We start from the raw sequence: 72,089 nt of genomic DNA, 5'->3' as shown, positions 1-72,089 counted from the left end.
CACCGCGTCGTCGTAATCGTCCTTCCGTTTGCTTGGCGCTCTGTTCAGCTCGGACACCGAGAAACTCCCGCGTCTTCCGTTTGGAGTGAAATATCTCGATATGGGCGTTTTGTACGGTCTCGGTTTGACGAAGTACTTCGCGTTCTTGTTGGCCAGGTTTCCCAGACCCAGGACCTTCAGGATGTCTTCGGTTTTGACATCAGAGGGAATGTCGCCGACTGTGACTTCCGGTTGGCGCCCGTTATAATATTTGATGACGCGGCTCCGGTAACGAGGGACGCTGGGTTTTCTCGCCACCTGCTGTTCGGGTAAACGCTGCTGCTTCCGAGTTTCCTCCATAAACAACATGCCGACCAAATCCTCAGGCGGGATTTGGAGCTTCATAGAAACGGCTGAGAGCAGCTGCTTGATGGCTCTTGGGTCGAGCAGAGAGGGCATGTTCAGCAATCTTCTCCTTCCGCTCTGCGCGTCTGTCAGATCTCTCTTCTGCGCCTGATCGCTCAGTTCCATCACCTTCAGCAAGAAGTAGTCCACAAGTTTGGTGTCGTCGTCTGCATTATCGCTAGATTCGAGTTTAGGTGCGGCTCGTCTCTCGATCGCTTCACGCGCCTCCTCGCTGTCTTCTAAGCCCCTGTCAAACTCTTCGTGACTGCCCTTAACCATCTCCTCGGTCTCGACCTGCTCCTCTAACGGCACCCAGTCCTCTCCCCCGGTCACGTCTTCATACGCCAGGTTCCGTGGTCTGTACACGCCCTCGTCATCTTCCTCCTCATTCTCCTCCTCTGTCTCGTCTCTCTTCAGGTTCTGAGTAGACAGTTTCCCGAGCTCTTCAAAGATGGAGCGCATGTTGGCCAGACTCTGAGGTGTGTACTGCTCGTCCAGGTCCTCAGTGGCTCGTTTGTTGCCCCGGACGTTTTCCTCGTCCTCAAACATTAGTGGATATTTCTTGTGAGGTCTTACCACGGCGCCGCTCTCCGGCGCTGGACTTTCGGCTTCAGTCGCCGGCCGTCGGCTTTTGTGAAAGCGGCGCTCGTTTGTGGTGGCCAGCGCTCCGTCTGAGCTTTGCTCCAGGACCCTGAGCAGAGCTCTAACCCATTCTGGTGCTTTATTATCGGGCCAACTTGCAGCGTCTTCGCGTAGCGGCGCGTCCTCGTCCCGAAGTGAAGCGAGCTGCACCAGGAGCCGGAATTTGTCCACTTCGTCGTAATCTCCAGTAGGACCTTCGGAGTCGTCCGTGCGACGTTTCAGACTCTCAATGTACTCCAAGGCTTTGATCATGTCAGAGTTTGGGCTCAGGTATGCATCTTGGGTGCCGGTTCCGCCTCGCAGCCGGTGATGACGGGTGACGGAGGCGCCATGCACGGCCACGGAGTGGAGGAGAGAGACCAGGACAAGCGCTGAGAGCTTGCTTAATGAACGCGTCATGCCGCCTGAATGAGAGAAAAATACAGAACAAAAAACAATACAGACTCAATATAGTTACCATGTATCGTCAACAAGCACAACAGCAGGATCGTGAGAATACAATCATTTTCAAAAATGCACAAAAATCACAAATCAGTACTCACTTCAGGCTCCTAACAGCACCGCTCAGTATGAGTGGTGTAAAAGATTTATTCCCTCTCCACAAGACCAGGATCCTCAGAGCAACACGACTCAACCGTGCATCATCATAACATGTTTATAAGCGACTACAGTAGCCTGGTGGATGACTCACAACCTCCCTCCCCCCGCCTCTCCACTTATCCCCCCCCTCCGGTTGTCAAGGTAACCTTTTACTTGTGGCTACCGTCATTCAGTTAGAGCGATATTTTTGTTCACGTTTTCTTTCACACGTTGTAAAATATTATAGAAGAATAAATCAATCAATAAGTCGAATTAGTGTAACATCAATACACACAGTGAGATCGCAGCTGAGCCACAGTGATACAATGAAAACAGTAAGGTAAAAAAAAACCCAGGAGGTTCTCCATCTTTGTTATGGCTACTTGCATTGATCCTTTTGCATAAATCAGAGTCACGACGTCGGTCTCCTTACCTTGGTTTTTATTTGTTATGAGTGGTAGGAGCTCAGAATTTGGATGAAAGCAAAAAGAGCATTTCCCCCGCGCGCGTCTTTGGCGTGTGCCTGCAGGCTCCGGTTTCAGCACCGGGACAGCTCCCTCGCGCGCTATATGAGGCAACACCTGACCGCGTGCGTCATAGCCATCCACGTAATGCACGGCCCGGTCCCCATCTCTCAGAGTGAGCCGAGAGAAAGCTGAGGAGCCGCTCTTATTTTCAGCCTTTTAGAGACTTTTCTTCTTTTCTGTTGCTTTATTCATGAAGGTTTGCTGCTATTTCTGGTTTCAAGCTGCAGAAACAATGCAAAGGAGGGAAAGTAAAGGGGAAAACTGCTTTCCTTTAAGAAACGTGACACCCATGCATGCAACTGAAGAAAAAAAGTGTTTGACAATGAGTAATTGTTGAAATGACAAATCCCACACAAACATGTCTAGTGTTTCTTAACAGCACCTCGGTTTTTATTTTGAGAAGAGACATTTTAAGATTGTGCAATGCATTGTGTTTTCATTCTGACGCGCGGGAGTCATGGAGTTAAATCCTCTGGCGATGACTCACACACACACACACACACACACACACACACACACACACACACATACACATACACGCGCGCACGCACACAGAGGGAGCGACAGAGTCTTTCTGGCGTATCCATCCTCCGCAGTGAGAAGAAAACGACTGATTAATGCTGTGGTGATGACAGAGTCTCTCACTCTGTCCAAAGAAATCGACAGAATCTCGGCATGGATCAACCAGACAGTTATTGCGCAATCCTCAGGTCGAGGTCAACAATGTTGCACCCCAGAAGAATAGCCTCAGTTAAAATATCTGTACACTCTGCAGAAAAAATTATTTACTATAACAGAACCCCCTCCTTACTGCTTGCCGTAAATACGAGATGTTACATATAATTTAATAACCAAAAGAGCAGGGCAGGTTGATTTGTAGATTGCCGCTGCACAATTATCTGGCTTCCTCCCATCACAAAAACGTTCCTGTAGGTTGTACGTGGACTGACTATGCTACATTTCCCCTAGGTGTGAATTAGTGTGTGTGTGTGTGTGTGTGTGTGTGTGTGTGTGTGTGTGTGTGTGTGTGTGTGTGTGTGTGTGTGTGAAAATGAAAGGGTTAATCAAAGAAGTTGAGTCCTCATGCTGTGTGTCAGGTGCAGAAGCTGCTTCAAAAAACAGAAACATGAGTGCTGCCAGCTTTGCTTTAGAGGTTGCAGAAGCAGAAGGTCTGCTTGTCAGTGCTCAGACCAAACGCCTCACACTGCAACAAGTCTGTTTGCATGGCCATTGTCCCAAAAGGAAGCCTCTTCTGAAGCTGGCTCACAAGGAAGCCCGCAAACAGTTTGCTGAAGACACCCTGTTCAAGAGCATATATTACTGTAACCATGTCCTCTAGTATGATAGAATTATAATAAAACCTCAGATGGTTTGGCTCAGATGGTATCCAGCATGTGTGGTGACACCCTGGTGAGGAGTACCAAAAGAGTTTTATCTTCCCTGCAGTCAAGCATGGTGGTGGTAGCATCATAATGTGGGGCTGCATGAGTGCTGCTGAAACTTGGGAGCTGCAGGTCATTGAGGGAAACATGGATTCCAATATAGACTGGGACATTCTGAAGCAGAACATTATGCCTTCCGTTCAGCAACTGGGGCGAACAGCAGATTTCCAAAATAATAATGACCCAAAACACACGACCAAGATATGGCTGAGGAAGCTAAAGGTGATGAAGTGTCCAAGTATGTCTCCAGCCCTGAACCCTATTCAGCACCTGTGCGGCATCCTAAAATGGAAGGTGGAGAAGCGCCATGTGTCTAACATCCAGCAGCTCCATGATGTCATTATGGAGGAGTGTAAAAGACATAAAGGGCTTTTTTTTTTTACAGGGCCCAACATTAGTTCCATTGCAGTTTACAGATTTAAACTTGCAGTCAGTAGTTTTGATGCCAGACTGCAGGCATTCCCTGTCCCATGTTTGAAATGTGACAATATTACAGGATTTTGAATATATTGATTTAATTAAATTCCATACAATTAAAGACATAAAACCCCTGAAACTGTAACACACAATGTGACACTATACATAACTTTTAAAACATCATGCAAATGCATCTGCATGCAAACATCATGCAAACGCATACAATAGACATAACAAGCCATATTATCGCAAAACAAAACTATATATGCAACATGCCACTTTGCTCCTCTGATCCAACATTGTATCCTTGTTAGAGCAACATTCCCCACAAACCTTCCTAAAAACAAAAAACTGTCACTTTTTGGCCTATATTAATAACAACGGCCTTTCGGATGGTATTTGAAGTTGACTTGTTTGACTTCTATCTACAGGTACTAAGACATGTTGCATTAATTATATATTTTAAAGCTACTAATATCACAATATAATTAAATATTTTACTAATATTAAAGCAATTTTTAAATTATTCTGATATAATCATACCTTAAATTTTAGACTGTTTGTCAAGTGTTTCACTTAAGATCGGTATAATGAATTGCGTTATTCAAAACCTTTCTGCATTTTGCATGCAATATTTCATTTAATGTTATTGCACATTTAGAACAAAAGCTCAATTTTTTCCGTTATCAAAGAAATATGATTGTATATCTGCAGAACTACATTTCAATATATTATTATTATTATTATTATTATTATTATTATTATTATTATTATAAATAATAATAATAATAATAATAAAGTCAAATGGTCATATAAGCCTATATCAGTCCTATATGTATTTTATTACTGAACAGAACTAATAATGGGTCAAAATATGCAGATCTATTCATGTACTGTGCTATCTGGCCCTTATTTGGATTATTCTGCTTAATCACATTGCAATCTCACAGCTCTGAGATAGTGTCAAATAGTGACAATACTTCTTTTAACAGTCCCTAGAAAGCAAAAAACTATAGAAATCACTAAAAGAAAAGTGATATGGTGGACATTTTTACAGCCTTTTAATACAATCTTCTTCAACGCAAAAATCATGCCAAGCCTTTCTTATGGATAGATAAAGTAGTAATTTCAGCATTTCTGCATACACTTGTAAGCCTTTTGCACTTGCATGTTTGTTTTAAATATTTAGTTGAAAGGCTCATTTTGATACAGCCAAGATGTGTGTGAACTGGTTGAAGCGAAAAACAGATGGAAAGGATCACAGTCAACATGAATTCATTCTTAAACAAAATAGCCCAAATTATATAGCAGTAAAATCAGCATAATACTTGAAAAAGGCAAATGTGTTACTTAGTGAAAATGAGATGATTTAAAAAAAATAAAAATTACAGTAAAATGTCTGATTACAGATATAGCAAGTTGGATTCCAATCAATTTAATCAATGGCAGCATCTCCTCCTGCATGTTGTTATGCATATCTGTTTGCAGTATATGGTCAAACCCAGTTTGAGCTATCTGAGCTCTTGGGATGAGTGAAAAAGGTAAAGAAATTAACATGACTCTCCAGCGCAAAGCCCTGAGACCAATCACTCTTTAGCAGGGGGATTAGAGACACGGTTAGAAGGTTGCTTGAATGAATGGGCAGGATAAATCTGTTGTGCTTGAAATAAGAAAATGTCTCACTGACAACAGCGAATCAGTGCTTCCTTCCAAGATAAGCCTGATTTTACTCAAAACCTGATTGTATTTCACATGAATAAAATGTGGTACAATCTTATTGTCATTTGTAACATTTCCTGAATTGGTGCAAGTTTACAACGGTTTTTCTGTTTTCATTATTTAAATGGAGTATAATTCACTCAGAATGGCAGTTGAAGCCAATGAGACCATTACAGATGCAACTGTATGATTACCTATTCCAGGACCCCCATGAAGGCACACATTTACTCAACCCAAATCCTGACGTTAATTACACCCTTTAATCATTTGTATGCATCAGTTTAAAATTGCCCTCATGCCCAGTCAGTTCATTTCCAGTGTAAATCATGGATATGAGAATGACTCAGAGGCATTGTTCTCAATGGAGCTGATTATAAATAGCTACTGTGGAGGTGTTGTTGTTGTCATGTTTTCTGCTTTATTCTTTATTATTTTTTTACACTCTAATGCATCTGATAGGCAGAGATGTATGTGGGTGGGCCTACTGGGGATTCTCTTAACACAGCCAAGATTTGTGTTAACTGTCTAAAACAAAGACCAGATGGAGAAAGCTGCAGTCTTTTCTTAAATAAAACCCTTAAAAGGAATTTCAGGGTGATTAATTACTGTCAATTGCCAGCAGATTACAGGGTGTTGATTTCTCCAAACACAGACAATGACTAGAAAAAAAAATAGTCTTGGTGACTGAGCATGTGAATTACAAAAAGGAGATGTTCCAACACATAACACCCAGAGCAATCAATCTAATCTTTGTTCGAGAGAGATAAGCTAGCTAATTAACAAGTACACTCAGCAGAGGCTGTAACACTGTTGTCATGGCAACACCTTGTACAAGTGAACCCTTTTTACATATCAGCACAAGTGTTTTTTTTTTTTTACAAAAATAGCTAGTGTGAAAAAAAAGTAGTGATTATCCCTGACAATCCATGAATAGTCATTCCTAATCAGTCCTGTATCCGGGCTGTATCAGCTGCATCAGGTCATAATTGGCAAAAAGGTTTTCTTGTGTATGTCATACTCAATGGCCCATAAGTCAAATGTCATTAACTTTAGGCTTAAAAAAATTCCAACTGCACTCCTTGACAAAAAGGGCATATTTTAAGTAATGGTCTTAACAATAAATCCTTGGTAAGAAAATGAACTAGAATTGAACAAACACATTTCTGAGATCTCCTGTGTTACCATTCGATTATTTAATTTGGCTGCAGTGAACATTTGATCATGTTATATTCTAATGATTATGTTATGGTTTATGTCTTGGTGTTTCACAATTACTTATTAAAACGGTTTGCATTATGATTTGCACAAATGATTTGTATCTGCTTCTTCTAAATCTAAATTGGGATAAAAGAAATGCTGTGTGGTTATGTGCCATGCCTGATCTCATTTCATCCCAGGCCTGATAACAAATTCAGCAGGGAGCAGGGAGAGATCAGTATTTGATTAATTATTGTGCAGTAGTGTACAAAATGACAGATGAGAGCAGCAGAGAAAGAGGGAGAGAGTGAACATGTAAACAAATGAAAATGAGAGAGTGGAAATGGTCTGATATTATACACTTTGAAGAGCACCTCTGGCTATATTTACAGTGAGGAAAATAAGTATTTAAACACCCTGCTATTTTGCAAGTTCTCCCACTTAGAAATCATGGAGGGGTCTGAAATTGTCATCGTAGGTGCATGTCCACTGTGAGAGACATAATCTAAAAAAAAAAAATCCAGAAATCACAATATATGATTTTTAAACTATTTATTTGAATGATACAGCTGCAAATAAGTATTTGAACACCTGAGAAAGTCAATGTTAATATTTGGTACAGAAGCCTTTGTTTGCAATTACAGAGATCAAACGTTTCCTGTAGTTTTTCACCAGGTTTGCACACACTGCAGGAGGGATTTTGGCCCACTCCTCCACACAGATTTTCTCTAGATCAGTCAGGTTTCTGGCCTGTCGCTCCCTCCAAAGATTCTCTATTGGGTTTAGGTCTGGAGACTGGCTAGGCCATGCCAGAACCTTGATATGCTTCTTACAGAGCCACTCCTTGGTTATCCTGGCTGTGTGCTTCGGGTCATTGTCATGTTGGAAGACCCAGCCTCGACCCATCTTCAATGCTCTAACTGAGGGAAGGAGGTTGTTCCCCAAAATCTCGCAATACATGGCCCCGGTCATCCTCTCCTTAATACAGTGCAGTCACCCTGTCCCATGTGCAGAAAAACACCCCCAAAGCATGATGCTACCACCCGCATGCTTCACAGTAGGGATGGTGTTCTTGGGATGGTACTCATCATTCTTCTTCCTCCAAACACGTTTAGTGGAATTATGACCCAAAAGTTCTATTTTGGTCTCATCTGACCACATGACTTTCTCCCATGACTCCTCTGGATCATCCAAATGGTCATTGGCAAACTTAAGACGTGCCTGGACATGTGCTGGTTTAAGCAGGGGAACCTTCCGTGCCATGCATGATTTCAAACCATGACGTCTTAGTGTATTACCAACAGTAACCTTGGAAACAGTGGTCCCAGCTCTTTTCAGGGCATTGACCAGCTCCTTCCGTGTAGTTCTGGGGTGATTTCTCACCTTCCTTAGGATCATTGAGACCCCACGAGGTGAGTTCTTGCATGGAGCCCCAGTCCGAGGGAGATTGACAGTCATGTTTAGCTTCTTCCATTTTCTAATGATTGCTCCAACAAAGGACCTTTTTTCACCAAGCTGCTTGGCAATTTCCCCGTAGCCCTTTCCAGCCTTGTGGAGGTGTATAATTTTGTCTCTAGTGTCTTTGGACAGCTCTTTGGTCATGGCCATGTTAGTAGTTGGATTCTTACTGATTGTATGGGGTGGACAGGTGTCTTTATGCAGCTAACGACCTCAAACAGGTGCATCTAATTTAGGATAATAAATGTAGTGGAGGTGGACATTTTAAAGGCAGACTAACAGGTCTTTAAGGGTCAGAATTCTAGCTGATAGACAGGTGCTAAAATACTTATTTGCAGCTGTATCATACAAATAAATAGTTAAAAAAATCATACATTGTGATTTCTGGATTTTTTTTTTTAGATTATGTCTCTCACAGTGGACATGCACCTACGATGACAATTTCAGACCCCTCCATGATTTCTAAGTGGGAGAACTTGCAAAATAGCAGGGTGTTCAAATTCTTATTTTCCTCACTGTAAATCTAAGGTCTAAATACTGATGTGCAAAAGTTTCTTACTATGTATGCTTAACTTTAAATATGTCATATGTTATTTGGCAATGGGGCAATCTGAAATCACTATTATTGATGTACATATTATAATGTTCAACCTCAGTTTAAAAAAGAATGCAATCAATTGTCAACCTCATAAGCATTTTATTCACAGTAAGGCATATTAAATGTTTATACTGAGGAAATGCACTCTTTCTATGAAAAACATTATCTAGTTTTCGATTTGATGCCTGTCACATGCCTCAAAAAAGTTGGGACAGGGGCAACACAAGGCTGGAAAAGTAAGTGTAACTCAAAAGAACCAGCTGTAGAAACAAACAAACAAAAAAAAACCCTAATTGCGTAACATGTAACTCAGAGTTACTCAGAAGTAAAAATTCTGGTTCACCAATCTGCGAAAAAATACATGTGCAAATTATAGAACAATTTCAGAATAATGTTCCTAAAAAAAAATTGTGAAGACTTTGAATATCTCATAATCTACAATATGTGGTATCATTTAAAGATTCTAAGAATCTGGGGAAATCTCTGTGCGAAGGGGCAAGGACAAAAACCAATATTGGATGCCTGTGATCTTCCTGGACAAGCATGATTCTGTAATTAAAATCACTACATGGGCTCAGAATTACCTCCAGAAATCATTGTCTGTGAACACAATTTGCTGTGCTGTCCAAAAATGCAGGTTAAACTTAATTAAACTAAATAATACTAATTATTAAACTAAATTATTCAGAAAAGAAGCCATGGCCTGTCTGGCTTTGTATAAGAAGAGTCCAGGTGCTGAACTGACCTGCTTGCAATACAGACCTTTCACCAACTAAAAACATTTGTCACATCATAAACAAAAAATACAGCAATAAAAACCCAGGACTGTTGAGCAGCTTGAATTCTGTATCAGACAGGACAATATTCCTTTCCCCAAACCCCAGCAACTCCTCCTTTCTCATTTTCTTAAGATGCTGCATGTCCTCAAATATGCGATATATATTTTCTATGTTCTAATGTGAAGAATTCTGGGATTTGCAGATCACTGCATTCTGTTTTTATTTTTACATTTTACAGATTCCTAAAAAAATTTTGGGAAGTTGGACTGTGTTATGTTAAAAACAAAAAACTAATTTGTATGATTTCACATTTCTAGGCATATGCTGTTTTTCTTTTCTTTTGCCTACCTTGTGCTTGCATTTGGCAAATATACATCCTTGATGAACATTGCAAACACACACTTACTAATTCTATAGCCCATTTTTTTGCATGCTTCCCATATATATATCAGCATTCAATAGGTACAACCGAGCTTCAGTTCAAGGCTTTGTGTTTATGCAACAGAAGGAAAGAATGAGAGAAAAGGGGTGAGGAGAGAAAGACCAAATTATAAAAAAAATACCATTTAGTGGCGATGACTCATGGCTAAAAGATGGGCAAAAACATGAGGGATTGTATTTTGTGCTTGTGGTACCTGCATTTGTGTGTGCTAAAGAAAAATTAATTAACATGACATTATATTTATAATACAAACAAATAGATGATTATGTTCCTGGACAATCAGCAAAACAGGCACATGCAGCTTATCAACACACACACCTTTCTGCCCTTCACTCCCTCTACATGCCCCCCTCTTGTTGCTGTCTCCATGGTGATCCCCATCTTTTCTTCTGTTTTCTATCATCTTTTCACTCATTGAGAGGTGAACTGAAAGACAGCAGCAGGTGGATTCTAATGAGGAGACTGACATTCTCTCTCTCTCTCTCTCTCTCTCTCTCTCTCTCTCTCTCTCTCTCTCTCTCTCTCTCTCTCTCTCTCTCTCTCTCTCTCTCTCTCTCTCTCTCTTATAATTTGTTTTTGTCTCTTTATTATTCTTTGTACCTCACCACAATCTTTCTTCTCTCTTTTAATCATGTGGGAGATAGACACCATAGCTGTTATAATGTAGTGTCAGATATTTAGTAAAACATTCTGTCCCTCATGTAAACTAATATTTTCAATTAAAGTTTCAAACTGCCACTTTTTTTAATGAATGTTTATTTCTATTATCTTATTTCTGTAATGTATATCCTATGCATGCCTTATGTTCAGATTAACCATTTAGTGAAATGAAATTAGTAAATCAAAGTAGATGTTAAGTGGTCACTTTAAAAACAAAGGTCCTTTGCATTCATACCTTCATGCAGCCTGCTTCTGTCTTTCTCTATCTCTCTCTCTGACTCATGGTCTGTCTGTGACGCATTTCCTTACGCATGTAAGAGAAAGAACAGAGAGAGAGAGAAAGAGAGGGAGAGGGAGAGAGAGAAGGAGAGAGAGAGAGAGAGAGAGAGAGAGAGAGCTTCTCTCAGCTTCTTCATGCTTCAGCTTCTCTATGTTTCCCTGCACAGTGCAATCACAGTTCTTTGTGCCACTATAGTTAAAATGGGATTTCAAATATGCTCTGCCTATTAACATTACTAGTTCTCATGAAAAGATGAATTAAATTTAAAAGCAAGCAAGCCATTTTGAGTTCCCAAAGCATTTTAATATAGACACATATATAAAACAGATAAAAAAGGATACCCATCCTGTTTCATGATTTAAAGTCAATAATACTTTTTCCATGTTTTATGTAATACAACATATAGTAAAAATAGAATTATTTTTGGAATATGTAACCTGGTTACAAAATTGTAAACATCCTTTTATTATGGTCATGTGACTCTACTTAGTATTACCCACATTTAAACTTATGTTGAAGAGCAATGATCATACACTGTAGCTGTCCTCAATAAAGTAGATCTTATTTATCCCAAATAAATTCCCTACATGTGACAAAATAACATCTCTTGTATGATTCACATGTCTGGGCTATGAAGTAGAGTGTCAAAACCTTTCTCATAAAAAACCCTTAAAACATTCACTACAAAATAATTTCTGACAAGAGTAAAAAACATAGTTATAGAAGTGTATTTTGCAGAATACTAGCAGGCCTCTGTTATAAAATTGTAGATCTTCCAGCATATTAACAAAGTAAGTCAACAAAGGAATGGTTTCAGAAGAAAAAAATATATTGTAATGGACAAGACAGACCCCAGATTTAAATCCTTTTGAAAATCTGTTGATTTTAACAGAGGATGAAATAAGTTTTTTGGTTGCTGAATTTTTTTTAAGAATGATAAGCATGAAGTTCATTCAGTTCTTGCAAACACGACTGATTTGTCTGGCAAATCATTTTCAAGGTTAACTCCCACTCAGAAGTACAAGAACACGTGCTACCACCAACACAATACACTGCAGAGAAAGTAAGTTTCTCATTTCTCTCAGAGTGTGAGCTAGAACGATGTTAATGCCAAATCCATTAATGACGCATGTTTCATTCTAAGTAGGTACAGAGATGGGAATATACAGTGAGGCTTCCTTCAGTATCCCATTACAAAACAGAGTTCCATTATATTCTACTCCAAATCAATAACTTTGTGAATGTGTTAAAATGGTTCTGTGCTCTTTAGCAGATCAACAATGACCCAAGCCAAGGCATAGTTCTTCTAATTAAATATTAAACAGGGATTTTGCAAGAGTCATTTATACCATAGTGTGTGCTTGCATATATTGTTTTCATATCTTGAAATAAATCTGTTTTTATAAACTATTCCCTTTTTCTCAGATGCCACCTTTTTGTCATATTATGTATGAGTATATGTGTATATGTTTGCACTTGTGTGTGAAGCTATGTGATGATGCTGCTCGCCTGTAGAGCCTTTGCCTCTGTGCCCCCTCCTTTCCTGAGGAGTGGCTATAAATACCTCACAGTGATGATTCATCTACCAGACGTAATAATCTCCCCAGCCACACACACCCTTCTTTATGCATAATCAGACGCAGAGTAGTCCTTATTTAGGCATGCTTTACACTGTGTAGAGGTTAACACCTTGTTCAATAGAATCCATCAGTAGATGCAAATCATGTGCTTAAATTGGGTGTAAACATACTTTTCTTAACAAAGTTATTTCTGATTCTGATTCTGATTTTGATTCTAGTCAGGAGACCAGATAGATCTGCATTTGTATGGGTGTACTGACAATGGGAGCAATATTAAGAAATAGTGGCCACCTATTCGGACTTATAATTACCATCTTTTCCATTGATTACAACTGAACAGTGCAAATACAATTCGTTTGCTTGTCATCGCATTACTTTTGCAGATGTGGTCAGATGCATTCTGTTGGACATTCTGTTGTCTGGAGGCTAAATTTTGGTGCGTCTCACTATGTGAATAGCATTTGACTGTGTGGGTGGATTGGTAGTTGTGGTAGATTTGGCAACCCTACTTCTGACGTAGAGTGATCACTACCGGTCATTGGAGACACATGAAAATGCCAAGTGTGAATGGTTATCAATCTCGGCTGTCCATTGATTGTAGAGTGTTAAGAACCATGTGTGCAGTTGCTATTCCCATTCAACAAAGTGTGTCTGCAGGATTCTTGCTCCTTGCTGAAAATGTTAGAATGTCATTAGATGTAACCCACACAAATTATGTGATCTCATTAATACAGTTTTGAAACAAATATTGAAAACAATCTCTAACATTTTTTAACATCATTATAAAAGTATAGATTTTTGAAAATATGTTTTTCAGTTTGTATAATAATATAAAGAACATTCCAGCGGCATTAGAGAATGGTTAGAAACATCTCCATAAAACGCTTAAAAAAAATCACCAGTGACATTTTAAGTGAACAAAAATGGATCGTTCTACATGAGACCCATTAGTTGAATACATGATTGTTTCCTGGGGGTAATGTACAGGTCATGTGATCAGTAGTTTTTCCAGACTTTGTGTAGCTATATGATGCCCCTACTCCATGCATTTAGAAGAAGAGGTGGCAATGGTAAAGTATATGCCTAATACACCATAACTTAATATTAATTAGAAATTTTCTAAATATTATTCCTAAAACACTTATCTAAAAATGTTCATGTACCCTTTTCAATGAAGCAATCTGAACATTTTCCAGATATGAAAATTTACATCTTAAATTAATGTGCCTGAATGTATTTTAAATTAATACAAATTTATTTTAAATCCATATGCCATGTGGAATTAAAAGATTAACCCCTTTGTGAGTAAGATCAAAAAAAGCTTAGCCAAAGATTTAACACTTAATTAATTAATTTAATGACCGAGTATCAGAATGCATTTATTGATAGAGTTGATCTTCCTGATCTGTAATCTTGTTACATTCTAAAGCACAGCTTCGAATCACACAAATATATTCAAAAATTGACTTGTTGATTATTAGTTTAGACTTTCAGCTTTTAATTTGAGTGTTTTTATGTGTTGTCACCCTTTTTAAAGGACCAAAAATAATCTTACAATCAGCTGCTCAGCTGTTCCATGGGCAGGTGTATTTTATCCCTTCATGATTTTACTTACAGGTAAGTTCCAGAGTTGATTTCCAGTTTAAAATTAGTTCGTTAACTGGTGCACTGGTTCCCCTTTAGGGACACAAACCCCCCCAGAAAACAAATAACGTGGCTGACAAAAAAGTTATTTTCCTGTTGAAAAGAAACTACTTCATAGCAGTTTCACAGATCAACAACATTGTAAATAAAGATGTCAACCATCTGTATACTGTGTATATATATATATATATATATATTCATACTGTATTGTTTCTGCACAGTTTGAATTTGAACAGGAGCTTTGAGGATGGACTGGACTGTGGTTAATATCAGCAGTCTCCTACACTGACTCAGGAATACAGTTCGCTTCTGATCGTCATCACTGTACCCCGCAACATTGTATATCTGCTTCAAATGGACATTTGGTGCAACCCAGATGAGGATGGTTTCCCTCTTGAGTCTGGTTCCTCTCAAGGTTTCTTCCTTATGCCATCTCGGGGAGTTTTTCCTTGCCACAGTTGCTCATCAGGGACAAACTCACTTACAAAGAACATATTTACTTTTAATCACCACATTATCTGTGTAAAGCTGCTTTGAGACAATGTTCATTGTTAAAAGCGCTATACAAATAAAAATGAATTGAATTGAATTAAATTTGCCAATTTGCACAATGCTACAATTTGCACCTGCAGTGACTATAATCTATCTATCTATCTATCTATCTATCTATCTATCTATCTATCTATCTATCTATCTATCTATCTATCTATCTATCTATCTATCTATCTATCTATCTATCTATCTATCTATCTATCTATCTATCTATCTATCTATCTATCTATCTATCTATCTATCTATCTATCTATCTATCTATCTATCTATCTATCTGCTAGTGAACCTCTATAGACATCTATAGATATTTTGTCTATTTCCTATCCTATAAACAAATATATAGTATCAAATTGCAGCAGAATGATAGGAAGAGAAAAATATGAAGAAGAGAGAAGATTAATTTTTATTTTGTTTATGTTTTTAATATAAATGTGACAATGTCAACATTGTACTAAACTAATAAGAATTATAATTGAAATGAATCTTTCATGGTCTGAAGTATTCCACCTGGTCTAATAGTGTATGTCTTTGTCCCTATTTAATGTACCAATTTTGGCCTTAAAACTGTGAACCTGGCAACCTTGTTGTGACTCACAGGGGGTGTGTATGAAGTCCCAGCTGCTTATGTCAGTATCACTGTCTTTTTTCCTAAATCCTGTTGTTTTCAACACTGAGTCTCATTGTAGTATCTCAATGCATGCGTAAGGTTTATTTTGCAGGAATGCAGAAATGTGTTGTACAGTGTTTGAGGGAGTCCAATAAAGCTGTTTCACATGGAGAGACAGACCATCATGTGCTGTGTGCATCAGTGGCTGTGTCCTATTCTCTAAAGTTGAAGCACAGAATGAGGCTAGCTTGAAATCAAAGCAGACTGATGATTGAAGTAAAAAGCTGGAGAACAGCACAGCAGAAGCACTGAGTGCTATACAGTCTGTTAACATTTGGTATGTTGGTTTAAACATACCTTTATTCTATGCATTCATATCTTTTTTTCTCATGAATTCATTTAATTCATATTTATACAGTACAAAGTCAAAAGACATTGTATGTACAAATCTGATTTGGATTTGTGCACAGGAAAAACATTAAATTACAGAACAAAGCCAGATACATAAAAAGGCACTTGATTGTCATCTTGTTTAACTACTGATGAGAAAAACATGTATAAATACCCATTGGTCCAGCATCAGGTTTAGATTAAGATGATGCACATCATTTAGGATGCACAGGTAAATGTATTGCAGGCAGTGGTGGTAACCCTAACCCTGATCAAAAAGGTTGAAGGTTTGAGTCCCAGCACTGCAAAGCTTCCAGTGTTGGGTTTTTTAACAAAACTCGTCACTCTTTTATGGCATTTGGCAGATACTCTTATCCAGAGTGACTTACAACTGAGAAGGGGAGATTTAAGGACTTGGCAGCTTGCAGTGGTGGGGTTTAAACTAGAGACCTTCTGATCCAAAGTCCAATGCCTTAACCACTGAGCTACCATTCTTTCTGCGCCAGGGGTCCAACACAATAGCTGACCCTGTGCTCTGTTCCTAACTTCTTAACAACCTAGGATACTCGAAGAAATTAATATCCCTGTGCTGCACTAAATATGTAACAAATAAAGTCTGTTTCTATCAACATTAAGGCTCAAGGACATTAACCAGGTTTTGAACATTTGCGTAAGTTACTTATGCATTTAGGAACAGCGCAGTGAAGTGCTGTCATTGCTCATGATCTTATCAGGACTTTTTGAAATGCTACTATACTGTACAGTTCAAAATGTGAAAACAGGTGTAACACTCTTTAACAGTGTTTACATTCACAGCTGCACACACACACTGGTTATAGATGTGCAGCTTAATGCAAGTGTGTTGAAAGCAAATTATGACATTATGATCACACCAGTTATTATGTTTACCACATTACCACAGGACTACATACTGACATTTAAAGAAAAATGTATTACAGCATTTTGTCAAAGATATTGAGATATGTTCTGCAATTAAAGCAATAATTACCTTTTTTCCTTTATTATCTTTTTGATAAATAAACCAGAAATTAATTTAAAGGAATAAAGATATTTATACAATCACATCTCATGAGACCAGGTGACATGTTAGACTTCTCAACTAAAGAATTTAGATCACATTGTAATTTATTTTAGTCTATTTCCTTCTCACCTTTTAAATTAATTCCTGCTACCACCAACACTTGACATGTTCCTAAATTGTATTTAGAGGAGGGTTACAGTCAATATTATTGATTAATATCGATGTAACCCAGTGTTTAGCAGGATGAAGCAGCACTACAGAGTGGCCTGTGAAGAACACAGCCGATTACTACTCCACAAATGTGCTGTAAATAGCGTTAAAATCAGTACAATAATGTGTATGTGGTGTGAATAAAGCATATCTATAGACAACGTGTGACAAAAAGGAGCCAAACAGTAATATTCTGTGCCATTTAATTACATGAATCACAGATGTGTTGACTACTGCTTTCCTCCCACTTCTGTGTTTCAATATGTTCAAACATTGCTTTCAGGAGCCAGCAGAGTAATTTCCATGCCTCACATCACGGCTGATGTTGATGAAGGCCAAATGGTGTTAAACATGAATCATTGTTGATAAAACTAATTATATAGTAAACATTTTTCACCACCCAGCATTCTTTTCCGTTTGTATTTTCTTTTTTCTTTATTATCCATGCCATTGGTGCATCTTGATATTCTCACCAAAATGCATTTACTGTCAGCATGAAGCCTTCGTTACCATGGACACTGGGACTTGCTCAGAGGAACATCTTATATGATGGGTGAGAGTTGGGTACAGACTCACTCTGTCAACCAAGGTCACGCATGATGTGCAGATGTATTCAAATCACTGGCTATTATGGCATTTCCTATGAGATTTGATTTCATTTGAGATTTCTCGGTGTATAGATTTTTTTACACTATATATCCAGGATTTTTTTTATGCAAACAGCATCTGTGGAATATTTTGTGAATAAAAATTCTTAGAAAAATTGTTTAAACACCAAAATGGTTAACTAAGAAAACTACCACAGTGTGGACAAAATCAAACAGATAAAAAGCTGCTACATGTCTGTTTTTCTACATTTTTATTATACAAACCCAAATCTTTGAGATTAAGTTTGATTTAACTCTGAGACTAAGACTGGAACATCAGTATGTTTTTTTCTACAAACAGTTATTTTGTACTGGAATAATTTAAAGAGAATGTAATTAGGGTGCATTATATGAAATTGAAAGAAACCTGAGAATTGGGAGGAAAAGCACATGGAGAGTTCCCCGGTGCTGAATAATTGAGGACAGTGAGGTCCTGACTGACCAATGGCTGTAAGATGCCAATGCAATGTGCTGTGCCATCATATTGCATAGTTAGAGAAAAATGTTAATACAACACCAAAAGCAACATTGACAGTTTGAGACGTTTGAGACCACACTGAAGATTTGAGACTTTTTTGCTCATTCAAAATAGTGAATATCAGAGTTTAGAATTTTTTATTTTCAAAAGAAAAATTTTTAATGTTCAATCATACACACACCAGACAATTCTGCTCTATCTATGACCACGAAACAAACTGGTGCTTGTTTCCAACTGTTTTCACCAGCTACCGAAAATGTTTATTAAAAGATAAACATACAAACAAATGAACAAACAAAAAAACACAGCATAAACTGCCGAAATGAGGTGATGGGTCACAATGGGCTGCCAATAAGTTTCTATGCATTTAGGGATAGATTTTCTGAAAGTCTATGTAAATGTACTGGATTAAAGAACAGCATTTTTTCTCAAAGATATTTCAAAAATGAGTGTGGTAATGACGGGGGTAAAGAGTGTTATCTCACACATTGCTCCAAATCGGTGTTTATTTGGGCTGATGTCTGCTAACTATATGTGGATATAATATGATTTCAAATCTTTTCATACTCAACAAACAATTCGGTAATCCCATGCACTCAGAGGATAAAGCATTTGTGGGGCATTTTTTTCCTGGAAGAAACAGTTTAATACAGCATGAAAATGTTTCATCATGGTACAAAGGTGATACATCAGAATAATCATCATATAATTCATCAGAATTTATATTAATTTGCGGTGACCTTCAATGTACAGCAAAAATCATTTCATTATAAGTGTATTGTTATATTGCATTGTTTGATTGTGCTTAGTTTACTTATACTACACTAATTAATCATTGTACATCTGGTGAATAAAAGATTCTGATTCTGTATTATTCTATATGTTGGCACATTCTGCCCTCTAGTGGCATTATTAAGAATGTAAAATTTATACGGGTGGTGATTTTAAGGACTTGCATTAAGCTGTATAATAAAAAAGATGTATAAAAAAAACTATTACTGACCAATTCTATATACTGTATATTCTATATACTCTACCACTATATACTGACCATGAAATAACAAAACGGTTCACTTCATTATAATTAAAACTGACACACTGTAATATAGTAATGAGGGGTCACATTGTGTAGATCAAATTTGTGCTGATAAAAGTGACATCTATTTTTTTATTGCAATAATAATAATAATAATAATAATAATAATAATAATAATAATAATAATATTATTATATTTTTATATTATTATAATTATTATTATTAATATTATTATTATTATTATTATTATTATTATTTTTTAATAATAATAATAATAATAATAATTATTATTATTATTATTATTATTATTATTATTATTATTATTATTATTATTATTTATATTATTATTGTCAAATGACTTACTTCTGAAAAATTTCTTCCAAAACAGAAACTTTTAAGTGTATGTAAATAAGTAAGACAGATCATGGTAATTCAGGGCAAAACAATTTATACAACAATAACATAGTTCCCAGAAAACAATCGATTATAATTATTATGATATAGTAATGAAACTAAATAATGCTCATTCAGCCACAAAAGCAAGCAAAAATTTGCATTTTCATTCTCGTCATTCAAATAGACTTGCTTATATTTCTATTCTAGCTACTGTAGATTTTTATTTTCTAAACATTTCCCTTTGTAGTCCCCAAAAGTCTCTTTTTTCGTCTGTTATCTATGTTCTTTTAACTGCATTCCCTCCTTCTCACAGCTCTCCATATTTCACACTTTATAATATATGGTTCTTTTAACTTATTGCTGTACAGGGCTCTCATCATGACTTTTCTGCTACTCCTTTTCTGTTATCACCCCAGTTTGGTATAAGTCTCTAAGCAGGTGTGAAATGTCTTCTTGTTTGTAATGGTGTTCTCTTTTTCATCCTTAAGCAATTCACTTGCTTAATGCTTCTGCAGATCGATCTGACTGCCTATTCCTATCTGTCATTAAGGCCTTCTGCTAACAAAATAATTTCTTAATGTAGGTTTTGCTGTAACACCCGAGCACACAGTGCACATAGACACTAAATACTGTATAGCAACAATCCTATCTATAGCAACATACATACAACAAATAAATGCATTGCAGTCTTCGTTAGGACAAATCTATTGAAACTACTTAAAGAAGTGTGTGGAAGAAGGAGACAAATAACATCAAAATTTTATAAGATGAGCGACATTTCTTTCATCTTTCAGCATAATCAAGTTTGTTATTGTTTAGTCTTAAATTTTAGTCTTAAATCTGATGTTAACATATTTTTACAAATTATTTTGAAAGAATTATAATTATTTTTTTCTTTCAAAGAAGTTCATGTACCTGACTCCTAAACCTTTTGCCAGACCTGCTGTTTTGTTATTTTTTGTTTGTGTATTGACATTATAGAAGTACAAGGTGGCAGAATCCTCAAATTTACTTATATAAAATCAGCAAATAACAGAAGATTACACAGAAATTATTCAAATTAGAGACAATACAGGTAAACTAAGGAAAGGGTTTAGATTACATATATATATATATATATATATATATATATATATATATATATATATATATATATATATATATATATATATATATATATATATATATATATATATTTATATTGGTCTTTTTGAATCAATTTGGAATTTCTTTCGGCGAGCGCATTTAATTTTTAAAGGTTTTCTGAGAAAAGTTGGTCGTTTTTGGTGGGCACATTTAATTCTGAACAGATTATTACTGAACTCTAACTATTTCATCAATATTTTATTGTTTTATTTATTTATTTATTTTACCATCAAATAATTCATGATGTGACAAAGGGTAGTATTACCTCGATAAAAGTCCATATGAAAGCTGCAGGATCAACGTTGTCTCAATGATATTTTAGCCAAGTTGGCTTATTCCCTGAAACCCTAATACTTTGTTCCCATGAGGTAAAATGAGGCAAATCTTTATGTAAAACAAGCTTAAAAAAAAAAAAAAAAAAAGTGATTTTGTGTGTGTGTGTGTGTGTGTGTGTGTGTGTGTGTGTGTGTGTGTTTGTGTATATATTGTACCATGTTCTCTGACATTAATTAGGCAAATTAATTCAAAGCGATTATAATGGTCAGTCACATTAAATTATAATTAAGCAAATAGCAGAACAATGGCACTTTGGAGTGCAGGTATGGTATTTGAATGCATTTTACCTACAGGCAGTGGCATTTCTTTTCTTTTTTAACTTAAACCCATGTGTAAAAAACATAAGCAATGCAGACAAAAATTTACACACTTATAGGAAAGTATTTGGGGAATCTAAAGGTTACATCAATATTTATGCACTGAAATCATTTGTAGTCTTCGGCTTTACAGATCGTTGTAGGCTTTCCATTCAGATTATCAAAATCTCCTTTGTGTAATTCAGGCTTATTTGGAATAAAATAAAATAAAAACATTGTATGGAGCTGTGCCATTCTCTCGTATGCTTATAGTTTATTGAACAAGTAGTTATATCACACTTTAATTACAATGTCTATCAATGCTCAGGTTAGTGAGCTTCTTTAGTTGTGATGTAAAATATTTATGTAGCTTATTGTTCTTGGATATTTAGCTCTGTTAGTTGACATAGTCTACATTTGCTTTGGCGACTTTCGACTGTATGATGAACAGCCAAATGTTATTATGTGTAAAATAATCTCTTCAGTTTCAGATTCAACTGCACTATTTTAAATGCACACTAACTTTACCTGATTACCTTGAAAACTGTATAGTTAAATTCAGAAAAGTAGTCTAAGCTGAGTACATGCATTGCAAATTAATATTTAGTACAAAATTTGGAAATACAAATGAATTCAAAGTCAATTTTACTGTTCTTTGTTACGATTATTAGCTGTGAACATTAAGGTAAGTAATTCAATTATTTTACATACTGAATGAAATTGACCATATACAGTAAAGCCAAAGCCTGTGTTGAAACAAAACTATGCAAAAGTGCAAAAGATAACACAATGCACAACTTACTTATATAAATGTTACTCTTCTACAACCTGAAACAAAATGCCTGTAATATCTTCTTCTTCTTCTTTCGGCTGCTCCCATTAGGGGTCGCCACAGCGGATCATCCGTCTCCATACCACCCTGTCCTCTATATCTGCCTCTTTTACACCAACTACCTGCATGTCTTCCCTCACCACATCCATGAACCTCCTCCTTGGCCTTCCTCTTTTCCTCCTACCTGGTGGCTCCATCTTCAGCATTTTTCTACCAATATAATTTATGTCCCTTCTCTGCACATGTCCAAACCATCTCAATCTCGCCTCCCTCACCTTGTCACCAAAACGTCCTACATGTGCTGTCCCTCTAATAAACTCATTTCTAATCTTGTCCATCCTCGTCACTCCCAACGAAAACCTCAACATCTTCAGCTCTGCTACCTCCAGCTCCACCTCCTGTTTTTTACTCAATGCCACTGTCTCTAATCCATACAACATCGCAGGTCTCACCACAGTCCTATAAACTTTCCCTTTCATTCTTGCAGATACTCTTCTATCACAAATCACTCCTGTCACTCTTCTCCACCCACTCCACCCTGCCTGCACTCTTTTCTTTACTTCCCTAACACACTCTCCATTACTTTGCACTGTTGACCCCAGGTACCTGAACTCCTCCACCTTTTCCACCTCTTCTCCCTGCAACCGCATCACTCCACTGCCCTCCCTCTCATTCACAGACATGTACTCTGTCTTACTCCTACTGACTTTCATTCCCCTTCTCTCCAGCGCATATCTCCACCTCTCCAGGCTCTTCTCAACCTGCTCTCTACTCTCACCACAAATCACAATATCATCTGCAAACATCATAGTCCAGGGAGACTCCTGTATGACCTCGTCCGTCAACCTGTCCATCACCACTGCAAACAGGAAAGGGCTCAGGGCCGATCCTTGATGCAGTCCAACCTTCACCCTGAACCAGTCTGTCGTACCTACTGCACACTTTACTGCCGTCACACTGTCCTCATACATGTCCTGCACCACCCTCACATACTTCTCTGACACACCTGACTTCCTCATACAATACCACAACTCCTCTCTCGGCACCCTGTCGTACGCTTTCTCTAAATCCACAAATACACAATGCAGCTCCTTCTGTCCTTCTCTATACTTCTCCATCAACATCCTCAAAGCAAATAAGGCATCTGTGGTGCTCTTCCTCGGCATGAAACCATACTGTTGCTCACAGATGGTCATCCTTTATTGCTCTAACTTGCAGTACATCCTTCCCAGCTCGGTCCCTCTGCTTGGCCAATCGTTATAAATCCTTTTCTCCTTCCTTAGTGTCCAACCTCTTATACAGTTCCTCATATGCCTTTTCCTTGGCTTTCGCCACATCCCTTTTAACCTGCTGCCGCATCTCCTTGTACTCCTGCCTACTCTTCTCATCACTCTGTCGATCCCACTTCTGTTTTGCCAATCTCTTTACCCTAATGCTCTCCTGCACTTCCTCATTCCACCACCACGTCTCCTTGTCTTGCTTTCTATTTCCAGATGTCACACCAAGTACTTTTCTAGCTGCTTCCCTCATCACTCCTCTAGTAGTTGCCCAATCATCCGGCACCTCTTCACCACCACCAAGCCCCTGTCTGACCTCTTCCCTGAACCTCACACTACACTCTTCCTTCTTCAGTTTCCACCATCTTATTCTTCTTTCAAACCTTACTTTCCTCCTCTTCTTCTTCGCCTCCAAAACCATCCTACAGACCACCATCCGATGCTGTCTAGCTACACTGTCCCCCGCCAACACCTTACAGTCTCCAATCTCCTTCAGGTTGCATCTCCTACACAGAAGATAATCCACCTGTGTGCACCTTCCTCCACTCTTATACGTCACCCTATGATCCTCCTTCTTCTTAAAATACGTGTTCACCACTGCCATTTCCATCCTTTTAGCAAAATCTACCACCATCTGCCCTTCCACATTCCTCTCCTTAAAACCATACCTACCCATCACCTCCTCATCACCTCTGTTCCCTTCACCTACATGCCCATTAAAGTCTGCCCCAATCACCAATCGTTCTTTCCTAGGTACACCATCTACCACTTCATCTAATTCACTCCAGAATCTTTCTTTCTCCTCCATCTCACAGCCAACTTGTGGAGCATAGGCACTGATGACATTTATCATCATCCCTTCAACTTCCACCTTCACGATCATCACCCTATCAGAAACTCTCTTCACCTCCACTACACTCTTACTGTACGCTTCCTTCAGAATCACCCCTACACCATTTCTCTTCCCATCCACACCATGATAAAACAGTTTAAACCCACCTCCAATGTTCCTAGCCTTACTCCCTTTCCACTTGGTCTCCTGAACACACAACACATCTACCTTTCTCCTCTCCATCATATCAGCTATCTCTCTCCCTTTACCCGTCATAGTACCAACATTTAAAGTACCAACCCGAACCTCTACTCTCCTACACTGCTCCTTTTCCTGCCGTCTCTGTAGACGCCTTCCTCCTCTCCTTCTCCTCCTTCGGCCAACAGTAGCCCAATTTCCACCGGTACCCTGTCGGCTAACGATACCTGTGGCGGTCGTTGTTAACCCGGGCCTCGACCGATCCGGTATGAAATTCTCATTTGTGATCCCCATATTTGATTTGGCACATGTTTTACGCTGGATGCCCTTCCTAACGCAACCCTCCCCATTTACCCGGGCTTGGGACCGGCACTAAGAGTACACTGGCTTGTGCCCCCCTAATGGCTGGGTTAATATCAATATGTGATATGTTTCGAGATAAAGCGGGAGAAAAAAATGAATAATCAACATTAATTGGTTGTGTCTCACATTTATTGCAGAAACTATTGAGGTTCATTACCTGACAACTGCCAGGACCATCCTTAAAATATATATTGGTAATAGTATATTCTGCAAAAATGCTGGATGACTTTTTTTGTATCCTATTTAGTACTGATAATTGAATCCAGAATGGTAGAATGTGTGTGCATTTTGTTCTTCACTTACAGTGAAGGTATTTTCTGTTGATGGCAGTTTTCATTTTGCAGTCAGTATCTCAAAATTCTTTCTTAGTTGTTAAAAAGTAATATAGTATCTACAGTAAGCAGAAATCATAGCAAAATAATAATACTTAATGTATAAAATTAATAATAATTAAAGCTTCATTTGTGCAAATGTAGAGCTCTCTGTCTGCAGAAACATTTTCACTTGCAAATGTGTATTAATTAGCTGTGAAAATAATCATACAAAAAGCTTTAAAGTCGGTAAAGGCAGGCTGGGTTCTAGTCCCATTTTTAAACATTTAAACTAAGAACTAGAGGATACTGAAAATAAAAATGAATACAAACAATATCAGCAAACTTGTTTTTTTATTACGCCTTCTTCCAGGTTGGTTCAATTCCTTGTATTTTTTCATCTATGTTGCATGTTTTAGACATTAAATGTCTTTTTTGCAGAGAGTGATCTTTTATTTCCATATGTGTTTTTATCCAGTTTTACAAACTACAAGTTTGTTTGGTGTATCTGCTCCTGTTGCTTGAGACGTCTTCTATGTTAGCACGGCTAAAACCTGGCTAGAGGCTCAGAGCTACTGTAGAGAAAAACATACTGACTTGGCAACTGTAGACAACATGAGAGAGATGCAGTCATTGATAAATCAGGTAGATTCTTTCTATACTGGTGATGTGTGGATTGGACTAAAAAAGGGAGAGGGGTCCCGTTGGGGCTGGTCTATGGGAAATGACACTGTTCAGCAGTACACTATGCTTCAGGGCACAAAGACATTGTTTATAAATAAATCTTGTGGAGCGATCAGTCCAGATGGATACTGGTATTCTCTTAACTGCATATCCTTAGAGCAATTTATCTGCTATGATGGTGAGTTAAAATAGACTTTTTAAATAGCACACTATCTTTTTCAAAGTAGGTTTGCATGGTTTATAAAGTAACCTAAGTCTTGTATTTCAAGGTCTACGTGTTAAAACAGAGAGGGCAAATTATTTGGCATAAACATGCATAAACATGTCATTATTACAACAAAAAAAAGTATATATATCTTAATATACTTAGGTAGGTTTTCAAGTTAATACTGTGGCAATTTTTTTTAATAACACAGATTTAATACAACATTGAGTAAAAAAAAGTGTTGGCTACATCATGAATTACTTATAATTACATGACAAGTTTAATAAAATGAAATTTCAGTGGAATTACATAACGATAAAATGTTTGTATTACTGTTTACAGTGTTAGTGATCAATTAACTGATTCTTTGTTTGGTTTGCCATAAATTGTGTCATATTGGATTTCAAGCCACCTTGTACATCCTTTTTGGAATGCTGGCTTGTGCTTGGTTTTAAATTGACTTCATTGCAATTTTTTTTTTAAAACCAAATATCACAGATTACACGTTACAGAATTATGTATTTACTTGATGTTGCTCTGTGCCTGTGTCTGTATGTGGGCAGAATACAACCAGGAGTTCTATTCGGTACCATACAAATTAATTTGGAGAGAAGCTCAAGATTATTGCAGATATTGGTACACTGACTTGGCGGGCATCCACAGTGCATCTGACCAGCAAGCGGTCCTTAGCCTTGTCCCCAAAGATTACATGTGGATCGGCTTGTTTAAAGATTACTGGAGATGGTCAGATGAGACCACTTCCTTTTTCCGATACTGGGGAAAAGGAAAACCACTTAGCCTGTTTAACATCTCAAATTGCGTTGTCATGCAGATGCATGATAACGGGATGTGGGATGATTCACTCTGTGACAGAAAGTTGCCATTTGTGTGTTACAAAGGTCAGTTGTGTGTTTTGCTACTGTTGTTAAGAGAAAAATTTATTTTCTGTGCACTTGGATATAAATGTCCACTGCCACTTGAATAGAACCGTCATTGTCAGTATAAATGTCTTGTATTAAATAATAAATGTTGTAGAGTGTCATATATCTATCATGCCTCACCTTAATTCGAATTATTAATTGTTTTTTCATGACTTTACAGTTACTACACCTAAGAAAATACAAATAGTAAAACTTAAGGTGAGAACACAAAAAATGACAGATTTGAATGACCCATCCATGAAGGCAAACATTTTAAAGATGGTGAGTTACAATGCACCCCACTTTTATTTATCTATTTTCTCTCTTAATTATACAGTAAGAGCCTAGAGAATACAGTATTGTAGAGAAAAGTTCAGTTAGTGATTATATTACTAACACTGTAATTACACAACCTTTGTGTATTGTCTGCAAGACTGTAGAATAGAATGTGTAACAATATGCATTTATAATTCCTGTATTTATTAGAATGATGTCCTTTAAGAAGTTGGTAAGCAAGTTGCTGTACACTACATGCCCTGATCAAAATGGTTTGAAAAGTCAAATGATGTTTTGTAATACATAATATAAGACTTGATTGTATTTTCCTTGTAGATTGAAGGAATGCTGGAAAAAAAGAAAATGATCAATTACACCCTTAGCTGGAGAGAGAAGGATGGAGTCGTCTTCCATCCAGAATCTGATAACACACAGTGGAAGAATATATCTGATGAGCTATAGATCATTTTAGCATGTATCTGACTCATTGCTGTTTAAAATTGTATGCTTTTCTTGCAGTTTTAGTTTCTCCATATTTACTTGTAGCTTATAGAGTTCTAAGGACCTGTGAGTGCATTTGGCTACAGGAAACATTCAGTTTTGCACTGAAAGAATGCAATTTATTTGCAGGTATAATATATATATATACATATATTTTTTTTTTTTACAATACATAATTATCATATTCTATACATTCTGTAGATTTATTAATTCATTCATATCGCTTTTAATAATATACCTTGTCCCAAAGCAGATTTACTGAGATAAAGAGGTTATGAAACCAGGGAAAAGTTTAATAATGCACACAAGCTGTAATTGATAATTTTGTATTGGAATTCCTTTTGAAAATGTGTAATTTAATGTATTTGTGAATTGTGTTTCCTGTTGTCTAGTATGATTTATAACTTATTATTATAACTTATTTTATTTAATATATTGCGTATTGTTAATGTACTTTTTCGGTGATTTCCTAAAACTAATTTAAAAAAAGTAAGGAGATATTAGACATATGAATGTTTCATTTTTGCATAATAATAAAATAATGCAAATGGAGGAATTGTTTTTGTTGTATACATATTGAATATTAGTAAGTACATTTATTAACTATAGTGATATGAGAATTCAGACAATCAATAAAGGCATATATTTTCTAACTGACAAAAAGCCTGGATCATTATCATAAAATTAGTGCCTTCATGATTATGAATCAAGGTAATCTGAATGGAAAATCTGTAATGAATTTAGTAAAGTTAATAAAATGTACTTTAGTACCCAACATTAATTCAAATTACCATTAGACCAGATCACAGTAAACCAGAATACCAGAAGTAGAGTAAATAAAGTTTATATAGAGTATAAAGAAATAGTATAAATTAATTGGAAATGTATTAATAAGAAAAAAAGGTATATCAATATGTCAACAGAAAAATGGCTCTTGGTCAATAAAAACAGTGGATTAAAGGAAAAGACATGAGGACAGAAAGATTTTAACAATGTTGTGTGTCCAGGGTATCGTAAGACCTGTTAGTAAGAATAATTACTTATTTATGATAATTATTCTTACAATTATTCTCCATTTCCCAAATCAAGATCTTAGGAATAGATTAGGCTGAAAAATGATTTAGAAATAAACTTTATTTTGTAAATAGTAAACAAGCACTGTATGAAAAGAGTTACAAATATGCTCAGCAACCTAACAATTAACAAACAAGTATTTTGGGCAGATTTGAAGCACCCATATGATGGGATGATAATATATACTGCTGGACAATAAATGAGCCAAGCTCAAAATAGCTAAAAATGAACCACTAATGTTTTTAGCAGGAAAAGAAATGAGTAAGAATTGAACAAACACACATCTGAGAGCTCTTGTGCCACTATATTCTCGATTACTTTTGCCACTTTGAACTGTTTGTGTAAGCAGAGCACAAAAAAGCTAAAGCTGCAAACAAATTTTCCTAGTTTAAAAATGGACAGCAAATAATCAGAATTGTGTGCAGCACAGTGTTAAATGTTAAGGCAGCAATTAAAGCATTGAGTAAAATTAATTATTAAATATATCGTGAAAGAAAAGACATGCCAAAACCAGCAGCTTTTGGGATGAAGCCAGGAAGGAACAGACTTGCTGCAATGCCTACACCATCTACTATCTTACTGAGTGTAGAACGATTTGACTCGTCCTCGCTCTTCATCTCTTCTTTCAGACTTTCAATCTCTTTATTCATTTGATCCGCTTTCTCTGCAAATTCTTTTTCTAACAGAGCCTTTTGTTCCTGTAACACACATGCACACACAAATAAATCTGAATAAACACATACATTATTGATTTAATTATTTATATATTTTCTATTCCGCAAAAAAATGTGGCCATTTACTTTATTCATGATTCTTCTGTGGCTTACTCCTACATATCTGCTTGTGCTTTTTTTGATTATACCCTATCCTTGCCCAAGGTGATTCAACTGAAGGCATGGCTGGTGATTCAGTGAGATCCCTGCTAAATCTCAATGAATCTGCATCCATGATCTTTGGAGAGGCAGATGACAAACCACTTCTCATTCAGCACAATCTTAACTGAACAGTGCCACACTGAGGACATTTTGTTGACTACACTGAAGCCACTTTATAAAAATCCAAACATTCCCCATTTAAAAACCCTATTTCACCTGTTTTCTAATTAACTAGAACTTACTTTCACTACATTTTTATATTTTCAACCGACATACATTTTGTTTTATATTTATGAATGCCTTTTTATTTTCATTCAACTTTGCATGCTCTGTCAACTTTTTGTTTGTGATAAAGAACCTAGTGTAGAAAATAAAAAACAAACAAACAACAGAACTATTAAGGTTTGCAATAAAAATGTATATTTTAAGAAAAAGAGACAGTTGTATTCTGATTATGCTGATGCCTATTATAACTTACTTTTACTTTAGCGTTTAGCACTCGTTCGTTGTCTTCCTTTGCCCTCTCCCTTTCTTTCCTCAGGTGTTCCAGCAGCTGGTTCATGTGCTGTTCATAGGTCTCCTGCTGGTCCTTAAGAGCCTGCTCCTGAAGTTCCTTCATTTCCTGTAACGATTTGTTCTTCTGCTCCAAAATCTCCCTTCGCAATCTCTCCACTGAGAAGCACATAAACAAATATGTACATAAACACTATATTAGTTATAGTTCTATATATTAGTATGTTAGAATGGACACTGATGTCACTGAATATCTGTTTATCATACATTCAGTAATCTGAAAAACAATTATTTTACCGAACAAACACTGACAAAATAATAATAATAATTGTAACTGTAAAGTAAAAACGTTTGCCAAAAAGAATTCAGAAGAGACTGGTATTTGACCACAAACAATAGTGGAACTTTCTAACCAAAGAAGAAAAAATCTACATGAACAAATGGACAGCAGGGTGTCAAGATGGCATGAACCAAATCTGATAAGGATTGGAAAAAACTAGGATGAGTAGCAATAATGACAGTTAGATGTAAGAATTTTTGCATATTATTGTAACTGGCATGTGCTGCAAAGAGTCAAGTCATAGCTGAGATCAAGTCACAGCCTCACTTGTATAGCAAATTTGTCTTGAATTTTGCTACATTCTTTTGTGCACAAGATATATCCAAAATTTGGTGTTGACTGCTAAATTGGTGTTGTAGGAGAAATTGCAAAGAAAAGCACTAATTAAATGAATCTAAATGGGCAAATATATACAAAGTAATATAAAACTTAGCAGCAGTGGCAGCACTTGGACCAAATTAAACCCTACGCCAATTAGTGGGCCAAATTTCACAACTTTTTTAAACCAGACACCCTAGTATGATAATAACAAAAGCTATAAGTCTGGTTTAGACCTGTTTAGTGTGTGTATTTTTTGCACTAAAACGTGGAGTCAGCATAATCACAAGCCCAGAGCTAAAAAGCATGTGTTTGTGTGTGTGTGTGTGTGTGTGTGTGTGTGTGTGTGTGTGTGTGTGTGTGTGTGTGTGTGTGTGTGTGTGTGTGTGTGTGTTTGTACCCTCTTTGTTTTGCTCTGCATCTGTGAAGCACTGATCAGCTAAAAGAATATTCTCCCCAAACTTCTCCTTCTCCTTCAGAAAGTGGCTCAACACTTCCTCACTCTGAAAAAAACATACACACAACACACAACCCCCCCCCCCCCACACACACACACACAGACTTTCCTCATGCATTGCTTAAATAATTATTCACATTTTTCTATTTTTGCTCAAATGAGAAAGAGACTGTATTAGAAGTCATACCATCATCTGTTTGTGTGTGCATGCTTTGTATTCATTTGTTAAGCTCTGTAGTTGATCACGGTACTCTTTGTATCCTCCAGGGCGCACAAATGAGCCGTCACTTATAGCCTCCTCCAGAGGAGTAAACACTCGTTTCAGCTCCAGCTTACAAGCATTCAAACATTCCTCACGATTCTGAACACACAGATCCTTATACACAACCTGAATCTCTTCCTTGAATAGGATAGTGTGTGAGAGAGAGAAAGAAAGAAAGAGGGGGGGGTGGGGTTTACAGACTGCTTTAACTGTTCTGTATGTATTTGTGTGTGCACTGCATGCATGCTTTATGTTTGTAAGGTACCATAAGCTTCAGCTGTGCTTTTTGCTCAGTGTCATTGAAGGAAGTCCTGATAAAAACATCAATAGCTGCTGTCTCTGCTTTTCTGTGGATGTCTGATAGCTCAGATGGGTCAAGTGGAAAGCACACTAACTCAAACAGCTGACTCTGGTAGACCTGCAAGCCCTGTTCTATTGCCTGTTTATTCTGGATCCCAGCTAAAGTATTTACTGCATTCTCCAAACAAGGAATCTGCCCACTGCAAATTGCCTCCACATAAACCTCAGCCAGACTGCCCAGAGCTGACAAAACAAACAAAACATACATTTTAGAAACAAACATTCACAACATAACCAAAAATTAGCGTTTTTTATGCAGATTGCTGTTAGAATTGGTGTTTACTGACCACTGCCACTGAGCACCCGGCCTCCTGTTAAGGTTTTTGGTTTGGTATTTCTGAACACATAGCTACAGAACTCCCCAGCGCGAAGCAGAAATCGTTCGTCAAGATCCGTGTCAGACAACTCCTCCATCCTTGACAGTTCACTATCTCCAGCTGGCCGTGGGAATACAAAACATCGCCGTTCTGCGAAAAAGTGACGCAAACACCGCCTGGGCAGGTTGAACTTCTCAACTTTTGATGAATTACCTAGAAATTGAAAAAGGTTTAGAATTAATTTTGTACATTAAGGTATACATTATACAAAGGTGTAGTCATGTTCAAAAAAATCTGCTTCTTCCATTCATTTTAACATCTAAGTTAACATGGGGTAGTTTTAATCACAAACATTTTGGAATGAAATACAAATGTGTCATTTTCTGTCCCCTAAGAGTAAAGCACCTTGGATTTAGTCAATATTAATATTAGTAGGGTTCAGAAATACTAAATATAAATATTCAATAGATCGCTTTATTCATCCCATGGGAAATATATTTTTTAGTTGCTAAAACAGCATAGAATTAACATAAACATAAAAAACTTAACTGCAATGTAGACCGTTACTATTTATGTTTTAAAATCTGATTATTTATGTATAGTACTTGCAACAACATTTGATGATTTCGCTCACAAAACTGACAAACATTTCAATTATTATGTCTGTTCATCATTAGTGAATGCCGAAATGTAAAAAAATGTTCTTAAATGGTTAGATTTAAATAATAAGTTTAATAATAATAAGTTTAATTTATATAGCGCCTTTCCCAAGCTCAAGGACGCTTTACAAGGTACAATATTTCAATATATCAAGACAGATGAAATATAATGAACATACATAAACATAAACATATTCGTCTGACATTTGCCCAGGATGAAGGATCACATGCAGCTGCTTTAGTTAATAGCAGAGACAACACAGACACAAAAACATACAGGACAAGAGATAGAACACTACATAGTACATGAAACATACACCACATTTCAGAAAAATTAAGGACTCCTAACACATATGCATTGACTGATAGTGGAGGTTGAAAAGGTGGGTCTTAAGCCTTGATTTAAATTCAGTCAAAGTGGTGATGGTTCTGAGTGCAATGGGTAGGGAGTTCCATAGTGTTGGAGCAATGACAGAAAAGGATCTGCCACCCGCAAAGGATAGACGGTATCTAGGAAATCTTTAAAGGTAAATCTTTTGGCCAGTTGGTACAAATCCTTTTCTCCTTCCTTAGTGGTCAACTTCACATACAGCTCCTCATATTCCTTTGACTTTGCTTTTGCCACATCCCTCTTTACCTGCTGCCACATCTTCTTGTACTCCAGCCTACTTTTCCCATCTCTCTGCCGATCCCAATTCTCTTTCTCCTTATGCTCTCCTGCACGTCCTCATTCCACCACCACGTCTCTTTGTCTTCCTTTCTATTTCCAGATGTCACACCAAGTACCTTTCTAGCTGTCTCCCTTATCAATTCTGCAGTAGTTGCCCAATCATCCAGCACCTCTTCACAACCACCAAGAACCTGTCTGACCTCTTCCCTTAATTTCACACTGCAGTCTTCCTCCTTTAGTTTCCACCATCTTATTCTACTTTCAGTCCTCACTCTCCTCCTCTTCTTCTTTACCTCCAAAGCCATCCTACAGACCACCATCTGATGTTGTGTAGCTACACTGTCCCCTGTCAACACCTTACAGTCTCCAATCTTCTTCAGGTTGCATCTCCTGCATTAATTGTTGTCCACCTGTGTGCACCTTCCTCCACTCTTATACGTCCCCCTATGCTCCTCCTTCTTTTCAAAATATGTATTCTAAATTGCATTTTCCATCCTTTTAGCAAAATCTACCACCATCTGCCCTTCCACATTCCTCTCCTTAAAACCATACCTACCCATCACCTCCTCATCACCTCTGTTCCCTTCACCTACATGCCCATTAAAGTCTGCCCCGATCACCAATCGTTCATTCCTAGGTACAACTACCACGTCATCTAACTCACTCCAGAATTTTTCCTTCTCGTCCATCTCACAACCCACTTGAGGAGCATAAGCACTGATGACATTTATCATCATCCCTTCAACTTCCAGCTTCACGTTCATCACTCTATCATAAACTCTCTTCACCTCCACTACACTTTTACTGTACTCTTCCTCAGGATCACTCCTATACCATTTCTCTTTCCATCCACACCATAATAAAACACTTAAAACCCACTGCCAATGTTCGTGGCCTTACTTCATTTCTCCTACACATCTCCTTTCCTTGCTCCAAAATAAGGTAAATAAATTACCTACATAAAATTATAGAAGGTCAAAATCTTATCCTTTAAAAATGACCATTGATTCAGAGATGTTTGAAACCATAGCACCTATCTTTGCTCACCAGCTTTAAGCTCCAAAGCACCTTCCAGATATTCATCAGCTGTGATGGCCCTGCCTTCCTTCTCCAGCCTTAGTGTGAAGTCTCGTACAGTCCAGATGAAGGAGGGAAAAACTCGCATAAATTCTGCTGAGTCATCATGGTCCCTACTTCTCGTTGCTTTTACTCTAATGTTCTCAGTCAGTTCTGTCACATAGCTGCAAGGAGCATTGCTCAAGAAAACGGCATTATCGTGTGATTGTGTACTGTATGCGTGGTATTTACTAAAGGATACTGTAGCTTTTCAAGTGCATTGTTGTCAATAACTCCCAGACTGTTGTAGACCAGAGTGCTACTGAGCAGGACAGCCAGGCAGAAGATCCATGTGTCATGCTTTTCATCACCCTAAAAAGTTATTATAAAGGTTATTGGTGTGCTTTAATTATTTTGTCACAGCTCATCAAACTCTATAAATCTGGTTCTTTTTCTTCAACCATCAGTAGATCCAATCATTCTATATACTGCATATATACATATATATATTTACACAGATATATTTGTATATACAGGATTACCATTTATGTGTAAAAACTCATACGAAAAACTCATAAATCCAGTTTTAAAAATGAGGCCCAGTCTTGTCACAGCGGATGGTGGTGGTATTGTTGTGCAATTAAGATGATGAACATACCTTGTGCACATCCCCGAGTCCCTCAGTGTCCATTAGCACAAGAGTATGTCCTTGTTTAATGGGGTGTGGAACACACCACATCCAGATGCCTTTAGTTTTTGACTCTATAGTGCTGCCCAGAGCAAAGCCTAAATGATCACAGAAATATTTTACACACAATAATTACAAGAATTTCCATTTTTTATTACAAATCCAATGAGGGGAATTTCTGCGATCAGAAATGCCTTGTTAATGAACAATCAGAAGAAAATGACTATGCTGGTTTGGGCTGACAGGAAGTATATGGCTTGTGTAGTGTGGTTGTTGAAATTTCTGTTCATTCAGCCACAAGGGTATCAGTAATGTCAGGTACTGATGTAGGGTGAGGAGCCCTGGGGTACAGTAGTTCCAATTTATCCCAAAGGTGTTCAATAAGGTTCTATAGTATCTACATGGAGCTGGCGTTGTGCACTGGGGCATTATCATGGTGAAACAAGTTTGGGACTCCTAGTTCCAATAAAGGGATCACAACCAAAGGCATCCTATACCATTGTGTGAACTTTATGGTAACAGTTTGGGCTATAACAACATTTGGGGTAAAAAAGTCAGGTTCCAATACTTTTCCCACTCTTTCACAATTTGAGCATGACGAATCCTGGCATTGGCATCTTGGAATATGCCAATGCGATCATAGAAGAAAAAAAATCCATCGATGGATAAACCTGGCCATGGCCATTAGTTAGTCAGCTAACTTTAATTTGTGGCTAAACATAACATTGCTAAAACCAGACCTGACCAAATAAAGAAACATTCATTAAAAAAACTGGCTACACAAGCTTGTACAATAGGCACTTTTCGGAATAGGTGCATCACTTTATCTAGGGTAATGTCTTCTTTTCCTAATATACCAATTACTCTGGAACAGTGTACATCTGTACTAATCAGACCACATGGTCTTTTACCATTGCTCCAGAGTCCAACCCTTATGGCCCTTTTTTCCTGATTAGCCTCACTGATAAGTGGTTTCTAAACGCATCTTTTTAGTCCCAAACCCTTTAGTTCTTTTTACACTGTTAGAGTGGAAATGCTCTTGCGTTCATTATTAAACATAGTTGTTCATTGTGAGTTGTAAATTTTATACAACTTATAGTAAGAAGCATCGATTGCATTTTACTTCAGCAAAATTTTTATCAAATAAACTCCAAACAATGGCTTTGCTATATGCTTTAAGTATCCTACTTTGTTCTCTGCCCCTGACAGTGTATTATTTGTATTATTTATTAGAGACACGTGTTGTTGTGTCTCTTGGTCCTATTTTCAGTTTAAAAACTAGCGTTGAGCTATTTAAACTTAATTTCTAATCTCTTTATCTCACCTGTTAGCTAATGTGCACCTAATTTTTACATTAACAGCAAAATAATGTGATTTGTCTTTCACACAAACCCAATTGTCATAGAACAAATTAGAAAGAAATCCTAGATAAATAAAAAAACATTATTACATTTTCCAAAGTGATATTAGCAACCAAACCTGGTATCCTGTAGTTGTTTTTTATTTTTTATTTATTAATTTTTTACACTGTTTGGAATTTACTATAACTTAGCGTTGCAGAAACTGCTAAAACAGTCACTGCACAAGTTTTCTGGCAACTTTTTGTTAATGTAAACACAAGGTTATAAAAAGAAGTATGTGAAAATTTTAGGTTAAATTATCCTGTCAGATGTATTATTCTATAATTTACATGTTAATTCTTACCGGTTTGTTGTCCTGCTAGGCGGTTCATGAGGTAAGACTTTCCTGTGCGGTAAAGTCCCACCACAGACACTACAATAACTGGTTGAGTGATCCCCTCCAGTATCTCTTTAGATTCCTTCACAATACATAGGCGTCCTTCAGAATCGCTGCTAATGAGGCATACTGGCCCTTCCATGGCTTTGGACATCTGAACCTCACTGCAAAACAACACATGAAAATAATTTTTTATTCCAATACAACACCAATCTACCAAAAGTGCTCCAAGGAAGGAACAGTGGTGAATATATAAGGTCATGGTCAAATATGTAAAATATATAAATGTACAAAAACATATAAAAAACATAAATGATTTTTTAAATAATATAACAAATAATATAAACCATATGAACTTATATGTGAATTAATGATAAATAAAATTGCAGTTGATACATTTTAATACTGCACATGAATTGCCCTGAAGGATACAGTGGAAATGGTGTCTGCACCCATGAAGCCAGTTTGGCTACATACCTCTTTATTGTCACACCCATTGCTGCATATTTCTGGAAAAATAAAGTTGCTATATAATGATCTAAGCCAGGGGTCACCAACCTTTTTGGAACTGAGAGTTACTTCTTGGGTACCGATTATTGTGCTACCAGTTTGATACACACTTCTAAAATAACAAATTTGCTCAATTTAACTTTAATGATGTGTTATTATTAATAATTAATTATATTCATCTATATCTAGTCATCAATATTTTAATATTGTCATTTTTAAATTCACACCAATACAAGTGTGATTTTGTCAGGGAACCACCAGCCACACCTCCCTCCAAGGCTCTAACTCTCTCTCAGCCTCGCCCTGCTCTAATCACCTACACCTGTTCCCATTACCTTTCCCCTTTATAAGCTCCCGATTCCACCTCACTCACTGTCGTATCTACTCGTTGCCTTGAGAGATCTACCGGACCTCCATGCTCCATGCTCCAGAGGAAGCGCTCAAGATAGGTTTGCCTTTAAGGGTACACATTGGCGATCATCCCTTGACTACCTGCATTACAAATTATACCCGCATTAGGGATTATACCCACTCTCCGGTTCATACTTCTCCTCAAGCCTCTGCCTTGTATATGTTCAGACTAAATAAAGGAAAGTTGTTTAGCCATACTCCGGTTTCCGACCTTGGTCTATTCATGACAGATTTAAAAAAGAATAGCAACAACAATAATTAGCACCACTTACCAGTGAGCTGCATCTATAGTGAACTATTTTTTTAGAAAAAGTCCGCGGGCGACTCATGTGGTCCTTGCGACCTGGATGAAAGTTGTTCTGTGCATTCATTTTAAATACAGCAATTTTTACACTGGCTTAAATGCTATTTTTAAATGCTATTCTAAGATGGATCAGGTTAAGAGTGTGTATTTAATAGTGGAAGTACAAACAACAATAACAAATTCCTCAAAAGAAATTGAAATGTATAATTATAGCTAAAATGATTACTGTAAAAATGTTTTGAATTAACTGTAAATAAATGAACTATCAATTAACTGTTATAAGTAATGTCTGCCGTCAGGACTCCTCCTTGGGCACTCTTGGCAGCAGATAACATTACACAGTTGTATATAAGGATCCTTGCTGAAAGATTTATGTCATTCTTCTCCTTGGTGTCTGATTGCTTTACATATGATCAACTGCTCTAATAATATTTCTTACAACTTCAAATTGCACACTGAGAGAATTGTCCTGGCCATCAAGGTCCAGGCTCCTTCTCCTTCCTTTCTTTCTTTCAAAGTCAAGAAGTTGAGTACAAATCAGGACAAAATTATAACTAATATAGTTGTGTGCATTAATGAGCTGTGTTTTTCTTTTTTTAAAGAAGTAGAAGATTAAGAACCAAGCATGAACTTTTGAGTTGGCACAAGTGAGTCCAAGTGATTCTGCCTAATAATTGTCGACATCTTAGTATACAAGCTGGTGGGGCCAAAGATGGACATAACATTTTATAAATAGATTTGGAGACACGTTCATTTCACGAACGTCAAGAGATTCCTTGAGTGACGTAATAGTAATTCCTAGCTCTCTGATTGGACAGGAGGCGGGTTTTACTCACTACTCACTCACACTGTAATCTCATATTTGCCCCGTTTAACAGCACAGAGAGTCAGTTGCCACGGTGATGTACCCAGAAAGTGGAAAAGTTACCTCGCTAACAATACAGTCCTGAACCATCATGGAACACACGAGATAAACCAGATGTAGTAACTCATATGATTGCAGGGCAGTTCGGATTATTCACAGCCAGACCAGGGTTTAGACTTCAGGATTCAGTGTTTCCGCTCTCTCTATCTGACTCTGATCTCGCTAGGTGCAATGTGTGCGGGGCAGAAGTGAAACTATGGAAAACCAAAAAGGTCATAAAGGAAACAAAATGCAGTTTTCTACAAAATAAAAAATCTCTAATCCTTTTAGATGACCAAAACATTTATTTATGTAACTAATGTGTATAATACTGTTTAAGGTTGAATATTGTGGCGAGGAACAGAAAGAATTAGAATCAGAAAGAGTTTTACTGCCAAGTATGTTTGCACTTACAAGGAATTTGTTTTGGTGACAGAAGCTCTTGGTAATGTGCAACAATCTGTGCAACAATATGCAGCTTATTTTTGGTTTATATTGAATATAGTCTATTATTTAATATTTCTCTAGTCTCTACTATGTACTCTGTAGTTTATACTACACCAGTGCATCAGTGTACAGCATTTATAACAGTATTATAGCGACAATTCATTTGCACTAATAAACATATGTACTGGTCGGTGTAACAGTGCCACTGTGCCTATTGTCTGTTTTACTACTACTGCTACTTTTATTAAACTAAATCTAGAATAGACCTGCTGGCAGCAGCATGTGTAGATAGACATCCTGTGATTTCTATCCTGTTTATTAATATAACAACATGGTTACAATTCATTTTTTCTTATGCAGTTAATATTGTGAAAATAATAATTTTCATTTTCTTGAGAATAAATAGAAAACACTTTGGTCAGTAATTAAGACTGATTCGATTTTTGCAAGTAGTAGTAGCCCTGCAGTTTTTTTTATATTCACTAGTGCTCAGGGTTTCACTGCTGCCTTGCCTGCCAGTCTATTAATGTGTGGCAAAGTGATGCTTGATTTATTATTATTATTTTTTATTTTTATTTTTATTATTTTTTTTTTTTTTTGGGCTTGTAGTGTGTGCGTGGAATAGTCATATTTAATGTCCTTTTTATGTATTTGTCCTTGTTGATCTTTGCTAGATTGAGTAACTTACAGTATATATCCTGCAGACGCGACATGCATCCTTGAAATACATGTTTTGTTGAATAATCGTATCCTGGTGTATGCAGGAGTCACGCAAATGAACACAGTAATTACAGTATATCACTAAGCCATAATGCATGAATGGAAACTAATTTTCTCTTCGGAACAATCTGAATGTATTTGAAATGATAACATCGTTATTTATTTATATATATATATATATATATATATATATATATATATATATATATATATATATATATATATATATATATATATAAATATACACACACATATATATGTGTGTGTGTGTGTGTGTGTGTGTGTGTGTGTGTGTGTGTGTGTGTGTGCTATTATTACTTATAAATCAATCGCTTACCTCGGCAAATGATGCAGCGCTTTTTGTTTGGTGAAAGAGTCTGTGTGCAAGTCAACTGAGCTCCGTGCCCCTTAATATAGATAGCGGCCTCGGACCGAAAGTGAAAGTAACGTGCTCGCTTAGTTACGATTGGTTGAGGTTTATTATAAATAATAAAAAGTCCATCAGTAAAAAGCATGCGGCGTATTATTTACTTTTTCTCACCTAGATGCTGAAGCCATAAAAAACCCTTCTGTTTTGTTTACTGATGCATAAGGACAGGATAATAATACCTCACCAGATCTGATTTCCCGGAAAACCCGGATGTTTATTGGAACGTTTGGGCGGTTCGATCCATGCCAAATGTTAACTCTATAAAAAGCCCTCCTTCTCTGTTTCTGTGTTTATCCAGTGATCTAAACATCTTAACAGCAAGTGATAGCATTATGTAAGTCTTCTTAGTTTTTGTTGTTTTTTTTTTAAATAAAGATTGTTTAAATACACTTTATTGTGCATCCTTAAAATCTGTGAATGAGTTAAAGGAGCAATCAATATTTAATACAATTATTATTTTCCTATAACCTAAATCAAAATAAATGATCATTCATGTGAATGAATTGCTCATTTTAAACAGAATTTAAACAGACAATTATTTTTTCAATTACATGCTTTTGTATGGTTGCATAACATTTAGATGCAAAATGGCTTCAAATTTTATTTATAACATACAGCAGATAAATATAACATTTATACAATTTTTAATATGCAAATATGCACTGCTTTGGGACAGTGTCCATTGTTAAAAGCCATATACAAATAAATTTAGATAAATATATTGAAAAAATATATTTTATTGTTTCCTACTTTAACATAATGGAATGGCATATCTGAACCAAATTATCAAGTTTCTATTATAGACTAAAAGCAGAATAGGGAGGAGTTTCTGTTTCACCCCTCCTACTGTATCTGCCTGCCTCACCTGGTTACCGTCTTGTGCGTGTGCACAGACAGATATTTTCAGCAAAGTCACACAGTCAGATTTGTTATTTTGGCATTAAATCCTACTCATAGGCATTATATAAAATTGTGCCCCTCTTCATTGCAACTTCCCCAGCTGTTAGAATGTCTAAGATAATACATTAGTTATATACATACACTGGCCAAAAATTCTTGGACACCAAAATGTCTTAAAGTTGCAGTACAATTTAAATCCACTGAAACTGGGTTCTGATCCAAAGTGCACAAAAGCAAGTGTGATTCTAACAGCCATGTTTCAGTGGAAAGATTTTTCAGAAATGTGAAAACTGTTATAACAGCTATAAGGAGAACTTTTTAACCAATAGTTTTGGAATGGGATGTTCAAAAATCAAATATGGGTGTGTAATCAGGTATCTTACAGGTGTCTTATCTTATGGCTTCATAGTGTATGTGTTGTTTTATAAACACTAGATAATGGTCCATTCATATGGAACAAGCATGAAGCTCAATGAGACAATTGCAGCCAACAAAATTAGGGAGGTGGAAGCTCAGTGGTTACGGCATTTGTCTTTGGATCAGAAGGTCACAGGTTCAAATCTCTCCACCATTATGCAGCCACTGCTGGGTCCTTGAACAAGGCCCTAAACCCGTCCCTGTTCAGTTGTAAGTCGCTCTGTATAAGGGCGTCTGGCAAATGCCATAAATGTCATTGTAAATGTAAAATAATTCATATATACTTTATATAAACTGTATATAAACAAAAGCAGTCAAATTTTAGCATATTATTACAAAATAATAATATTTATGATTTCTAGACTCCACAGCTAGATAGAATCATGTGCAGCCCAATGCAAGAGCTTATGTGTTTGGTGGAAAATGTGAATGGTTTACTGAATGTAAATGAGGAAGCCAGTAAATACCTGTCCAGGAATAACCAGCCAGTGGTGGTGGTGTCTGTGGTAGGCCTCTATCGCACAGGAAAGTCATACCTCATGAACCGCCTGGCAGGAAAATCAACTGGTAAGTTTTGTTTTTAATGGCTTTTTTTTTTTGGACTGCTCTTATCTTTTGATTAGATTTGACCAGTTTCATCAAATGGTGCTGGAATTATATGTTTATGATGTAGAACAAAGTTATTTGTATGACAAATAAGCAAACAATAAAACCATTGCCAATACCAATAAATGGGTAATTTAGCAAGAATTCACAATAGCACATGTACAGTAATATTGTTAAATATTGCCACAACACACAAAGATGTTTTAGCTTTCTCATCTTTATTGGCCAGACGTTGCATACTTCTACACTGGAAAACAATAGGATGTCCCTCCATCTCTCGGTGGTTTAAAGACTTGTGTAAAGAATGTTTTTTCTTGGTTTGAGAAAATAAAATATACACTGAGGGGTTCTACTGGCACTTTTTTTGCAAGTGGCAACCTGTTATTTCTTATTTTAGGAGACTATGGGTGCTACCTGATTAAAGATCTAAATTGGTCAAAATTGGACTGTATGCATAACCTTTATTGGGGGTGTTTTTTCTTTGTTTGTTAAAAAAGAAAAAATTTAGAATTTCTGTTTACATTTTTGTATTTGTAATTGTTGATTTTATAATAAAAAGAATTGGAAAAAAAAAAAAAATTGCCACAAGTGCAAATATAAGAAGTACAATTAACATAAAACTTGGTTATATACAAACAGAATGTGATGTTCACAAGAAGGGTGGGATCCAAATTGGCTTTATGTATGTGTGCACATCTGTCTGTCCATTTCTTTATGTGTCAACAATGATCAATAATGACTACTGTGGATGTTTACAGGTTTTGCTCTGGGTAACACCATTGAGTCAAAGACGAAAGGTATTTGGATGTGGTGTGTTCCACATCCTTATCAACAAGGACATACTCTGGTGCTGCTGGACACTGAGGGACTAGATGACATTGACAAGGTGTTAACAACGTCTTTGCATCTTTAAACCCTGACACTTGGCATGCAAAATTTCCCTAGACTTATTAAAAATACTTGTAACCATTTAATTATCGTGCAAAAAACTGCCCTAAGCTTTTGTTATGTATATATATATATATATATATATATATATATATATATATATATATTTATATTTATATTTATTTATTTATTTATTTATTTATTTATTTATTTATTTATTTATTTATTTATTTATTTATTTATTTTTGCATTACAGGTCTTGGTACAAAGATCACCAACTACAATCTTCCAAGGCAGTGTATTAGAAACAATTTTCCAACCCGGAAGTGTTTTGTTTTCCCATTTCCTGCATCCCAGGACAAAATTGTTCATCTCGAGAGCCTGGATGAGAACGACATTTGTCCTGATTTTCTGACTGCCACACAGCATGTTTTTGATGTAAGCAAAGTTAAAATGGTTAAAGGAGGATACAAAGTCACAGGGAAAAGTGAGCATTGCATTATTTTTCTCTTCATATTATTTTTTATTATATATAGCTTTATGACATTGATCTGTTAATGCTAATGTAATTGTGTGTTTGTGTGTTTGTGTGTGTGTGTGTGTGTGTGTGTGTGTGTGTGTGTGTGTGTGTGTGTGTGTGTGTGTGTGTGTGTGTGTGTTAACAGTGTTTGGTCACCTTGTGCACTCATATGTGAAGACAATCTCTAGTGGGAATGTCCCTTGTCTGGAAAATGCTGTGGTAGCCATGGCAAGGATAGAAAATGAGGAAGCTGTCCAGGAAGGCTTTAGGCTGTACCAGAGTAGAATGGAACAGGTAAAGCGCACACACACACACAAACACACACACACACACACACACACACACACACACACACACACACACACACACACACACACACACACACACACACACACACACTCATAATCTAATCTAGTGTAATTCAAATCTTTATGCAGGTGAAAATTTTGTTTCCTGTGAGTTTAAGTGAAATTTCTGCAGAGAACAAAAAGATCAGTAACATGGTCAACACTGAGTTCATGAAGCACTCCTTCAAAGACAAAAATGGCGAATACTTCAAGAAACTGATGGTGAGTTTGGGACAACCCAAATGTATGAATATTGTTTGTTTCCCATACATGTAAAAAGATATTTGTGTGTATGGTGACAAGGACTAGTGACCAGTGTCACCAGTATAAGCACTGGAGCCAGCAGCATAAGGCTGTTAAAGACATTAAAAAAAATGTAATAAAAAAAATCAGAAAATATTAACAGATATTAAATAGGCACAAAAATAGATCAAGTCAAGTCAAGAAGCTTTTATTGTCATCTCAACCATATATAGCGGACACATTACACAGTGAAATTAAACAACGTTCCTCCAGAACCCTGATGCTACATTAAACAACATAAAACAACAATCACAGAAACAGAAAAACACAGGGCCAAGGACTAGTAAGTGTCCTCGCCACATAAAGTGCATGTGTGGAACCTGGTGCAAACAGTGCAAAGACAACACAAGACCGTGCAAGACAACACAGGACAGTGTGAGACAATACACAAAACAAAAAATAGATCCACCAGTAAACTTTTGTAACGAGATAAAATGAACAGTAGCAAAAATGTAAACAACATATTGTGCAAAAGAGCAAATAGCAAATAAGTTTTTGTTGGCCCTGATGTACTGTATGTACCGAATGTACTGGATGTACTTGTTGGCCCAGATGTACTGTACTCCTCTCATTCTCTCACTAAATTAAAACTACTGTGTTTTCAGATGGCAGTAGACAAACATTATGCTGAACTAAGTTTTCTGAACATGGAGGCATCAGAACAGAAATGCCAGCAGATTCTGTCTGATCTATACAAGGAGATGAGTGAACGTATACAGAATAGAGACTTTTTAAAACCTGGGGGATATAAGCTCTACTGTACACACAGAGACAATATCATCCTACACAGTCAGCATCACAGTCAGCCAAACAAAGGAATCCAGGTAAATGCAAAATATCTTACAGTTTTTTTGGATTGCTTAAGCACGATTTTCAAAACAGGGCCCGTGTTTTCAAAAAACTACACACAATTAGCACAACCACACACCCAATTAGCAAAACACTACAGATCCCTTGCATAATTAAACACTCTTGTAAAAACTATACACTTCTGTGTAAAAAACACACTTTGTTATCATATGAAACACACACGTTTCACATTACTAAACTTTGTTTGCACGAGTTACACTCTGCTGTGATAAACCTAAAACACTTTTAGCACTTCTACTTCCCTATGATTAGAGTAGGCTACCATCAATAAAGTACAAATAGAATGAAAATATACCAAACACTACACAAGACCAATGTTGCAGACTGAAGAAACTCATTTATTTGTCAACACGCCCAAATTGTTGACATGGAGATTCATAATACTGTAACAAAACGTCACTTCACGTATTGTACTGTAAGTTCACTGTAAAAAAAAAAAAAAAGAACTAGACATCTTCGCCTAGCTGGATCTGGCCAGAGAATCTCATCAACATCGCAGGCAATGTTGTCATTAGCAAGACACCTTGGAAAGAAACGTCTTAAATGACGAATCCATCCTTGCATTGCTGCTACCTCCATCTGGACACAGGCCTCCTCCATGGCTTGGATGAGGGGTACCTCAGCCTGGAGACGGAGATCATATACCTTCCACCGCCATGCCGAAAAAACTCTTCTATAGGGTTGAGGAATGGAGAGTATGGTGGAAGATATAGGACGGTGAAATGTGGATGTTGCTGAAACCAGTTCCGAACCAGAGCAGAGCGGTGGAAAGACACATTGTCCCAGACAACAATGTATTGCATATGATTTGCTGCTGTTATATTGTGCAATTGGTCCAAGAATGTAAGTATGAGTGCTGAGTTGTAAGGGCCCAAATGGGCATGGCGGTGGAGGACCCCATTCTGTGTAATGGCTGCACAGTGTTATATTACCCCCACGTTGCACTGGGACATTGACTATAGCCCTGTGGCCAATAATGTTTCTTCCCCTCCTTCGTGTTCTCGACAGGTTGAACCCAGCCTCATCTACGTAAATGAACTCATGCTGGATCTCCTCTCCATCCATTTGTAAAACTATCTGAAAAACAGTGTCATGCAAAATTGTGTAGTTCAGTGTAGATCTAGTATACATATTACAGTACAGTAAAAGATTATGAGACAGTATGCAAGAACACACTGGTAAAGTGAATACATACCTCTGCATAATCATGCCGCAGTCGTTTCACCCTTTCGGAATTGCGCTCGAAAGGCACTCGATAAATTTGCTTCATTTGAAGATGTCTTTTTTTAGGATGCGTGCCAGTGTTGATGTTGAGACCTGATGGATATTGTTGAAACTGGCATGGTTATTGACAATGTTAGCTTGGAGCTGATTGAGTGTTATAGCATTGTTGGCCAAAACCATTTTCACTATCTCCCTCTCTTGCTGTTCTGTGAACATAGGAGGCCTTCCCCCTTGTCGTTTCTGACCCTCAATCCTATGTAGCAAAAGAGAACAGTATGCAATAGTACAGTAATTTCACAGGAAACGGTAACAGAAGTGCTGATAGTGCACAGAATACATTACTATGAGCAGTTACTGAAACCGTGCAGATGTTTTTGATATGATGATATTTTTACAATACCTATTTTCCAGTCGAAATGTTCTTATCACACTTGCCACTGTGTATCGGCTTAGATTTGGCTGTACTCGCAGTCCAGCCTCCCTCAGCGTCAGGCCGTGGTTGACAACGTGGTCAACCAGTGTTGCGCAGATCTCATTTGTCAGATTCGGTCCTCTTTGAGCACCTTCTTGTCTTCCTCTTCCTCTTCCTCTACCTCTACCTCCAGCATGGCCTTCATCTCTTCCTCTTCCTCTGTTGATTCCTCCTCTGTTGACTCCTCTTCCTCCCCTTCCTCCTCTGTTGACTCCTCTTTCTCCCCTTCCTCCTCTGTTGACTCCTCTTCCTCCTCTGTTGACTCCTCTTCCTCCCCTTCCTCCTCTGTTGACTCCTCTTCCTCCCCTTCCTCCTCTGTTGACTCCTCTTCCTCCTTTGTTGACTCCTCTTCCTCCCCTTCCTCCTCTGTTAACTCCTCTTCCTCCCCTTCCTCCTCCTCCTTGTCCTCCTCCTCGTTCTCCTCGTTCTCCTCCTCGTCTTACTCTTTCTCTGACTCTTTCCATTGTGCTTGAAGACCGATTCTATATTTTTTTTAAGTATATATTCTGTATATTTTAGTTGCTTTTAATAATTCTTACCTGTAATTCCTGCTTCCTATTCAAAATGATGTTCAAACAAAAATAATATAAAATGCACTGCAAAATTGTGTTTACTTATAAATGGATAGAAAACAAAATGTTTGTTATCTTGTCTATTTTTTTAAGGGCATATTGTAGTTTGCAGTGGTCGTGTAATTCATATAATAAACTTTCTTACAGCTTTGCTGGTTAGGGGTCGCCACAGCGGATCATCCGTATTCATGATCCGCATGTTTGATTTGGCACATGTTCATATAATGAATTGTATTTATTTATTTAAGAGGACAAAATGCAAAATCCAAAATATTTTATGTCTGTTGTCTGGCATTAAATAAAACCATGTTTATATCAAACACCAAAATGAAAAAAGATTTTGATCTCTGTAACTTTGACTATGGTATGATTGCTGCTGCCTGATGGCCTGGTCTGAGTATGTCATTGCTGATCACCTGGGATTTTTACACGCACATTTCTCTAGACTCACCAAATACAGGCAGTTTAAAAAATCATACACACAGCGAGTAGAAACAGATTTTGGTGACAGCATCATGAACCTTTGGACCCAGCTTGCCTTGTATCAGCAGTCCAGTCTGAGCTCATCTAATGGTTTGAACTGGAAATAGATGAAAATAAATTGAGAACCTCATTGTGCCACAGGCTTCCATGACTGAAATGAGTGCCTGACTTCATCAATGCTTGTGGTTGAATGCCACATTTAAACCACAACCACATTCGAAACTCTAGTGGAACCCTTTTCCAGCTTAGTATACTAGTAAAGCGGAACTAAATCTGGAATGGGATGTTAAAAAAACCACATGGGTGTAATGGTCAGGTGACAATAAAAACTTTGGCATACTGCATTGTAATTGTATTTATTTTTTTGTTAGATAGGGAAAGTTGAGGAAAATTGAGTAGAGAGCCACATTCTTTCCGTGTCTTTACAAAGAATCCTATTCCACATATGTAATAACCAAGTTATTTTATTTTAATTGCAGTGAATTTGTCTTTAATAAGTGTATTTAAGTTGTGCAGCAGAAAGAAAACTTTTTCATCAATACTCTCACATTATTCTTACATTTATAGTGATAAAACAATAATATAAATAACAAGTAAATATTCAGTTCAATGTAAAAGTGAAAATAAAGATGCAGATTGCAAGGATCTACACAAATATAACTAATGAAAGTGTGCTGTTCATAGTTCATGGAAACATCATAAAGACATATGTCACATGTCAAAGATAACACAAATGCAAGCTTCATTCAAAAAACATTACTTATTTGGTTATTTTTATTTGGTCACTCTAAACAGGGACTGCTTTTACGTTAGAAGATGCCTTCTGTGCACAAACTAGTTGTGGCTGATTTGGATGCTATGATTTTCTAAACTTTTCTTTCACTTTCAACTTAGTGTTTATTTATATGTATAGTGTGTGTTTTAATCCTGATTCTTTAAATAGTTAGAATTGTGGTTGTAGTATTTAATAAGGCAAAGGAAATAATTATGCACTACAAATTTATTTGCCTTGCTCATGTTCCCCTTCAGGAACTTGAGCTGCGTCAATAAGGCTTTGGGAACGCTTCCGCGTTGTCCACCCTCTGAATAACGTGTGCAATCCAGCCAATATAAAGCGTGGTGTCACAGGGGGAGTCATGACCAGGAAGCTAAAAAAAAGCACATGGAGTGAAACTGGCGCTATCTCCTGTTTTTTTTTTTTCAGGAAGCGCTCTGTGTGTGTTGTCCTTATGGTAAATGGCAAAAATTTTTTTTATAAATGAAGCGACTTTCGTTCATGCATTCCTCCCTTCCCCAAATCGGCTGCGCAGATTGTGCTCACATGTTGATGATCGATCGTTTCGCTGAGGCAAAGCAGAGTTCAAGGACCTGGGGTAACTAACTTTGGAGCTAGTGGGCAATGCTTATGTCTCAGCAGGTCAAGACGCAGGCTGTCTGCACACTATGCTGTACTGTAGGCCACCTGGAGCTGACCTGCTATGGTAGCTACACGTGGGAGACATGTCAGGCGGTCAGGATATCCAATGGCTCCCCTGTGCAAGAGACTTAGCTCTTAGGGCAACTAAAGAGAAAGCTAGGGCCATTAGCCAGTCCATGGCTGCTCTTGTGTCTCCTGAAAGGCACCTGATATCTCCAACATCGCTCTCGCCCAACCACAACCCTGCAAAAAGCAGTATGCTTCCCCTGCTAGGGATCCTGTGTGACTCTCAAGGCCATAGCCCTGTGAGATGACAAGTCTGAGGACTGTCACCTTCAATAAAGGAGCTTCAGCCAAAAAGTCCTGATACAGGACTATCTGGGGACTCTCCGTAAAGGGGCGCGTTGCACCTCAGTATACGGTGTCTGCCCCGCCCCGGCGCTATCAGGGAGCTGGTTTGTTAACCCTGCAACTTTTAGTACTTCAGGGCATGGCCAGCTCCAGCAAATGCTCTCCTCGGGTCCTCCCGGTAACGTAGTGAGTTTGCTAGCTTGCAGGAGGCCCCTATAGCTGCACCAGGGCATAAGCTCCAGCTCTAGGCATACCAGAGGTCAGTCTCGAGAGACTGATTTCCTTCAGAGATAATCTAGCAGCCCAGAGTTTCCGCCAGACGTGTCTCGGTGGGTCCTGCTCACTATAGACAGAGGCTAGTCAAATCAGTTTGGGTCTCGTCTGCCCCGGCTTACGGGGTGTGCCCCACCCTGGTGGGGCCTGAGCAGGCTCTGGTCATTGAATAAGAAGTAGATACTCTTTTGTGGAAGGAGGCCATCGGGGTGGTCCCTCTATCAGACAAAAAGCCCGGGTTCTACAGCCGGTACTTCATAGCTACCAAAAAGGACGGAGGGTTGCGTCCTTTACTGATCCACGTCAGCTGAACTGCTCACCTTTAAGACTCAGGTTCAAGATGCTGACCCTGAATCAGGGTCCCAAATCAGGTCCGAGGACTGGTTTGTCACAATAGATATAAAAAAAGTTATTTAAATTTAAATGTACAGTTTATTTGAAGTCTCCATTAATATATATATATATTTTAATGCAGGCTCATAATGACACAGACAAAGAATACCATCAGTTAAAAACAGTTAGAAACAGAAAAAAAAAAGGAGTGGAAGTTTGTCCCACCACCTTGAAGCAAAAACAAAGAAGAATTTTACAGCTTTATTTATGTACCCTGAAAGATGGTAGGACTATTCGAACAGTGGTTGAGGATTTGAGAGAACAGGGTATAAGAATAGTAAAGGAAAGAGATGTCTGTCCGCTTTGGCTTTGAGCATCAGTGTTTTTGGAAGCCAGTAGGGTTGTGTGTGAGCACCCAACAAGGATTTCTTTGCTTTTTTTTTTTTCTTTTTTTTTTTATGTTATTTTCAATAAGAAGGCAAAAAATACTTTTTACTTGAAAAAATCTTCATGCATTGTTCTACTGTCTATTATCTGGAAGTTAACTGAACAGGACTGTGGTTTTATAAACAACATACTGTAAAGTCAGCATTAAAGGTAGTTAATGTTTGCTTATGCTTGCATGCACTCTCTCCCCTGTGCAAGACAATGTGTTTTAGTGTGCACAGGGGACGCAGTGAAAGCGAAAGTGAAAGTTGCCTGCGAGGGTTTTTTTTTTTTTTTTTTTTCATTCTAAATAACACTAATAAAATGCGTTGCTAAGTTCAGAGAACGATCAACTATATGGTAAAAGCAAATTCATAAATGATTATTAAACATGATACAAATACCAGCATTATCCATACGGAATTAAACCAATGCTGCTGGACCTTTAGAAAAGCTTTTGTCTGTTGTGCACCCGAGCGCAGTAGGATTTCTCGGAAATGCACGAATTACAGTACATAAAGCCATAAACGCCGGATGGTTGGGATGACCACACTTACTTTAATACTTACTGAGTGCATCTCCACAACAGTTTGGTTTGCATCCCTAGAGCAAGTCACGGCTGGACAATAAGGTACGTTCCTTTTTTGTTACATTTATGAATAAATACTTTATACAGTAAAAATCTTATAAAATATTATAGTGTATAATTCAGATTTTGGATTTTTTTCAAATTGTCTGAGGAAAAATGGTTAATGAATTTATGCCAAAAAGTAAATAAATAAATAAAATTATCAACTGTATAACAGCATACACATACATGTATCAGGAAAAGTAATTAAAATTAATGAAACTTAATTAAATGATTCATAAATATATTCCACTGTGTATTGTGCATTTGAAGGTGGCTTTAGATGGATTAAATCCTTTACAAAGATCACTGCATGCCTACTGTATGTGCCATGCCTATGTTAATGCCATTCCATGCCCATAGCAGCACAAGAAGAAAAATGACTTAAAAATGACTTTAAAATGTTTTGCCTATTCAGGGTTTTCAGATACAAAAGAAAACTACATCTTACCACTGGTGTAATAATTTAATATCTAGTTTGAACTAATTTGCCAAGTGACAAGGACTTCATGATATTTCTTCAGTCTGGGATTTGGCACTATTGTGAGAAAGAAAGGTTTAAGAAATAGTCATTTGAAAGGAAAAATGTCCTTTATTAATGGTGCTCAATTAGTTTCACTTTTCAGTTGCACTTTGCACACATAAACACAGCTGTCTGTGTTCTGCTTTCTCTTAAAGCTCAATCCATGTTTTTAGATTTGATTTTTTCATGTATTATCAACTTTACCAGCATCCTCCTGTAAACCTAATCTATTCAAATTTGGGCTTTAATCATGGAGGATTTAATCATGCTTACAAATGAACTGCTTTGTGCATTTGCAATTTTGAAATTGAAATGTGAAATGTTCAAACTCTATACAGCAGAGCCTAAGAAAATCATGTGCAGCCCAATGCAAGAACCTGTTTGTTTGGTGGAAAATGTGAATGGTTCACTGAGAGCAAATGATAAAGCCATTCAGTACCTGTCCAGGAATAACCAGCCGGTGGTGGTGGTGTCTGTGGTGGGACTCTATCGCACAGGCAAATCATACCTTATGAACCGCTTGGCAGGACAGCAATCTGGTGAGATTTGTTTTAAATGGCATTTTCATTTGCAGTTTGCTCAAATTTTTTTAGACTTTGTAACTGTTACTTTCCCACCTTGGCTAGGCCTAGGGGAGTGTGGGAACAATAAATCCTTTTAGTTGTTGTGGGTTGTTTGGACAAAAATCAGGACAAGAGTTTAGAGTAGTTATTGCTTTAATGGTCAAGTGCAGTAAGGTAACAAACAATGTCTAGAAGTATTTCACATAGTCAAGAAGACTAGACTCACACCAGCAAAGGAACATGGACATGAACATAAGAAAAAGGTCTATAGGGTGTATTTTGGAAACTTAACCCAACTAACATACAGCAACAGACTAGCTGACTACACTAGGCTAACCTACCAGAAAAATACAATGGGTGGCACCTGACGTCTACCTAGGTGGTCTAAACAATGGCAAAACCTACGTGGTGGAATGTACATTCTTACCTGTTCTCAAACCAGGTGAGCTAGTATAACAGAGACAACTAGCAACTAGCACAAATAGCAACCAGCACAACTAGCAACACCTAACAGTAACACTGTCTTGCAGGATTATTTAGTTTTTTACTTTTTTACTGTTTGTGAATTTGTGTGTTAGTTTAATCAAAAAACATAACATTTCTTTAATAGGTCATACATCATTTGTAACTGTCTGGACTAGTAGAAGAGTGCACTCTCAGCCCAAAATGTCTAGCTTATAAATATATATTTTGTTCTTTAAGAATAGTAAAGATGACCACTGTTTACCTTTTTTTGGGCTTTGCTCTGGGCAGCACCATTGAGTCAAAGACAAAAGGTATTTGGATGTGGTGTGTTCCACACCCTCGTAAAAAAGAGCTTACTTTGGTGCTCCTAGACACTGAGGGACTGGGGGACGTTGACAAGGTGAGGATACCATTAGCAGCACAGTACATGCAACATTCTTTTGATAAATATATTGCATTGGCTGTATATTTTAAAAGCCTTTTTGTAAAAATGACATGCTGGATGACCTGCAAAAATAATATTTCATCTATTATCGCCTACCTTTTTTTGCATTCAAGAATTCAGGTCAGAAAAACACATAGACCTGAGATATAAGAAACAGAACACAAAGTTTTATAAGCAATAGACAGTCGTATGTTTGTATAACTTAATAAAAGATTGAATCATGAACACAGCCAAATGATACTGAAGAACATTTATTGATGTTTATTGACAAGAAGCTGCTAAATTAAAACAAGACCTGCCCCTGGTGGATGAGAAATATGCATTCTAGAGAGATTATAGGAATGTCATTAAATATAAATTATAATTATATATCTTCTCAAGGCACAATAGTATAGAAATTAAACTTAAATGTACTTTTGGTAGCTAATTTGACAATAATGGCTATATGTTAAGTTATTTTTAGAGGACAGTAAATCTGTGCTTCACATACAAGCTGCAAACTGACTAAATGCTGAGGATGGAGATGCCAGGAAGGAGTAAAAGAGGAAGGCTGAGAGGAGGTTTATGGATGTGGTGGGGGAAGACATGCAGGCAGTCGGTTTAAAAAAGGCAAATGTAGAGGACAGAGTAGTTTGGAGACAGATAATGCACTGTGGCGACCTCTGAAGCGAGCAGACGAAAAAAGAAGAAGATTGGTCTATAAGCACAATAGTATTCTGTCAGAATAATTTAGTTCTGTGATTCAGGCTTAAGTGATTCGTTTGGATGAGTATAATATTCTCTACACATATCTGTCATGTATAATGTTTGTAATGTTTTAGGGAGACTCTAAAAACGATGCCTGGATCTTCTGTCTTGCTGTTCTTCTGAGCAGCACTCTGGTCTACAACAGTCGTGGAACCATCGATAACACAGCAGTGGAAAAACTACAGTATCTTTTTGTATAAAACACAATAAACATATATAGACATAATCATTAAGGAAGTACTAAAGACAGACAAATATATTCATGTGGAGAAGAACTTTTCTTAATACTGTGCTTTCATTTTTGGGGGCCTAAATAACAATTCTGTGGTGTTCATAAGCTTTCATAAACATAAATGTAATATCACATCCAAAACAAACAAAAAAGCGTAATCAATTTCCAAAAAAAATAAAAATAAAAGAATACCAACTTTCAGATATTTACATGCTATAGTTAATGTAGGTGAACAATCAGCAACATTAACTTGAAATACAACTTATTTCTGTATGAATTTCAGATTTTCTCATCCTGTTGAAGAAATTCTGGACAACTCTTCTTCCAACAGTGCATCAGTATTGATGTTTTAGGGAATTAGTTTATGCCACACCAGATAGTCATTGAAAATACAAATCATTAGATTTAAGCAAGTAGAATTTGGTGTGAACTTTATTGGTTGGAATGAAAACCTGCACCCACACCGGCCTTTTGTATTAAAAATTGGACACCACTGGTATAAGGTGTTTGGGGTGATCTCAGTGCAGAAAGCCAAATATTAAATTGATGATGCCTACCCTTCACTTATTTCTTCCCAATTGGTTTTTAAAAGTTTTTTGGGGGAATAAATTCCCCATGTTAAAATCTGTTTGAGATGTTTTTTTTTGTTTGTTAACATAGGTTATTTATTGGTTTATAGTTATTTGTGTGCAGACATTTATTCATTTGTTTGTTTGTTTATTATATTTAATAAACAACAACATAATATTTAAAAATCATAATACTTTTCCCCCCAGGAAGATATCGTTCATTGAAGCATCAATCCTTAACATGTTGCAGCTATGTCACTGAGCTTGCAGAGCAGATTAAAATCAAATCACCAGCATCCGAGACAGAGTTTGAGGAGGAGGAAGAAGAGGACTCTCAGTTTGTGCGTTTTTTTCCTAACTTTATCTGGACGGTGCGTGATTTTTCTCTTGAGCTGGTGCTTGAGAAAAGAGGTGAAGTGACAGAGGATGAGTACCTGGATTTTGCCCTGCAGCTGAAGAAAGGTATAAATGACATTTTTGTTTGAGATATTAAAAAAAGGTGTCCCAATGTCTACTTTGTAATAACTAATGTTAAATGCTAAAAACACTATGGCACAAAACATTTAATTTAAAACAATCATTATATACTGTATGTAATATAAACAGAACAAATGATTATTGTTTTCTATTGCAGGTTTGAGTAAGAAGGACACCTATTATAATCTTCCACGGCAGTGTATTCGAAACTATTTTCCAACCGGGAAGTGCTTTGTTTTCCCGTTTCCTGCATCCCAGGAGAAAATGACTCAGCTTGAGAGTCTGGATGGGAGTGACGTTTATCCCAAATTTATGAATGTTACACAGTGTTTTTGTGACTATGTTTTTGCTGCAAGCAAAGTTAAAACAGTCAAAGGAGGACACAAAGTCACAGGGAGGAGTGAGCATTAATTTACTTTTCCCTTAAAATTGGTTACATGTATAAATGTTTTCAATATTGTTTCTTTTTTTAAATGTGTTTTTTTGTGTGTGTTTGTTTGTTGACAGTGTTTGGTCACCTTGTGCAGTCATATGTGGAGATGATCACTAGTGGGAAAGTCCCTTGTCTGGAGAATGTTGTGGTGGTAATGGCAAAGATAGAAAACGAGGCAGCTGTGCAGGAAGGGATTAAGCTGTACCAGACTGGGATGGAACAGGTGACAAACAAATCATACACAAAGGATACAACAAAACACTTTTTTTGTTAAGAAATCATTATATATTGGGGGATTGGGGTAGGGATAACCACTGTTCCTTCCTTGGACCACTTTTAATAGATACTGACCACCACAGATCATAAACACCCCACAAGAGCTGCAGGTTTGGAGATGCTCTGACTCAGTCATCTAGACATTACAATTTGGCCCTTGTGAATCTCACTCAAAATCCTTGTGCTTGCATATGTATCCTGCTCTTAAATAATTCATTTTTGAGAACAAAATGTTCACTTGCTGCCTAATATAGCACTTTTGCATGTCGCTCTGGACAAGGACGTCTGCTTAATGCCGCAAATGTAAATATAATATATCCCACCCACTAACAGGTGCCATAATGAAGAGATATTTAGTGTTATTTACTCACCAGTCATAATGTTATAATAATATTAATTTTATGTATGTATGTTTGTATGTGTAAAAGCAAGTTTTGTGAAACATTACCATTAAAATATTGTATGTTCCTGAACCAAAGCCTAATATATTTTTGTATGCTCTGAATACAAAATAATTGCAATTCTAATTCTGATGTTAATATTATTGCAGGTAAAGAACTTGTTTCCCCTCACTGGGAATGCACTTTTTGTTGAACATCAGAAGCTCAGCAACATGGCCAACACTGAGTTTATAAAACGCTCCTTTAAAGATGATGAAGGGAAATACTTCAAGAAATTGATGGTTTGTTTTGCGAGTGCACACACACACACACACACACACACACACACACACACACACACACACACACACACACACACACACACCTCTCTCTCTCTCTCTCTCTCTCTCTCTCTCTCTCTCTCTCTCGCTCTACCTCTCCAGGTAAAATCAAATATGTTTTTCATTGTATACTGTATGTTTTTCTTTGTTAGATTTTTTTTTTTATAAAATCATTTAACTATGTCTGGAGTTCCAAAATTTATTTGTTTGTTGGATGTTTTTATTAATTCTGAATGTGTGTATTAACTGTGTTTATAGGAGGAAGTAGAAAAGCACTATGCTGAGCTACTTTGTCAGAACATAGATGCATCAGAAGAGAAGTGCCAGAAGATTCTGTTTGATCTTTATAAGGATATGAATCAGTGTGTGCAACAGGGGGAGTATGCAAAACCTGGAGGATACAATCTTTATTGCAAACACAGAGACAACCTCATTGCTGAGTACCACAGGCTGCCCGATAAGGGGATGGAGGTAATAAACACACACACACACACACACACACACACATACACACACACACACACACACACACACACACACACACACACACACACACACACACACACACACACACACACACACACACACACAGTGCAGATAAAGATACAGGTGTTACTTAAAGTGTACATCAAAATCCTAGGAAGTGATCGAATATAGTTAATATAATGGCCACTAATACAGGTGTATGTATTGTATATTTTCTGTCTGAAGGCTGAGGAAGTGTTGGAGAATTTTCTGAGTGGAAAAAGTCAGGAAGCAACATTAATTCTCCAGACTGATGAACAATTGACTGAAAGTGAGAAAATTATTCAAGGTAAGCTGGAAACTGTAGTATTACCAAATGTATAAACGAAAGTCATATTTTAATATATAACCATCTATGCAGTTGTTAGAAACATGCCTACTCTCAGTAATGCTGGACTAAAATATGGTTTAAATACTGGAAAAGTTCCATAGGAATATGCATCAAAGAGGTGTTTTATCTTCTGGAGAACGTGTACAATGGTTATGTGTGGATATTTTGTTAGATGATGGATGCTGGATGGTTGCAATCACTAGATAATGTTATAGAGAAACAATATATTTAAGTCCTGCCAAAAACCTGTCACTTTGCTTTGTAATTAAATTATTGTGGTAGAGTGAATGGAATGATGGAGAGTTTAATTAAAAAAAAAGAGTTTTTTTTTAATTATTATTATTGTTACACAGGGAAAGCAAAACCATAAAATCAGATTTCAAAATGACACTCAGCCAAATAAATGAAGTTAGCAATATGTAGTTACTATAATGTTAGCTGGCAATGTTCCATGATTTCTAGTAGTTAAATGGATAAGAAAAAGCATTAGCAGGCAAGCATGATTTTCTTTATTTGTCAGAAATCTGGACTGGTTGTTTAAAGAGAAGTTTACCAATACATAAGTTATAAATTTGCACATTAAATGCTGCCTATTATAGTTTTGCTAAATCAATGTGACAATACAAGAAAAAAATAACCCTGATACAATAAAATGCAGTTTCATTCTACAAAGCACAAAGCATACTAATAAACTAGATATTCACTCGTTTAAGTTTTCTATTCTTTACTTTTTTAATTAACTCAGTCTTTCTCTTTTAATGGTCCCTTTCATGGTAATGCACAGAGGAAAAAGAGCAAGCAGCGCTGTTAGAGCAAAAGTATAAAGTGGAACAGGAGAAAAAGATGGAGGTGGAACAACTGATGCGAGATCATGAAGAGCACTATATGCAAATAGTACAACAGCTGGAGAGGAAGTTTGAGGAGGAGAAGATACAACAGCAGCAGGAAATAGACAAAGCACTGGAGAGCAAACTGAAAGAACAGGAGGAACTTGCACAGAGAAAGTATGAAGATAAAGTCCAGCTGATGGAGCTGGAGATTGAGCACCTTAAAAAAGAAAAGAAAACACAGTCTGGTGGTATTTTTAAAGATTATGTCATGCCTCTTGTAGACACTGCCACAGATGTGTTTTCTACAGTCCTCCAGTATAAACTAAAGAAAAGCATCTATAAGAATTCAAAGACCTCAACCCAGATTCCACCACAAGCTGAATCAAAATGAACTCATCCAAAAAATGGTTTAAATATCTAAAACGTAATTATGAAGTTTGTTTGGAATTGAATTCTCTCAATAGACTTTGTCTTTTTGGTACTGTTTTGTGAGATTGTTATCACATCTCCTCATTCTTGCCTTTACGCCTTTGCCTAAAGAGTTATAATGCTTGTTTATTAAAGACTGGACAGTATGTTAAAGGGTTCCTCAAATAAAAAATAAAAATCCCTGGATGTTTATTGTCACACACACACACCACCAAAACATTTTAACAAAAATATATGATTAATGTCAGATTTCAGATAAAAAGGTGGATTTTATCTACATGTATAGAGTTTTAAAACCAATATAAACGTTTGTTGTAGAAAACATGATTTCCCTAGTTTATACATGGGATGTTACTTCATAAGTTTCTGACAGGTAATTAATGTTAGCACAGCAATATGAATAAGGACTAATGAACATGTTTATCATGTAGCTCCTATGCACCTAGCACATGCCTTAAATATTATAAGCATCTGTCTGTAAATATTGTACAATGTTTGTCATTTTATTGTCCATAGTACAATGCATTTTCCCTCAAGGAACCAGAGTCTGAATCAATGCATGGCTGGGCTATAAAAGAATTTATGAATTATCAATTAATTATTACATGTGTTTGGAAAATATTTAATCAAATCTGCACATGGAAACAAAACTATATACACAATTAATAATAAAATGAATGAATAAACAATAGTTATCATTATTTAGATAAGTGTATTGTTAGAGTTAAGATGGGCCTCATACTGGTTTTCTAAACACATTCCTATGTTGTTTGTTCAGTGTCTATAGGGTCTTTATGACGTGAATATGTAAGGTATACAGGAAGTCTTTATCTGGGGTCACACATCTTTGGTTATTATGTCTTCTTGCCAAATCAGGAACAGTTTTAGGTTTTTTCCAGTGTGTATATATAATTGTCTTTAATCTGCATTAAACTGAAAAAGAACATATGAGCCATTCTGTGTGCTGTGTGTTTCATTCCTGATCAGAAAAGGCACCATGGGCATTGTAGATCGCATGGAAAACCTCTCCAAGAATTAGGTTTTATAACATGTATAACATCAAATATAGAGGTTTTTTCTTCTTTATCTGGTAATATGTGAATGTGTGTACTCAGGCTTGCAAATATATTCAGTATATATATTCATATATTCATATCTATCTATCTATCTATCTATCTATCTATCTATCTATCTATCTATCTATCTATCTATCTATCTATCTATCTATCTATCTATCTATCTATCTATCTATCTAGAACATTAAAAAAGACAAAGCTCCAAACCTTTCTTGGGGCACTGAAAAGTCCATAAGTCATGTAATGTCTCAGGTTACTTGACTGCAACCCTGTTGTTTGAAAAAGCACAAAGAAGATGCTGCGATTCATTAACGCTATCGGAACATTCTTCTCAACCAGACTGGCCTTTAAGCATATGAGTAGCATGGAAGCCCAGACAAGCCCGGAGTAGCATGCGCATTCAAACTTTAGAACCTAATAAACACGTGCAGGGAAGACCTGCCTGAGGTGTCACATACTTGCTGCAAGGGGACACCTTTTGCTAGAGCCTTGGGGGAGGCAACACCCTGGTTGAATCTCCTAGAGGTGAGGCTTGACTGCACACCTCATAGGCTAGGGCAATTGAATCCCTCACCCAATATGACATAATTTGCTAAGTGGCAGTCATACCCAGGTTGTGGCCCCCATAGCATATGACAAGCTGCTCTGACTTATGCCACTGACTATTGTGGTGGATGTACAGTGAGGAAAATAAGTATTTGAACACCCTGCTATTTTGCAAGTTCTCCCACTTAGAAATCATGGAGGGGTCTGAAATTGTCATCGTAGGTGCATGTCCATGGTGAGAGACATAATCTAAAAAAAAAAATCCAGAAATCACAATATATGATTTTTAAACTATTTATTTGTATGATACAGCTGCAAATAAGTATTTGAACACCTGTCTATCAGCTAGAATTCTGACCCTCAAAGACCTGTAAGTCTCTCTTTAAAATGTCCACCTCCACTACATTTATTATCCTAAATTAGATGCACCTGTTTGAGGTCGTTAGCTGCATAAAGACACCTGTCCACCCCATACAATCAGTAAGAATCCAACTACTAACATGGCCAAGACCAAAGAGCTGTCCAAAGACACTAGAGACAAAAATGTACACCTCCACAAGGCTGGAAAGGGCTACAGGGAAATTGCCAAGCAACTTGGTGAAAAAAGTTCCACTGTTGGAGCAATCATTAGAAAATGGAAGAAGCTAAACATGACTGTCAATCTCCCTCGGACTGGGGCTCCATGCAAGATCTTACTTCCTGGGGTCTCAATGATCCTAAGGAAGGTGAGAAATCAGCCCAGAACTACACGGGAGGAGCTGGTCAATGACCTGAAAAGAGCTGAGACCACCGTTTCCAAGGTTACTGTTGGTAATACACTAAGACGTCATAGTTTGAAATCATGCATGGCACGGAAGGTTCCCCTGCTTAAACCAGCACATGTCCAGGCACGTCTTAAGTTTGCCAATGACCATTTGGATGATCCAGAGGAGTCATGGGAGAAAGTCATGTGGTCAGATGAGACCAAAATAGAACTTTTGGGTCATAATTCCACTAAACGTTTTTGAAGGAAGAAGAATGATGAGTACCATCCCAAGAACACCATCCCTACTGTGAAGCATGGGGGTGGTAGCATCATGCTTTGGGGGTGTTTTTCTGCACATGGGACAGGGCGACTGCACTGTATTAAGGAGAGGATGACCGGGGCCTTGTATTGCGAGATTTTGGGGAGCAACCTCCTTCCCTCAGTTAGAGCATTAAAGATGGGTCGATGCTGGGTCTTCCAACATGACAATGACCCGAAGCACACAGCCAGGATAACCAAGGAATGGCTCTGTAAGAAGCATATCAAGGTTCTGGCGTGGCCTAGACAGTCTCCAGACCTAAACCCAATAGAGAATCTTTTCTCCGTGTTTCTCAGCGACAGGCCAGAAACCGGACTGATCTAAAGAAGATCTGTGTGGAGGAGTGGGCCAAAATCCCTCCTGCAGTGTGTGCAAACCTGGTGAAAAACTACAGGAAACATTTGACCTCTATAATTGCAAACAAAGGCTACTGTACCAAATATTAACATTGACTTTCTCAGGTGTTCAAATACTTATTTGCAGCTGTATCATACAAATAAATAGTTATAAAATCATACATTGTGATTTCTGGATTTTTTTTTTAGATTATGTCTCTCACAGTGGACATGCACATACGATGACAATTTCAGACCCCTCCATGGTTTTTAAGTGGGAGAACTTGCAAAATAGCAGGGTGTTCAAATACTTATTTTCCTCACTGTAAATCTAAAAAACATGTACTGAACATAGTAGGCAAGGTCTCTCCTGGTCTAGTGTCGTGAAAGGCGGAGGGCAGAAGGTTTCGAGAACGACTGGATGGATAGATAAGAGGGAAACTTCCAGAAGATAATTAGGGGAAGGATGTGGAATAGCTTTGACCAGCCCAGGGGGAAAGTGTAATAAGTGTAAGCAGGATGGTGAGACTGACAGGGTGCACAGGAAAACTATGACCTCTAACTGGCCTGCTGAGAGTGGTGAGCCACTCCCCAGTCCCTAACAGTGGGTGCACAACACCAACATTCTCAATCCATGAGCATGGTAGGCAAGAATTTTATCAAATGCCTTTGTGTGTCTCTTGGCTTCCAGAAACCAACTGTTAACCATAGTAATGCAGTCATCTTACAGGCCAGAAGGCGACAAGGGGGCATCGAGGAGGAACACCTTGTGTTCCTTGTTTCTATATTCCACCGTTGTTTCTTCCACCTGGGGCATCACTGTATACCCCTGTGCCTTTGTACAAGAGACCAGCTCCCGCAAAATACTGCCCCTCTCCTGCAAAAATATATATTTTATTCTCTCGATGACGCAATATTTAAGTTTCGTAGAGACCTGTGCATAAGTATTTTTTTTTTATTATTATTTCCTGCTACTTTTTTGTTTCACTCGATTCCCTTTTGAATATATTTAAAATAAAAAATGAACCGAAAATTAACAAATGTTTCGTTTTCAATTGAGTTTGATCTTTTGTGTTAATGAAGAACATAGACATGAACAAGGATCTTTTCACAACATAGAACATCAACTGAAATGATATATAAAAAAAAAAAAACAGGCCAATTTTTTGTTGTGTTGTTATGTTCCTTTCTTTAATAATAAAAAAATATCTGTAGCACAAAGTGATTCTCCACTGTCTTTCGCTTCAATCTAACATGCATGAACCACGTGACCAGTTGCCTTTGTTGCTTTTGTGCAGTAGATAGAGAACATTTTTATTCTTTTTATTTTGGTAGTTTATTATATAATTATTCACACACAAGACTTTTACCGCACATACCCGCATTCACCAATTAAATCCAGCACTGCACTGGTTTGTGTTCAGTCCCGAGTGCAGGTCTCTACTTTGTACCAACAAATGTTGAATAAATCAACGTTGTAGGTACAAATATATGAGATGAATATTGTTTATTCTATAGAGAGCAGGAAAAAATCAGAGGGGTCAAGATCGGGGTCCTCCCCTTGGCCATCCAACAGAAATCTGTAGTCCAGTTTGGAGCCTCTGGGGTTCTCTGGCTCCTTATTTAAGACAAGCCTTATTTAACCCTGGCCACCACACAAGTCACCATTTTAAGTAATTCCTCAAACATATTGCCATTACTCGAGGATTGTTCAGAAGTGGCGGTCTCAGTTTTCATATTGACGGAGGCAAGAGAAATCGTGTTTTTGGCTTATTCTGAAGAAGTGACGATGTTGCAACCCTCCTGCCAGGTGCTCCGGGCTCTCCGGGACAGCAATGCTGACTCTGCGCTGTCCATACCTCCCCTACTGGCATTAGCATTAGGATTGATTGCACTAGCTTGTGCTTGGAATGGGGGCCCGTTCTTACACTGTATATGAAGTCATTCGCCTAATTACATTCAAACAGGTGCCAATTTTAATTGGACATAATAAGCATTAGCATAATTGAATAATATTAGCAATATCATGTGTCAATGTCTATTTGGATTATTTGACTACCAACTTGCCAATTATTATTTTACTGACCACAACATGTTTATGAATGTTTGATATTGAGATATTTGATATTTGATATGCAAGAAATGGCTTTGGTTATGCATTTGGAATACTATGTCTTTGGTATCTTTTTAGCCACAATCTTTTAAAAAAATGCGAGTACTGCAGAAAAAAACTGAGAAGAAGGACTCTTCCCAGACCGTGCTGGATGAGCATTGTGAGGGTTAAGCTAGCAGCAATTTTGAGTTGGATCCGGCCATGGCAATGGTGTTTCAGCACATCACGGAGACGATTTCAGAAAACAACATATGCCAAACTCAACCCTCTAGTTGAGTTGGTACATATTTACTCTCAACAACTGGAGAACTGCAAGACTCTGCTGGATAAGCTGGACGAAGAATCACCTCAGCGGAGGAGTTACAGTAGCTGAAAGTTTGAAGACCCATGTTCTTACTGATTACGTAGACGATTTAGAAAACAGAGGACAATGCAATAATATTCACATTCTCTGGCTATCAGAAGGGGCGGAGGGCCCTAACACTGTCATTTCTCCAAAAATAGATCCTGGAGTTGCTTCACTTGCAGATAGGGTTGCCAACCGTTCCTTATAATACAAAATCATCCCGTATTTAAGACATAAAAGCAGTTTGTCCCATATAATCTACATGTAGAGTAGAGTATCAGCTAAATGTGCAGTTAATGTCTGTGCAAGGTAGTGCTATGTACAGTTGCTGAATTAAAGCGTGAACTTATATATGTAGAAGAGGTGTGTGTGTCTGTTTATGCATGACTACGAGTGTGTGCTTTTGACAGAGAGCTCTCTGTCATTGGGTGTTGCTATGTTACCTGGATGCTAGCTAAGCTGACATCGTGGCTGTGGGAGGTTTAACTTTACAGCAAGTAGTTCAAGATGGCAACTATTCCCAGTTGTGGAAAAAAGAAAGAAAAAACTTAACTTCTGACATGGAACTGTTTCAGTTGCACAGATTCCTTTGTTGTGTTAAGAGTTTAAACTATCTCTTAAAGGATGAAGGTGTCAAGAAGTGATAATCACTTCATGGTTTGGTTCATTGGTGGTTGAGACCCATATTGGATGTGGAGGTATGGGTATTGTTCACATCCCGTACAACTTGATTTGATGTTGCATCACCAATGGTCTCTTTATTCTGTGTCAGCTCTTGATTTCTTTCCTGTGACTTCTCTTTTGTTTGTTCCGATTTTGGAAACTTCTTCATTGATTTCGTATGGTATTTATGTAGACATTTTAGGTGCTCCTTCTGTCATGTTTTACATACACTTCTAACTTTTTCAGTTTTCTGAGCAATGGCCAGGCTTTAAGCAGCCAAAACATACTTACTCATTTAAACAAAATATTTGTTTAGTACACTTTTCTCTGTAAACTTCCGACATTTATGAATTGCATATCCTGGTTTTTCACAGAAAGCCCACTTTGAAACTGTTTTCTTACTAGACAGCTAACACCTTTATTCAAGTGCCTCAATTTCTTACCACTTTCTTTCCCAACCTTAGTACACTTCAGAGCTTCTTCATTATTAACCAATCAGTAAGTTTGAAAAGGTTCTTTTGGTTTTCATTACAGTCATTGAGGCCTGGAAGTCTTAGCCATAGCTGCTTCACTGCATCTGAGGAAATCAGTAAATTCGCTCAGCTCAACGCTTTTTTAGGACCTATCTTGGGCCATGAATTAAGCTTGGTTCTGGTATAAGACGAGTTAAACTGATAGATTCTGCTAACATCCTAACAAGGTCTGCAGTGCTATCTTCTTGAAGTGATAATTTTGTGTGAAGGTGTGTGCAGGCACAAGGAGCTGCTTTATTTAGGCATGTGCTTCTTATGCATAGGTGCACAGTCATGGAGTAATTCTCTGGTATTCTTCCATTGAGTCATCTGTCTGCTCATAGACTTGCATTCGTGCCTTTGCAGCATCTAACTTCTTAAGCATCTCCAAGCGCTCTAGCTTTCTGTGCCTGTATTCTAATGTCTTCTGTCTGGAGGCATTTTCAGCTTTAAGCTTTAAGTCTTTGAAGTTCCTCTATTTCCCGGTATTGCTGTTGTATTGTATTATTGTATGTTGTATTGCGTTATATTTCAAAAGCCATTTTAGTTGCAGCAATTTTTATAGCGGCTTTTTGTTTCTTAATAGACGACAACTAACATCTTAGTGATCTTACTGCAAATCTGCAATATGTCTCCAGATGTACTACATTGTTGTTTCCCAATCAGGCCATGGTAACACTAAACATATTAGTAGGAGGACCAACAAAATCTATCAAGCACTGGAGATTCAACACTTTATTGCTTAAAGATACAGTTAAAACTGAAAAATGCCAGATAAACAATCACAACAATGTTCTAAAGTTTGGTCTTTTAAACATTAGATCACTTGCACCCAAAGCACTGATTGTTAATGAGATGATCACAGATAACAATCTCGATGCACTCTGTCTCACTGAGACCTGGATTAAACCAGGTGATTATATGGGTCTAAACGAGTCGACACCGTCAGGATATGTTTATAAGCATGAGCCCCGTCAGACTGGTCGTGGGGGTGGTGTAGGAACCATTTATAGTGCCTCTCTTAATGTTAGTCAGAGATTAGGATTCAGCGTTAAATCATTTGAAGTGCTCGTTCTTAAAATTGTGCTTTCAGACATACATAGAAAACTCGCTCTGGTCACCGTGTACAGACCCCCAGGGCCCTATGCTGATTTTCTTCAAGAGTTTGCTTGTTTTCTATCAGACCTCTTGATAAATTTTGATAAAGTGCTGCTTGTAGGAGATTTTAATATTCATGTAGATGATGCAAATGATGCTTTAGGATTATCATTTGTCGATTTATTAAACTCTTTTGGGGTTAAACAAAACGTCACCGGACCAACTCATCGCTTTAACCACACACTAGACTTGATAATATTCCACGGAGCAGTCGTCACTGATATAGATATTTTACCTTAGAGTGATGACATCACAGACCATTACCTTATACTGTACACACTACCGGTAGAGCAGATTAGCCGTGTTTTACCACGTTATTGACCTGGTAGGACTATTGTTCCAACCACTAAGGACAGATTCATAAATAACCTGCCCGATTTATCTCAATTTCACACTAAACCCATAACTGCTAATAATCTTGATGAAATGGCTAACAACATAGACCTTATCCTCACTAGCACATTAGACACCGTTGCCCCCATCCGGTTAAAAAAGGTTAGAGAACAAGCACCTGCACCTTGGTATAATAGTCATACGCATGCCCTCAAGAGAACAGCACGTAATCTAGAGAGAAAATGGAGAAAAACAAAATTGGAGGTATTCAGAATTGCGTATAAAGACAGTATGCTCAGCTACAGACAGGTGCTAAAAGCTGCTAGAGCTGAACACCTGAGCAAACTCATAGAAAGTAACAAAAACAATCCCAGGTTCCTTTTCAGTACAGTAGCTAAATTAACCGCAAATCAAGTATCTGAAAATTGTGTTCCATCACAGTTTAGTAGTGAGGACTTTATGAATTTCTTCACCGAAAAAATAGATAACATTAGAAAAACAATTGTGGCGGTCCAACCTCTGACAGCATCTCCTGACATTATCTCGCCTACAACTCCACAACTACACATATAGGACAGGAAGAGCTGTATGATGTTATTATCAAAGCTAAATCAACAACATGTCAGTTAGATCCAATTCCTACTTAACTACTGAAGTAAGTGTTATATACAACTGGTGAGCCTCTTCTCAATATTATTAACTACTCACTATCTTTAGGTGATGTCCCTAAATCCCTCAAGTTAGCAGTTATTAAGCCCCTCATTAAAAAACCTAATCTGTACCCAAACACGCTATCGAATTACAGACCCATTTAAAATCTCCCATTTATGTCTAAGATTTTAGAAAAGATTGTCGCTGTTTGTCCCAGTTGTCCCAGTTATGTTCCTGCCTGCAAGAGAACATTATCTTTGAAGAGATTCAGTCAGGTTTTAGGCCCCATCATAGCACAGAAACTGCCCTAGTTAAAATCACTAATGACCTGTTTTTTGCCTCAGACCAAGGCTTCATCTTGCTGTTGGTTTTACTAGATCTTAGTGCTGCATTCGACACTATAGATCATGATCTTCTCCTCGATCGCTTACAGAATTACATCGGCATTCAGGGACAGGCATTAAGCTGGTTTAAATCCTACCTGTCCGATTGTTACCATTTCGTAGATTTAAATGGAGAGCTATCCAGGCAAATGCAAGTAAATTATGGCGTGCCACAAGGTTCAGTTCTAGGACCTCTGCTCTTCACAATATACATGCTTCCGTTAGGAAATATTATTAGAAGGCATGGAATTAGCTTCCATTGTTATGCTGATGATACTCAGCTATATATCTAATCTAAACCAGGTGATATAGCTCAATCAGCTCGCATAACTGAGTGTGCTAAGGAAATAAGAGATTGGATGACCCATAACTTTCTACTACTAAATTCTGATAAGACGGAGATTTTGCTCATCGGGCCAAAAACTAGTATACAGAAACTCCAGCATCTGAACCTGCATTTAGACGGATGTTCTGTAACCACTAGTTCAACGGTAAAAGACCTGGGAGTTATTTTAGACAGCAACTTGTCTTTCAAATATCATATCAACCAAGTTACAAAAACAGCCTTCTTTCACCTTGGAAATATTTCAAAGTTAAGAAAAATGTTATCTATATCTGATGCAGAGAAGCTCGTCCATGCGTTCATGACCTCCAGAATAGACTACTGTAATGCATTACTAGGTGGATGTCCTGCGTCATTATTAAACAAGCTTCAGTTAGTTCAGAATGCAGCAGCCAGAGTTCTTACTAGATCAAGAAAATATGATCACATAACCCCAATCTTATCATCCCTGCACTGGCTTCCTGTTAAGTTTCGAATAGACTACAAACTATTACTTCTTACTTATAAGGCACTAAATGGTTCGGCTCCCACGTATCTCTCCAGGCTACAATCCGCCACGCTCCCTGAGATCTCAAAACTTGACTTCTAGACTACTACTACTAGACTTCTAGTAGTTCCTAGAATAGCAAAGTCCACTGGAGGCGGTAGAGCAGGGGTGTCCAAACTACGGCCTGCAGCAAATTCTGAAAATATAATTGAATATGGCCCGCACATGGCGCTTGAGCTCAACTCTGTTGCACTTTTCAGTTTCAAAATTAAGCAAAGAAAAATATTTACCACGAGTCACCAGAAATGGCAGCACCGAAGAAACGCAAGATAGCAAGTGAGTGTAGAAGATTTCAAACACGATGGGAAAATGAATATTTCTTTAAAGAAATCAACGGAAAGTGTGTCTGTTTGATTTGCAATGAAGATGTTGCCGTGATGAAAGAGTATAATATCCGTCGGCACTATGAGACCAAGCATCAGAGCCACGCATCGTACACAGTTGGCGAACGAGCACAGAAATTCAAGCAAATGGCAGCTAGCCTGCAAGCTCAACAACAGTTTTTTTTTCGTGCTAACAAAATACAGGAAAACGCCACAGCAGCAAGCTATGAAGTCGCACAACTTATTGCCCAGCATGGCAAACCGTTCTCAGACGGTGATTTCATAAAGCAGTGCCTCATCAAAGTCACAGAAGTAATGTGCCCGGAAAAAGTGCAGGATTTCAACAACGTGAGCTTATCCAGAAATACAGTGGTGCAGAGAATCGAGGACTTGTCAGCTAACCTGAAACTTCAGCTGAGAGAGAAAGCTTGTGCTTTTGATTTTTACTCGATAGCATGCGATGAGAGCACAGACGCCACAGACACCGCACAGTTTTTAATTTTTTTGCGGGGAGTCGATGATAATTTTTGCTGTATGGAGGAGCTGCTTGATATGATGAGCCTAAAAGGCTTTTGACGCTGTGTCAGAGGCAGTTGAAAAGATGGGGCTTAAATGGGACAAGCTCTGTGGAGTAACAACGGATGGAGCTCTGGCCATGATGAGTGATCGGAAAGGAATGGCATCCATGGTGTGCGTCAAGGTAAAAGAGAGCGGAGGTGAGGCTGTTAGGATGCACTGTATAATCCACCAAGAAGCACTGTGTGCCAAGACTGTCCAGCTGGGCGATGTGATGAACACTGTTGTAAAAACTGTCAACATAATTCGAGCTAGAGAACTGTACCACAGGGAATTTCAAGCTTTCTTATCTGACATGGATGCTGAATACGGGGATGTACTCTACCACACTGATGTGCGCTGGCTCAGCCGCGGCTCTTTGCTGCAGCGGTTTTATTCGCTGAGATCAGAAATCGACAAGTTTTTGAAAGAGAAGGGCCGACCTCTTCATAAACTAAGTGACCCTCTGTGGCTGGCAGACCTGGCATTTTTAGTTGATCTCACTCATCATCTGAATAGACTGAACAAGAACCTACAAGGCAAAGAACAGCTGGTGTCACACCTGTATGCGCACATGAAAGCCTTCTGTGTAAAGCTCCGCCTGTTTGAGACACAACTACGAAGCTTTAATGCTGCACACTTCCCTGCGCTGTCTGAAATCAAGTCTGCTTTTCCAAAGGCAGACCTTTCTGCTAAAATGGAGAAATATGCTTCTGTAATTACATCTCTCGTGACAGAATTCAACCAGCGTTTTCAAGATTTTTCTGTCATTGAAAAACAAATCAAGCTGTTCTCGACCCCCTTCCTGGTGAATGCAGAAGAAGTGGAGGAGAGTCTGCAGTTAGAACTGATTGAAATGCAATGTGATGATTCTCTGAAGAGTCAACATCAGCTTCTCTCCCTCCCTGACTTCTATCAGAGTTTGGATCATGCCAAGTTTCCTCTGATGAGACGCCACGCAAAAAGAATGATGAGCCTGTTCGGCTCAACATACATATGTGAACAAACATTTTCTCTGTTAAATCAGAACAAAAGCAGACTGAGATCCAGAATGACTGATAGCCATCTCTGTGAAGTCCTTCGTGTCTCAACCACCAAACTTTCTCCTGACATCCCAGCCATCCTTCAATCCAAAGTACAGCATCACTGCTCCCACTGAGAGCAATGTTCTTCTCATTATAGGTGAGTTAGAAATACACACAGTAATCATGTGTCAATATGTCACCTCTTGTGTGTGGCCCGGGCCTTTGCTTATTTTTCTGTATTTGGCCCTCACCAAAAAAACTTTGGACACCCCTGCGGTAGAGCATTTTCACATTTAGCTCCTAAACTCTGGAATAGTCTTACTAACAGTGTTCGGGGCTCAGACACACTCTCCCAGTTTAAGTGCAGATTAAAAACATATCTTTTTAGCAAAGCCTACACATAACACGTCTCACATCATAACCTTGTGCTCCAGAACATCTGATCACCTGCACATTATCAACTTGTGCTGTTAATATCATGAACAGCAGCTACGCTAATTTCTCTCCACTGCTTCTCTTTCTCTCCCCATCCTGAGACACCCTGAGGTTCCTCCAGCTCCAGTCACCTCCCACCTCGTGATGATT

General features: G+C 37.6%; 3 protein-coding genes, 1 long non-coding RNA gene and 1 pseudogene across 15 annotated transcripts in view; 3 read left to right on the top strand and 2 right to left on the bottom strand.

Annotated features, from left to right (window-relative positions):
* The window catches only part of scg2b (secretogranin II b), a 3,055-nt gene extending 703 nt beyond the window's left edge, over window positions 1-2,352 (bottom strand). Inside the window, exons 1-2 of one of the 2 annotated variants that reach the window (XM_083525790.1) lie at window positions 2,039-2,352; window positions 1-1,430 (exon numbers count right to left, since the gene is read on the bottom strand). The exon at window positions 1-1,430 is cut by the window's left edge and continues 703 nt beyond it. In XM_083525790.1, the coding sequence (XP_083381916.1) occupies window positions 1-1,425 (1,425 nt within the window). In that variant the 5' untranslated portion in view covers window positions 1,426-1,430; window positions 2,039-2,352. Of the gene's footprint in view, window positions 1,431-1,568 lie in introns of both variants that reach the window. The other variant, XM_083525791.1, reaches the window with a different exon arrangement.
* Window positions 2,353-25,912: 23,560 nt separating this feature from the next.
* LOC310717809 lies at window positions 25,913-28,362 on the top strand. 2 transcript variants are annotated; one of them, XR_014530936.1, is made up of 3 exons: window positions 25,913-26,159; window positions 27,288-27,388; window positions 27,719-28,362. It is a non-coding gene; the product is annotated as an uncharacterized lncRNA (long non-coding RNA). The 2 variants fall into 2 exon arrangements; XR_014530937.1 differs by having other exon boundaries at window positions 26,750-27,388.
* Window positions 28,363-29,002: 640 nt separating this feature from the next.
* On the bottom strand, window positions 29,003-41,078 carry LOC310717546 (guanylate-binding protein 7-like). Of its 6 annotated transcripts, XM_083525761.1 has the most exons (14): window positions 40,843-40,885; window positions 39,555-39,598; window positions 39,424-39,475; window positions 37,687-37,718; window positions 37,177-37,373; window positions 35,443-35,570; window positions 35,047-35,156; window positions 34,776-34,969; window positions 32,370-32,612; window positions 31,988-32,265; window positions 31,648-31,860; window positions 31,404-31,506; window positions 30,311-30,504; window positions 29,003-29,655 (listed from the first exon to the last, which is right to left on the bottom strand). In XM_083525761.1, exons 4-14 carry the CDS (start codon window positions 37,704-37,706, stop codon window positions 29,434-29,436), a joined length of 1,902 nt encoding a protein of 633 aa, XP_083381887.1. In that variant the 5' UTR covers window positions 37,707-37,718; window positions 39,424-39,475; window positions 39,555-39,598; window positions 40,843-40,885; the 3' UTR covers window positions 29,003-29,433. The 6 variants fall into 6 exon arrangements, with proteins under 6 accessions (XP_083381887.1, XP_083381886.1, XP_083381888.1 ...); XM_083525760.1 differs by lacking the exon at window positions 39,555-39,598 and having other exon boundaries at window positions 39,424-39,553; window positions 40,843-40,971; XM_083525762.1 differs by lacking the exons at window positions 37,687-37,718; window positions 39,424-39,475; window positions 39,555-39,598; window positions 40,843-40,885 and adding an exon at window positions 41,047-41,078.
* A 49-nt stretch (window positions 41,079-41,127) lies between these two features.
* Window positions 41,128-59,672, top strand: LOC310717544 (guanylate-binding protein 1-like). Of its 4 annotated transcripts, none has more exons than XM_083525756.1 (11): window positions 41,128-41,269; window positions 42,615-42,819; window positions 43,617-43,744; window positions 54,783-54,892; window positions 55,760-55,971; window positions 56,144-56,386; window positions 56,494-56,642; window positions 57,246-57,377; window positions 57,675-57,887; window positions 58,128-58,230; window positions 59,057-59,672. In XM_083525756.1, exons 2-11 carry the CDS (start codon window positions 42,636-42,638, stop codon window positions 59,491-59,493), a joined length of 1,911 nt encoding a protein of 636 aa, XP_083381882.1. In that variant the 5' UTR covers window positions 41,128-41,269; window positions 42,615-42,635; the 3' UTR covers window positions 59,494-59,672. The 4 variants fall into 4 exon arrangements, with proteins under 4 accessions (XP_083381882.1, XP_083381883.1, XP_083381881.1 ...); XM_083525757.1 differs by having other exon boundaries at window positions 41,186-41,269; window positions 42,624-42,819; XM_083525755.1 differs by lacking the exons at window positions 41,128-41,269; window positions 42,615-42,819; window positions 43,617-43,744 and adding exons at window positions 51,864-51,968; window positions 52,827-53,028; window positions 53,790-53,916.
* Window positions 59,673-70,525: 10,853 nt separating this feature from the next.
* LOC310717092 (general transcription factor II-I repeat domain-containing protein 2 pseudogene) lies at window positions 70,526-71,638 on the top strand (annotated as a pseudogene). Its single transcript has one exon. The product of its transcript is annotated as a general transcription factor II-I repeat domain-containing protein 2 pseudogene (transcript).
* Window positions 71,639-72,089: the final 451 nt, after the last annotated feature.

The sequence above is a fragment of the Silurus aristotelis genome, assembly GCF_946808225.1.
Source record: "Silurus aristotelis genome assembly, chromosome: 22".
Classification (NCBI taxonomy): Eukaryota; Metazoa; Chordata; class Actinopteri; order Siluriformes; family Siluridae; genus Silurus; species Silurus aristotelis.
The sequence above is the reverse complement of the archived record's forward strand: the minus strand, read 5'-3'. Positions and strand labels throughout refer to the sequence as shown.

Excerpts from the sequence above, each read along its gene's own strand:
- LOC310717546 (XM_083525760.1), bottom strand. The coding sequence starts at position 37,706 with ATGGGTGTGACAATAAAGAG. Across the intron at positions 30,505-31,403 it reads TGCAGAGCAAAACAAAGAGG|TGGAGAGATTGCGAAGGGAG; the intron begins GTACAAACACAC and ends TGTGCTTCTCAG. Across the intron at positions 29,656-30,310 it reads TGCTAAACGCTAAAGTAAAA|GAACAAAAGGCTCTGTTAGA; the intron begins GTAAGTTATAAT and ends TGTGTGTTACAG.
- LOC310717544 (XM_083525756.1), top strand. The coding sequence starts at position 42,636 with ATGTGCAGCCCAATGCAAGAGCTTATGTGTTTGGTGGAAAATGTGAAT. Across the intron at positions 42,820-43,616 it reads CCTGGCAGGAAAATCAACTG|GTTTTGCTCTGGGTAACACC; the intron begins GTAAGTTTTGTT and ends GGATGTTTACAG. Across the intron at positions 54,893-55,759 it reads ACAGCAGTGGAAAAACTACA|CTATGTCACTGAGCTTGCAG; the intron begins GTATCTTTTTGT and ends AACATGTTGCAG.